Source organism: Nicotiana tabacum, chromosome 17 (assembly GCF_000715075.1).
Source record: "Nicotiana tabacum cultivar K326 chromosome 17, ASM71507v2, whole genome shotgun sequence".
In the NCBI taxonomy this organism is placed as follows: Eukaryota; Viridiplantae; Streptophyta; class Magnoliopsida; order Solanales; family Solanaceae; genus Nicotiana; species Nicotiana tabacum.
Genome location: NC_134096.1, coordinates 127,745,169 through 127,817,257, shown reverse-complemented (window position 1 = coordinate 127,817,257; position 72,089 = coordinate 127,745,169). Strand labels below are relative to the sequence as shown.

The 72,089-nt window shown below is 39.2% G+C and overlaps 2 protein-coding genes and 2 pseudogenes across 2 annotated transcripts; 1 reads left to right on the top strand and 3 right to left on the bottom strand.

Annotated features, from left to right (window-relative positions):
* Positions 1-13,406: 13,406 nt before the first annotated feature.
* Positions 13,407-14,115, bottom strand: LOC142172109 (putative F-box protein At1g47790; annotated as a pseudogene).
* Positions 14,116-29,463: 15,348 nt separating this feature from the next.
* Positions 29,464-32,485, bottom strand: LOC107763056 (two-pore potassium channel 2-like; annotated as a pseudogene).
* An 11,535-nt stretch (positions 32,486-44,020) lies between these two features.
* On the bottom strand, positions 44,021-47,231 carry LOC107763059 (F-box/kelch-repeat protein At3g23880-like). Its single transcript, XM_016581481.2, has 2 exons — positions 45,884-47,231; positions 44,021-44,379 (listed from the first exon to the last, which is right to left on the bottom strand). Exons 1-2 carry the CDS (start codon positions 47,113-47,115, stop codon positions 44,355-44,357), a joined length of 1,257 nt encoding a protein of 418 aa, XP_016436967.1. The 5' UTR covers positions 47,116-47,231; the 3' UTR covers positions 44,021-44,354.
* A 7,054-nt stretch (positions 47,232-54,285) lies between these two features.
* On the top strand, positions 54,286-54,949 carry LOC142172108 (uncharacterized). The gene is made up of 2 exons (XM_075235882.1): positions 54,286-54,518; positions 54,727-54,949. The coding sequence occupies exons 1-2, from the start codon at positions 54,286-54,288 to the stop codon at positions 54,947-54,949; spliced, it is 456 nt and encodes a 151-aa protein (XP_075091983.1).
* The last annotated feature ends 17,140 nt before the right edge of the window (positions 54,950-72,089 follow it).

Here is a 72,089-nt window from a genome sequence, read left to right as displayed (position 1 = left end):
AAGCTCTCTGTGAAATCGACCCCGTCTCGCATTGGGTATTTTTAATTGCATCGACCGCCCCACAATCCTAATTAGTAGTGTGAGTTTGGGCGACATCAATTTTTGGCCCCGTTGACGGGGAGCTAAAAATAGATTTAGCTATATATTTGGTTTTGTGTGTGACTTATCTTCTTTTCCTTCCGGGTTACTAACCTTTTTGTGAATCGATTGTAGGTATAAAAATGGCTCTCAACAATGATCCTCTCGGAAACATGCCTTTGGAGGGATGTGGACGTGGAAGATGACCCAGTTGAAGAGGTTACTCTTGAACCTCAAGCAAATAGACGAGTCCGAGCACCTCAAGACAACATCCCCGTTCCTTCCCCAAATCCACCAAGAGCGGCTCCACACTGGGTGTTGCCGAATGAAGGGTATGCAAGTGCTATAGTCCTGCCCCGCATTAGGGCGGGAAATTTTCAAATAAAAAATGTTATGCTTACATTGCTTGAGCAACAGGGATTCTTCACCGGGGCTCCGAATCAAAATGCGTACAAGTGATAACTAGGGGTTTTAGCCTATTATTTGCTCTCTTTTGCTTAGGTTTTGGGTCAAAAATGCGTAAAGGTATTCCCGAAAACTAAATTAATGTGCTTGCTTGCAGGGTTTGGTCAAAATGAGGCAATGAAGCCATAATCAACTCATGAAGGAGTCAAACTTGCACTAATCTAAGGCTGAGACTGGAGCGCTAAGAGTGGCAGAAAAGCGCGGCCGCGTAAGCACCACCACTGAGGCAGCCACTATTACGCGGTCCGCGAAAGTAGATTCAGAGAAGTTGCTTTGAGTACTAAAATAACCGCTGACCGCATTGTAAAAGCGCGGCCGCAAAATCTTTGGCGCGGCCGCGGGGAGATTTTCGCTAAGAGCGTGGTTCGAGGTTCAGAGACTCTATAGTTTGGGCTTAAATGAAGAACGTGACCCGCGTCCAAATTACGCGGCCGCGAATTGATCTTACGCGAATGCGAAAGAAATTCCGCTGAGAGCGCATCTTGAGGTGGAGAGACCCTGCAAGTCAGGCTTAACTGAAGAACGCGGTCCGCGTCCAAATTACGCGACCGCGATGGTAGCACATGCGGACGTGGTTGAAATTATGCGGTCCGCGAAACTAAGCCCGATCCAAGCCCAGTATTGAAGAAACGCGGACCACACTCATTATTACGCGGCCGCAAAAGCTCAAGCGCGGACGCGGTCAGAATTACGCGTCTGCGAATCCTCCGCAGGGGCATTGTTGTCAGAAAAATTTAGATGTGTATAAATAGATCTTTTTGACATTTTTAGGTTAAGTTTTGTTTAGTAGAGCACGTGAACATGTGGTTTTTCCCTTTTTGGGCAATTTTATAATAGATTTACCTTCCAACTTTAGATTTTCATCATGTGCTTTAATATTATGGCTTATATTTCATCATTATATTTGATTTCTGATGTTATTATTAGTAGTTAGACCCCATAGCTAGGGTTGTGACCCAACCCTAGTATGGGTATTTAATGAGTCTTGAATTTTAGGGCTTAATTGTTTATGGGTTAGTGATATTTAGCCTAATTCATGCTAAAATTGTAGAATTAGTGGTTGCAAACACTGATTCATGCCTTTAAGACTTAGGCTCTTCTTGAGAAAGAGAGACTAAGTCTAGAAAAATTAGGCTAACAAGGAATTGGGGTGAACTCAAGTGATTGATAGCCCCAATTAAAGGGTTAAACCTAGAGATAGTAATACCCGACTTGAGCCAATTTTATTTGGATTGTATGAACACTCATTTGGGCTTGAGAAAGCCAAATCGGGCAAAGTCACTCAAACTACCGAGAGGTATAGAGTGAGCACTTATGGGTGATAGTTATATCACGATTCCAATCATAACAAGCTTGTCCTAGATTCTTGATACCCATTAGATATTCACCTAGGCGGAAGTCACTACCATAGTGCCTTTTAACACTTGAAAACTTTCACCAAAAATATTTTACTTAGCTTACACTTGGCATACAATAGTATAAAATTAGAATAGAATCAATCACAACAATGTTTGGAAGTGCAATTAAAAACAACATGCACGTCTAGATTAGTTAGATACCCAACTCCAAACCAAATTAACTCCCTGTGGAAATCGATCCCAACCTCATCGGGTAAAACTGCATCGACCTCTCCTCACTACTATATCGTGGTGTAGGTTTGGCCCGATCACTTTTTGGCGCCGTTGCCGGGGAGTTAGATGGTATTGACTAACTATCTAACTATTTGTGTGTCTTGTTTTTTCTTTCTTTTTGTTTTTCTAACTTTTGTGTATCAATCGCTTTAGGTACCAAATAGCTCATAATGATGCTCTCGGACATATTCTTTCGGGGAAGGAGGTAGATTACAATGGTGAGGATGAGGTTAATCTAGAACCTCAAGTCCAAATAAGAAGCCGCCAGGCTAATGATAACATTCCAAACCCTCCCCCACTTCCTCCACGGGCATCACACCGGGTGCTACCCAACGAAGGTTACGCAAGTGCAATTGTCCCGCCCCGGATTCGGGCGAGCAATTTTAAAATTACAAATTTTATGCTGACCCTATTAGAGAAAAGGGGCTTCTTTACTAGAGCTCCTCATTAGAACGCATACAAGCATCTAAAGGGTTTTGTAGACACATGCTGGGGGAGCAAGCAGACGAATGTGTCGGAGGACGCTCTCAGATTGAGACTTTTCCCATTTTCATTTAGAGGGAAAGCTTTGGACTGGCTCGAGAGGCTACCCAACCACTCCATAAACACATGGGATGAGTTGACAGAAAACGTTTACAGCAAAGTTTTTCTCACCGGGTGATATGGCAACATTGAGGGATGATATCTTAGCCTTTAAACAAGAACCTAATGAACCCCTACATGAAATCTGGGAGCGATACCGGACAATGGTCAAGGAATGCCCAAATAATGATATGCCTGAAGCAATGATTCAGCAGATATTCTATAGGGGCATCAACACGACCAACCAGTGTGTGGTGAATCAGCTAGCTGGGAGAAATTTTATGAAGACGCCTTATGCTGATGCTTGTGACATACTTGATGAGATGTCTGACACATCATCAGCTTGGCAGAGTCGAGCAAATATTTCTCAGGGTGATCCTAATGTCATCCATCTTCATAAGGAACTTCATGATCATGGACAATCCATAGCCGAGTTGACAACTACTATGAATCAGTTAGCAAAGTCCCAGCTTCAGCAAGTTCAAGGGACAAAGCAAGTAAATTCCATGGAAGGGGTAAATGTCATGGTCAACAGGAGGAGACAGCGTGGTCAACAAGTGCAAAACAATCAAGATCAATATGAGCAAATTGGTAGTGGTGACAATCAAGACGATTCTTATGATGATCAAAGTGAGGAAGTGTTATATGCCAATACCTACCAAGGTCAACGGAGCAATGCTCCAAATCAACAATGGAGATCGTAAGGGAACAATCATAATTAGGGCAACCAATGCCAAGGGAATTGGAACAATGTCAACAACAACAACAACTCGAACAATTGGGGGAGCAATAATCAGAATTGGGGGAACAATAATAACAATTGGGGCGGAAATGGAAACCAAGGGGGTTGGAATAATAATAATCAAGGCAACCGGGGGCCGGGCGTTCAAAGGCCCCCGATGTATCAACAACCAAATAATCTGCCTCCATATTCGTCTCAAGGGAAAAGTTTTTCAAACAATGAGATGGGGCAGATAGAGAATATGTTCAAACAAATGATGGAAATGAATGATGACTCCGATGCCCAAATAGCCTCCCATACTACCTCTATTCGCAACTTGGAAGTACAAATGGGTCAAATTTCTCAAGCATTGAATACTCACCCTAAGGGGGCACTACCAAGTGATACGGTAGTAAACCCGAAGGGTGGGAACAATACAGGCCATGCTATGGTGGTGACCACAAGAAGCGGTAGAGGTGGAGATGCAAGTACCTCTAATCCAAAGAAGATTGTGAGTGAAGATGTTGTGTAGCAAGAAGATGATGAGATTCAAGCCAATGATGAGAATATTAATGATGAAGTGAGGATCGATAGCAATGACAACATGGAGGAGACTCAAAATGATGTGAACCCGTTTAGGGAACACGTGATAGACATACCGGAAATGGTAGTGCCTAAAGCCAAGGCCCCTTTGCCAAGGCCTCCTCCACCGTATCCTCAAAGGCTTGCAAAGCAAAATAATGAAAACCAATTCAAGAAGTTTATTGAGATGATGAAAAGTTTGTCAATCAATGTGCCCTTGGTGGAAGCTCTCAAACAAATGTCGGGATATGCCAAGTTCATGAAGGACTTGGTAAGTAAGAAGAGATATATGAATTGTGAGACCATCAAAATGAATCATCAAGTGAGTGCCATTGTGCACTCGATGGCTCTAAAGCTTGAATATCCCGGTGCCTTTACAATTCCATGCACCATTGGTAGCGCCGATTTTGCAAAAGCCTTGTGTGATCTGGGAGAAAGTATTAATTTGATGCCATATTCCGTGTTCAAGACACTAGGTATTGGGAAACCAAGAGCTACTTCCATGAGATTACAAATGGCGGATCGGACAATGAAAAGGCCGATTGGTATTATTGATGATGTTCTAGTCCGGGTCGACAAGTTTATTTTGCCTGCTGATTTTGTGATTTTCGACTGCGAATTCGACTATGAGGTGCCTATAATATTAGGGAGACCTTTTCTAGCAACAGGGAATGCATTGGTTGATGTGGAAGCATGAGAGCTCACCTTCCGAGTGGGCGATGAAAAAGTTGTATTCCACATGTGCAAATTAATGAGGCAACCAAATAGCAATGAAGTTTGCTCTTTTGTGGATCTTGTGACGGAGGTGATAGTTGATGACACGAGTGCCATGATCAATGTGGAAGACCCTTTGGAAGCTGTGTTGTTAAACCATGAGGATGATGAAAAGGAAGTCTTGGTTGAATGTGCAAATGCATTGAAAGGAATGTGATCCTACTCATATGGGCCCCGTAAACTTTTCTTGGACTTGGAAAATCGGAAGACTCCACCAACAAAGCCCTCAATCGAGGAGCCACCAACATTGGAGTTGAAACCTTTGCCTTCACACCTCAGGTATGAATTCTTAGGCCCTTCTTCCACATTACCTGCTATTCTTTCTGCTTGCCTAACTAACATGTAGTAGACTCCACCCTTGAGGTGCTTCAAAGAAGGAAAAAGGCAATTGGATGGACTTTGGCTGACATTCGGGGTATAATCCCCGCCTTTTGCATGCACAAAATTATACTAGGGGATGATGCCAAACCCTCTGTGGAACATCAAAGGAGGTTGAATGAGGCTATGTAAGAGGTCGTCAAGAAGGAAATTATCAAGTGGCTTGATGCAGGGGTTGTGTACCCTATCTCGGATAGTTCATGGACTTCACCGGTACAATGTGTGCCGAAGAAGGGGGGTATGACTGTGGTCACAAATGAGAAAAATGAGTTGATCCCCACTCGTACTGTCACCGGATGGAGGGTATGTATGGACTACAGAAAGCTGAACAAAGTGACTCGCAAAGACCACTTTCCATTGCCCTTTCTTGATCAAATATTGGACAGACTTGTCGGGCGTGCCTACTATTGCTTTTTGGATGGGTACTCAGGATACAACCAGATTCTCATTGAACCGGAGGACCAAGAGAAAACCACCTTCACATGTCCGTATGGCACATTTGCATTCTCACGGATGCCGTTTGGTTTGTTTAATGCACCAACTACCTTTTAACGGTGTATGATGGTAATATTTACGGATATGGTGGAGGACTTCCTAGAAGTGTTCATGGATGATTTTAATGTTGTGGGGGACTCATTTGAAGAATGCTTGGATAATCTTGACAAAGTGTTGGCCCGATGTGAAGAGACCAACCTAGTGCTTAATTGAGAAAAATACCACTTTATGGTTGATGAGGGCATTGTCCTCGGCCAGAAGATCTCAAAGAACGGTATTGAGGTGGACAAAGTGAAGATTGAAGTTATTTCAAAACTCCCTCCTCCTACTTCCATCAAGGGAGTTAGGAGCTTTCTTGGGCATGCGGGGTTCTACCGAAGGTTCATCAAGGATTTCTCAAAAGTGGTGAACCCCTTGTGCAAGCTGCTAGAAAAGGATGCAAAGTTTATGTTCAATAAAGATTGCATGAAAGCTTGTGAGCTTCTCAAGTATAAATTGACAACCACTCCCATCATCACCGCACCCAATTGGAGCTTACCATTTGAGCTCATGTGCGATGCTAGTGACGTTGCGGTAGGAGCAGTTTTTGTGCAAATGGTCAACAAGATATTTCATCCGGTCTATTATGCAAGCAAAACGATGAATGACGCCCAAGTCAATTATACGGTGACTAAGAAAGAGTTATTAGCCATTGCCTTCGCCATGGAAAAGTTCAGGCCATATTTCATGGGTGCCAAAGTGATTGTGCACACTGATCACGCGGCATTCCGTTACTTGATGACCAAGAAGGACTCGAAGGCTAGGTTGATGAGATGGGTTCTTCTGCTTCAAGAGTTTGACCTTGAAATCATTTATAGAAAAGGAAGTGATCAAGTGGCAGACCACTTGTCCCGCTTAAAAGAGGAAGGGAGGCCCCACAATGGCCTTGAAATTAATGATTCATTCCCGGATGAACAACTCCTCTCCGTGTCTTTGAATGGTATGCCTTGGTTCGCCGATGTGGCTAACTTTCTTGTGACCGACATTGTCCCGAGTGAGCTCTCTTCTAACCAAAGGAAGAAACTCAAACGAGACAACTTGGATTATTATTGGGACGAGCCCTATCTTGTCAAGATTTGCAATGCTTGTGTGATACAGAGATGTGTCCCGGAAGAGGAGCAAATGAATATTCTTGATGCTTGCCATTCCTCGCCCTACGGTGGTCATCATAGTAGGGCGAGAACTGCTTCAAAGGTTCTTAGCTGTGGATTTTATTGGCCTACCCTGTATAAAGATGCAAGTGATCTTGTTAAGAGGTATGATGAATGCCAAAGAGCTGGTGGAATTTCCAAGAAGGATGAAATGCCTCTCACTACTATACTTGAGATCAATATTTTTGACATGTAGGAGATAGACTTCATGGGGCCATTTGTGAATTCCTGTGGTAATACTTACATTCTGGTTACTGTTGATTATGTTTTCAAGTGGGTTGAAGCTGTAGCTTTGCCCAACAATGAGGCACAGAGTGTGGTGGCATTCCTAAAGAAAAATATCTTCACACGGTTTGACACTCCTCGGGAAATCATTAGTGATGTGGGTTCTCATTTCTACAATAAGGCCTTCGACACTTTACTTTCCAAGTATGGTGTCAATCATAAGGTGTCAATCCCTTATCATCCCTAGGCTAGTGGACAAGTTGAGTTCTCCAACATGGAGATAAAGAGCATATTATCAAAAACTATCAATGCAAACCAGACGGATTGGTCAAGAAAACTTGACGATGCTTTGTGGGCTTATAGAACTACGTACAAGACTCCAATTGGTATGTCTCCGTACCGGTTGGTATTTGGGAAAGCATGCCATCTTCTGGTTGAGTTAGAGCACAAGGCCATGTGGGCGCTCAAGAAGTTAAACCTTGAATGGGATGTAGCAGTCAATCTCCGGGTAGAGCAACTCAATGAACTTGATGAATTTCGGTTTCATGCCTATTCCGGCTCGTCCTTGTATAAGGACAAGATGAAGTACTTACATGACAAATATGCCCGGAACAAAGAATTCAAGGAGGGTGACTTGGTTCTTCTATTCAACTCCCGGTTACGACTGTTTACGGAAAAGCTCAAGTCAAAATGGAGTGGCCCTTTTGAGGTGGTGCACGTGACTCCGTTTGGTGCTTTGACTTGAAAAACAAAAATGGTGAAATCTTCAGAGTTAATGGGCACCAAGTGAAGCATTACCTCGACAATTTTGATGACAGCCATGTGGTGGCCTTGATCAATTTCCAATGATGTTGGTAACCTGCGTCATGCCGCGACGTTAAATCAGGCGCTTCTTGGGAGGCAACTCATGTATTTTTCTTTCTTTTTTGATTTTCTTCTTAGATCAGGCTTTATTTTGAACTAATTGGTTGTGAGCTTTGTGTAGGAATTATTTATGCAGTACATGAATGTTGCTGGAAATATTGGCCTAATTGTGGGGAATTACGCGGATCGCGCTCAAACTTTTGCGGTCAGCGAGAGCTTTTCGTGGGGGCGTATATTGTCAGCGGATGCGGACTTGAAAAGTCGAGAATATCAACTCTCTGAAGTTGTATTCACGTCCGTGTTCGTAATTTCGCGGTCCGCATTGATATTACGCGGCCGCAACCGTTATTCCGCTCTTAGCAGACCTGTTTCTGAAAAAGGTTCTTCGAAAGGTAAAAAGCGCAGACGCGGTGGAATTACGCGGACCGCGCTCAGGTGACCTCTAGGATTGGTATAAATAGGAAGTCCTTAGAACCTTTACACTTTTTCGAACCCACGCTCTCAGCGAAATAGGCCTCTGTTCATCTTCCGCTTCTTACAATTTCAATTTCATATCTCATTAGTCAAGAAGCAATTTCCTACTACAAATCCACATCTGGTATGCTCAAATCTTTACATTAATTTTATCTTTTGATTTTCTTTTCTTTTACTTTTAATTTTTCTTTTTAATTAGGGTTTAATACATGCCACAATCTCAAAATCATGATTAATTGATGCTTAAATTCATGTGGGTAATTATTTTACATGCCTAATGGGGGGATATGGTTATTAACTATGCATGTTAATTGTATTAATTTTTGCACTTAGTGAAAGCCCTAGGTTTCAAATATGCCAAAGCCAGTTTTGTTTGAACTTCGCGGACCGAGGTCCATTTTTACGCGGTCTGTGTTCTTTAATTTGTGAGAGCTGAGTATATTTGCATGTTCGCGGACGCGGTGATTTTTCCGCGGTCCGTATTTGAACTTACGCGGCCGCGTCCAAAAATTTGCGGTCCACGCTCATGAGTTTCAGAGAGTTTAGCAATTGCTTCCGCAGCCGCATCCCAAATTTCGCTGTCAGCGGAAACCAATGTTCAGAGAGTTGGTAGTCTGATCCCAACTCTTTCGCGGCCGTGCTCATTTTTACGCGGACCGCGCTGACCCTTCTGCGGCCGCGTCCCAAATTTTGCTGTCAGCAAAAACCAATGTTCAGAGAGTTGGTAGTCTAATCTCAACTCTTTCGCAGCCGCACTTATTTTTACGTGGACCGCGCTGACCCTTCCGCGGTCGCGCCCCTTTTACGCTGTCAGCGGAACTCTGCTTTGAGAAACACTGTGATCATTTCATCTGCTGTCCTCTGCTGATTCATTGAACCACAATACTAATGATCTTTCACTAATTGTGTGTGCAGATAATGGTGCGATCTTGTGGTGGTCCCGACAAATCAAAAGGGAGGGAAGAATCCTCGCGAGGCCGAGGCAAAGGGAAGCACACTGCACCCTTAGCACCTCAGAAGATTATTAGCAAAAAGGCCCCACCTGTGAGACCTCAGGCTGACTCCTCGGACACTAGTGAATACCTCCATTCCTGGGAGATTTTTGAGAGAATTTGCACAACAACCCAAGGTGCAATCTCAACCTTTCTGTCTCATCGATCAACCCACCTTCGCATCTGAACTGGATGATAGCTCAAAAGGAGATAGTGAGACTTCAGCACCTTCTCCCCCACCTGCTGCAACTCCGGCCTCAACAACTGCTCCTATTGATATTGATGATGAAGAAGAGGTTCCGGATTACGGGAGAGGAGGTGATACCCATGGGGGGGGGGAGGGGGGTTGATTAGATCAAGGAAGCCGGCAGTGTGGCAAGATAGGTTTGTGAGTGAGAAGGCCTACCACAAATTCTGGGAATGGTGGCCACAAAGGTCGCTCACCTTTGAACGTCATTTCATAGAAAGAGACCTTCTCCCTCACAGCCCGAATGTGAAGAGATAATTTGATGAAAGAGTGGGGTGGAAATACTTCACTAGCAAGTTGCCGGAAGCAAATGAGTACCTAGTCAAGGAATTTTACGCCAATGCTGCCCACATCAAAAAGGGTACCCATGTGACTATGGTACAAAATAAGAAGATCCGGTTCGATGGAAAAACTTTGAATACATATGCCGGGTTTGATGATGTAGATGCTTCTCTATACATACAGAAGTTGGCATTAGATGAAGCAGCCCATCCATGGGTAGCAGAGGTGATAGCCATACTAGGGACAACACCGCCCTGGCTTACACCGGGAGTCGCAATTGCCAGGAACACCCTTAGCTCTGAAGCCAAAAGGTGGCGCACCTTTGTCTGTATCCGCCTTGATCCGTGCCAGCATGATAGTGACATTCCACTCTCCCGGGCGATCCTCATAGGGTCCATCATGGCGGGGTACCCGATAAATGTGGGGAACCTCATGGCCCAGAATATATTCAAGGCAACGGGGAAGGAAGAATGGTCCTAACCTTACCCCAATTTCATCACTCTGTACCTAGAGGACTAGGGGGTTGAGGGGAAACACTTTGACACGAAGGTGAAGCCGAAAAGGCCCTTCTCTTGGTACAACCTTCAGGGAGCAGACAACCCGAAGTCCAATGACCAAGCCACTACCTCCGCTGGCCAGTATGAAGAGCCAAGGGTAGTGGCCACTGGGTCCGAGCCTTCCACAGCCGAAGGTTCATCTGCTGTTATGCCACCTCCTTCTTCAGGGCCATCTGTCTCTGCCCCACTATATGTGCCTTCCTCCTCAGCTCACCCTCAGACTGCACTGCGGGTTACTCAGACGCTATCCAGCATCAACAACTGGTTGCAGGCAGCTACATCAAAGATTTCTGTATTATCCAGTGCAGTCGTAGCACATGCAGCCCCAACACAACTTCAGGTACCTCCATCAGTGGAGGATTCATTGAAGAAGCTTCTAGACAACTAGAAGAAGCTCCTGGACAACTAGAAGAAAATCCTGGAGACATTAGATACTCATGGGAAAGTGATCAAGGAGCTGGGCAAGCAGGTCAAAAAGATGAAGCAGACTCAAGCTTCAAAAGAGTCCGTGGAGCTGCTGAAGATGGAGGTAGAGAAGTTAACTTCTACCCAAAATATTCCACTGGACCTGCTTATGGAGGAGACTGCCTTTGCAGCACAAAAAACACAAGCATCAGAGTAGGAGGCTGACAGAGAGCCGGTGAGAAGATTTGTGGTACCCCAGACCGAGGACTTAGAGATTCAGTTAGAGGATCCTGATGGAATTGATGAGCCTACACAGTTTGAGGACCCTACCAGAGTACCTGAGACCACATAGGGAGTTTTATTTAATCTCTATCCCTTCCCTGAGCTTATTTTTACTTTTAGCATTGAGGACAATGCTAATTTCTATTTGGGGGTGGTGGTCTTATTTTGATTTGATGACTTTGATGACTGGCATGTAATAATTATGATACTATTTTTCGTTATTTTTCACTTTTGGTATGTATATAACTTTACCATTCCATGTATATATTCATCCCCATTTTGTGTATATTCGTTTCACTCCCCTATTGTACATATTCATTTTACTTTTCATATTTTACTTTATAACTTCCTTAATAGTTTAGCTTCTTATTTCCTTTAGTAGCTTCTTTTTGTAGCTTCTTTTTGAGTTTGTAGCCTCTTTTTACATTTCTGCGTGATCAATAAGCCTTTGGTTTTCTTAATGCCTCGGTTCTTTCCAAAGGTGGATGTTGTGTGAACCGAGTGGCTCTTCCCAATGATGGATGGCGTGACAACCTTTTTAAAGGATTGCGTTTGTTTTTCTTTCTGTTTTGATATATAGTAGTAATGAATAAAAGTATCTCAAGCAGGTTTCACTTGGTACCAATACATTTACCTTCGACCTCATGGTTAGAGACAAGTTTGTTGAAGAGATTAGCTCTAGTTGTGACCTTTAGACTCCTGAGTTGACTAAAACTATCATCAAGTGGTTTATGTGAGCCATCTGTGATCTTCAATCTTAGCTAGGGTTGTTGTGACCCCTCAACTCTATTCTCTTTAACAATCCAGTAGCTTGAGAGGTGAGGTATTGCATTACAAGTCCAAATTCCGTGCCAACAAGTCTAGAACTTGCCCTGAATGTTTGTTTAGGCAAAATTCTAAGGGTAGCTCGACTTGAGAAGTGATTGTAGGCTCTCCTTGGTCTTCCAACTTGCTTCGAACGCGCCGAATCACACTTAAACTTCTCGGAATGACACCAAAGTTTGCGTGCAAGTCTTAAATCACTATACAGAACTATTCTCGGGCTCAGAATCCCAAATGTACCTCGATAACACCAAAACCAACTTTAAATCAAATTTAAAGAACTTGCAAAACCTTCAATGTACCAACTTTCAATATTAAGCGCCGAAACGCTTCGGGGTCATCCAAAACCCGATCCGAACATACGCCCAAGTCCAAAATCATCATACGAACCTATTTGGACCGTCAAATCTCAGTTTCGAGGTTGTTTTCTATAAATATCAACGCAAGTCAAACTTAACCCTTTTAAGCCAATAATAAGAAACTAAGTGTTCTGATTTCAACCCTAACCCTTCCAAATCTCGAACTAATCCATCCCCTCAAGTCATAAAACAGTAAAAGCACATACGTGGAGTCTTATTTAGAGGAATCAGGATCAGAAAGTAAAACAACTGGTCGGATCGTTACACCCACATCAAAGCGCACCAACACTCACTACTAGAAATTCGGTAAAAATCGACCACGGTCGACCAACCAAAGCTGGTCAGCCAAAAAACTGGCCAAAAAACAGACCAAAGTTGGTCGAGTTTTAAAAATATTTTATTTGTTAATTTTGTTTACGATACCGACCAACTTTGGTCGGTTATTTTTGGCGCAAAAATGCGGAAAACTATTTTTGAGTCCCGCAAAGTTTATTTTTCAAGAAACCGACCAACTTTCGTCGGTTTTTCATTTAAAATACATTAAAATTAATATTAAAAAAACCGACCGAAATCGGTCGGTTAATTTGGCCAGTCATTTTAAAAACCAACCGAATTCGGTCAGTAATTTTATTTTTTAATAAAATCGACCAACTTTGATCGGTTATTTTCGTGCGAAAATACAATTAAAGAGTATAAATAAAATAAAATACAGTCTTAAAACAAAATGCACCAATGATCTAGTGGTAGAATAATATCCTGCCACATTATAGACCCCAGTTCGATTCTCAGATGGTGCATTTTTTAATTACATAATCAAAATACCGACCAACTTTGGTCGGTTTTTTTTGGCAATTTATTTTTTTAATTACATGAATATAATTTTGGGTTGTTTTGATATTTTGTGAGTGATATGAGTGAAAATTTTGAAAAACAGCTTTTTGAAAATTTTCAAATTTTTCTATTCATCTTTAAGTAAAAATTTAAAATTTTATAGTCAAACATTAATTTCTAAAAAAAGTAAAACAATTTCTCAAAGCGAAAAATTTCTTATGTCTAGAGGAGCTCTTAGTCGACAACATTTCCACATCGTTCGGGACCGTAGATCCTGGCACAACACAAAAGATTTTCAAGATCAACATATCATTCTCTTGGGGATCAAACGCCAACCCGATGGATGCTCAACAGTGCACTCCCTCATCGGGTTTGTACCCCGAAAGCGGCACCATCCTATACTGCCTCATAGCTGCGCTGGGTTCCAAAGGGTAAAAACATACCTGAAGCTTTCTGAAAAAGGCACACAATGACATTGACAAGACCCGCAATGAACATATTGGGAAAGAAGCAAGGATAAGGGTTGTCCAACTCGACAAATGATTCATCACGCCGGTTGTACAGTGAGAGTGCATGGTCGGAGGTCTCGTAATGGCAGGTGTGTATAAGAATGGATGAACCGCTGCGCTGCAAAGCAGAGGAGTGGCGGAAATGAGCGGCGATGAAGTTGGGCATAGAAATGAGGTTTCGCCATTGCTTGCAAACGCACCTGAACCGTAAAAGGATCTTAACAGGGAGACGAGAAAGGATGTTAGAGATGATTTCTCTAGGGAAATACAAGTCGGACGTCGTTGGGTCTGCTGGAGCTCTGCTCTTTGTAGTTTTGGAGCTCCCTTTCCCTTTCTGCTTCCCATTTCCTTTGCCTTTAGACGACGCCATCTTAGCTGGGAAGTGGCCGGAGTTTGAAGACGATAAATGGTTTTGTGAAATCGACAGCTAACAGCTTAGTCTTGGCAAAGAAGAAGAGTGGAAAAGGGCTTAGGATTTAAGGGTTTTATACTTTAACAAGGTGAATAAGGGGTTTTCTGGATTAAAAAGGACATTCCAAATTAAAATTTAACCATGCAATAGTGATGACCGGCTCTAAAAGTGTATAGGGTAAGGCAAGTGCTCCCCAAATTTTGGAGGCTCTTTTTTTATATATTTTATAGGTTTATAGTTTTGTTTTATATATATATATATATATATATATATATATATATATATATATATATATATATATATATATATATATATATATAAAAAAAAAAGAAAACCTTTTAGATATATTAATAAAGTAAAGATTTTGACTTACTTAAAAATAGTAGAAAAATAGTTTTCAATTTGATTTTATTTGACAATTCTACCTTTTACTCTTATTCCCAAGTAAATCTCGTGTCACGACCCAATTTTCCATCTGTGTGACGTCGTGATGGCACCTAGTCTCTACAACTAGGTAAGCATAACATTTGCGAAATAATGAAATGAAAACATAAATTAACCACTAAATGTAGCAGTAACAACACAACTGGGTACCATGTCGCTTGGCATGTACAATAACCAACTATTCAAAAATACACAGCAATCTCAAAACCCGGAACATCGTGAATCACAAACTACAGAAGGAAAATCTAGTGTTTTTATATATCAAAGTCTAACCAAAGAAAAATACAAAAGATAATGGATATGGGGAAGAGTAGAAGGGGACTCCGAGGTATGCGGACGCGACAGATATATCTTGAAGTCTCCAAAGCTGTCCCGACTCACTGATAGTGCGACTAATAAGGAATACCTGGATCTGCATACGAAAAATATGTGCAGAGAGTAGCATGAGTACACCACAATCGGTACCCAGTAAGTGCCAAGCCTAACCTCGGTCGAGTAGTGACGAGGTCAGGTCAGGGCCCTACTGGTGTATATATATATATAATAATAAAACAAGACAAGAATAAAATATCGCAGTAAAATAAGGACTGAAATTTAATAAGAAAGAATTCATAGAAGGTAACAGCTCAGTACACAGAAATACAATAGAGGATCTCCGGAGATATCGTCTTGTAGTCCCAAACGTAAATGTGCAGGGGAGTCTACCGGAATATCGTTCCGTAGTCTCAAAGTAAATATGCAGAGCAGGGGGACCTACCGGAATACTGTTTCATAGTCCCAAAGTAAATATGCAGAGCATGGGGATCTACCGGAATACCGTTCTGTAGTGCCAAAGTAAATATGCAGAGTAAGGGGATCTACCGGAATACCGTTCCGTAGTTTCAAAGTAAATATGCAGCTCAAACAATAGAACTCGACAATTACAACACGAAATCTTACAAATTAGACTAAATACAAGTCAAGGAAAAATTGGAAATTAACTAGGCATGCTTCACAGAGTTCAATTAAGTAGCTAAAGCATGTAGACATGCGATAGTAGACTAAACATGATAGATACACATATTGGGATAGTTCAATTAAGAATGAAGACATGCTAATACTCATATAAACGATATAACTCAATTTAAAAGAAGAATAGATTACTACTCAGTAAAATAAATCGGGGTTTTTACAACAATTAGCCCATGTACGTACTCGTCACCTCACGTACACGACGCTCACATAATAAACAGTACCAAATCCTAAGGGGATTTCCCCCACACAAGGTTAGGCAAGCCACTAACCTCAACAATGCCTTTTCTATGAATATCCGACTCTGAATGGCCCAAATCTAGCAAAAAATAATTACATATCATAAATACAACTATAATAGACTAATCTAATTAATGAAATCAAGATTTTAATAAAAATTTCAAAATCCGTCCTAAAAAGTCGACCCGAGCCCACGTCTCGGAATCGGGTAAAAGTCACAAAATACGAACACACATTCATTCACGAGTCTAACCATATAAAGATTTCTCAAATCCGACCACAAATGCCCTTTCAAAACTCGAAATCTTTGTTGAAGAAGTTCTTCTAAATTTTTCCCAATTTCAACCCCAAAATCCGAAATTAAATGATGAAATCAACAGTAGCTTAATGAAATATAATCAAAATCAAATAAGGAATCGTTACCCCAAATCTCTCTCGACAAATCCCTCAAAGAACGAGCTCCCAAGTCCAAAAATGGAGAAATGAATCAAACCCTCCATTTTTTCTCATTTTCTAACAGTTAAACTGCACCTACGGTCCATTAACCGCTTCTGCAGCTAGAGCTCCGCACCTACGGAAATTTACTAACTCTTCAGTCTCCACACCTGCGTACAAATATCCGCATCTGCAGATGCGCTTATGCGCTAACTCGCTCGCTTCTGCGGAAACCTCACTTCTTCCCAAATCCGCTTCTGCGATCACTCCTCCGCAGATGCAGCTCCGCTTCTGCGGCTCTTGCGTCGCATCTGCGACCACTGATCCTCATGCCTAAAATTGCACCTGCAACCCCATCCTCAATTTTGTGGGGCCGCACCTGCGGACTTCCCACCGCAGGTGGGAAAACACAAGAACCAGCAAACATCAGATTATGCTCTCAAGTCCAAATTTTCATCCGTTAAACACCCGAAATTCACTCGAGGCCCCCGGGACCTCAACCAAACATACCAACCAATCCTAAAACACCATACGAACTTAGTCTAGCCCTCAAATCACATCAAACAACGCTAAAAATCATGAATCATCCTCCGATTCAAACTTAAATAACTTGAAACTTCAAATTTCTACAACCGATGTCGAAACCTATCAAATCACGTCCGATTGACCCCCACATTTTGCACACAAGTCATATTCAACCCTACGGTCCTACTCCAACTTCCAAAATTAGAATCCGATCCCGATATTAAAATTTCACTATCGGTCAAAATCTTTAAAAATTCGAATTTCGTCATTTCAAGCCTAAATAAGCAACGAACCTCCAAAACATAATCCGGACACGTCCTTAAGTCCAAAATCACCTAATGGAGCTAACGGAACCGACAGAACTCCATTCCGGAGTCGTCTTCACATAATTTTGACTACGGTCCAAATCTTAAGGCTTAAACCTCCATTTAGGGACTAAGTGTCCCAAAACACTCCAAAAAACTAAAATGAAACCTCCCGTTAAGTCACAATAGCAGAAATAGATATGGAAGAAATAGTTAAATAGGGGATCGGGGCTATAACTCTCAAAATGACCGGCTGGGTCGTTACATCCTTCCCCTCTAAAAACAATCATTCGTACTCGAACGAGCATAAAGACATACCTGAAGTAGTGAAAAGATGAGGGTAACGGCTGCGCATATCATGCTCGGTCTCCCAAGTCGCCTCATCGACCGTCTAACCCCTCCACTGAACCTTCACGGAAGCAATATTCTTTGACCTCAGCTTTCGAACCTGCCTGTCCAAAATAACCATTGGCTCCTCAACATAAGGTAGATCATTGTCCAACTGGACTAAGCTGAAATCCAACACATGAGCCGGATCACCGTGATACTTCGGGAGCATAGAAACATGAAATACTGGATGGACTCCTGCTAGGCTAGGAGGTAAGGCAAGCTCATAAGAAACTTCCCCAACTCGCCGCAACACCTCAAAGGGACCAATAAACCTTAGGCTCAGCCTGCCCCTCTTTCCGAACCTCATAACGCCCTTCACAGGCGAACCTAGAGCAAGACCCGCTCTCGAACCATGAATGCAACATCGCGAACCTTCCGGTCCACGTAACTCTTCTGTCTGGACTGGGACGTGCGACGTCTATCCTGAATCACCTTAACCTTCTCCAAGGCATCATAAACCAAGTCTGTACCCAACAATCTAGCTTCGCCCGACTCAAACCATCCCACTGGGGACCGACATCGCCTACCATACAGAGCCTCATACGGTGCCATCTGAATGCTAGACTGATAACTATTGTTGTAATCAAACTCCGCAAGTGGCAAGAACTGGTCCCAAGCACCCCCAAAATCTATCACACACGCACGGAGCATATCCTCCAGTATCTCGAGCTAGTTCCAACATCCACGTCCTTTGAGAGCTTGTTTTGAGTGTGGTAACACTCGTCATATGGTGAGGGATTGCCCTAGACTCAGGAGGGGTGCACCTCTACAGACTACTCAGGCTCCGCATATTCCATCGGGTCCTCAAGCTTCTCAGGTCGTGGTTACTGCACCAGTTTCCACTCCACTTGCACAGCCAGCTAGAGGTGGAGGTTGGACAGGTAGAGGTCACCCTAGAGGATGAGGTCAGGCCAAATATTATCCTCTTCCTGCTAGGATGGAAGCAGTTGCATCCAACTCAGTCATCACAAGTATTGTTCCGGTTTGTCATAGAGATGTATCAGTCTTATTTGATCCAGGCTCCACTTATTCCTATGTATCATCTTACTTTGCTCCATATTTGGGTATATCCCATGATTCCTTGAGTTCTCCTATCTATGTGTCCATGCCTATGGGAGATTCCATTGTTGTTGACCGTGTGTATCGATCGTGTTTAGTTGTTCTTGGTAGTTTTGAGACCAGAGTCGATCTATTATTGCTCAATATGATAGATTTTTATATTATTTTCGGCATTGCCTATCTGTCGTTTTATCATGCTATTCTTGACTATCACGCCAAGACTGTGATGCTGGCTATGCCAGGTTTACCACGATTAGAGTGGAGGGGTGCATTAGATTACGTTCCTAGCAGGGTTATCTCATCTCTAAAGGCTTAGCGTATGGTTGAAAAGGGGTGTAATGCTTATCTAGTTTTCGTGAGATATGTCAGTGTTGATACTCCTACTGTGGAGTCAGTTCCGGTAGTGAGGGACTATCTAGGCTTCAAACTTCTTCGGATCCACCTGGATCCTATCACTCGATACTATATGACCCAAGAATGCCACTGAGTCTATCCAAAACTCACACTTTCAAAATTTGGCATATAATTTCTTTTCTCTCAAGCTCTGAAGCGCAGTCCCCAGGTGCTGCTCGTGATCCTCCCGAATCCGGGAGTACACCCGAATGTCGTCAATAAACACAATGACGAATGAATCAAGATAAGGTCGAAACACATTGTGCATCAAGTGCATAAAAGCTGCTGGGGCATTGGTCAGCCCAAACGACATCACAAGGAACTCGTAGTGGCCATACCGAGTCCTGAAGTCAGTCTTCGGGATATCTGGCTCCCGAATCTTCAACTGATGATAGCCTGAACGTAAGTCAATGTTGGAAAACACTGTGGAACCTTATAACTGATCAAATAAGTCATCAATACGAGGCAATGGATACCTGTTCTTCACTGTGACTTTGTTCAACTGGCGGTAATCAATACACATCCGCATAGAACCATCCTTCTTCTTCACAAATAAGACAGGAGCACCCCAAGGTGACACACTAGGCCGAATGAAGCCCTTATCAAGCAACTCTTGTAGCTGCTCCTTCAACTCCTTCAATTCAGGAGGAGCCATACGATATGGAGGAATAGAGATAGGATGAGTGCCCGACAACAAATCAATGTCGAAATTAATATCTCTGTCGGGCGGCATGCCCGGAAGATCAGCTGGAAACACATCTGGAAAGTCCCTCACTATTGGAACTAATTCAACTTTAGGGGTATCAATACTGACATCTCTCACATAATCTAGATACGCATCATACCCCTTCTCAACCATTCGTTGAGCTTTAAGAAAAGAGATAACTCTGCTGGGAGTATACTCTAAGGTACCTCTCCACTCTAAACGCGGTAAACCTGGCATGACCAGCGTCACAGTCTTAGCGTGACAATCAATAATAGCATAATGGGGCGACAACCAGTCCATGCCCAGAATAATATCAAAGTCCACCATGTTGAGCAATAATAAATTGGCTCTGGTCTCAAAACCACTAAGAGCAATCAAACACGACTGATGTACACGGTCCACAACAAGAGAATCTCCCACAGGAGTAGACACATAAACAGGGGAACTCAAAGAATCCTGAGATACGCCCAAATACGGGGCAAAATAAGAGGACACATAAGAATATGTAGAGCCTGGGTCAAATAATACTGACGCATCTCTATGACAGACTGGAACAATACCTGTAATGACAGAATCAGAAGCGACTGCCTCTGTACGAGCAGGAAGGGCATAATATCTGGTATGGCCTCCCCCTCTAGGGCGACCTCTACCTCCCCGACCTCCACCTCGAGCTAGCTGAGCATGTGGGGTGGTAGCTGGTGCTGTAATCATAGCCTGAGAACCCGGTGGAGCACGATATGGCTGAGAAGTCTGTGGAGGTGCACCCCTAATATATCTGGGGCAATCCCTCACCATATGGCGAGTGTCTCAATACTCAAAACAAGCTCTGGGAGGGTGTGGCTGTTGTGACTGGCTCGGGCCAGGTCTGCTGGACTGGCCGCTAATAGCACCCCGAGCAGGAGGCACACTAGATACTGGCATTGCATAATAAGGCTCTTGGGGTCTAAAAGGAGCTGGAACACCGCTGGCGGATGAAAGAGCTAAATGAACGGGGCGACTTACATAATCCCTACCATGGCGAGTTGCTGGGGCACGAGCTCCAGAATAATAACTAGTCTCTCGAGACCTCTTGGCCTCTCTCTCCTCTCTATCCGGGGAAAGTATGCCCTCCAATCTCCTGGCAATACTCACAACCTGCTGATAAGAAATATCCATCTCCAACTCCCTGGACATACTAATCCGGATGCTGGGGTGGAGTCCCTCAATAAACTGTCGAACCCTCTCTCGAACTATGGCAACCAAGGCCGGTGCATGTCGGACCAAATCACTAAACCTGACTCTCTCAAAAATATGTCCGAGAAGTGAGTCCATGTAAGTGAAGCTGCCTCAGCCGGACTACTCAACTCATAAGCACACCACCACTGATACTCAACTCTGCTACGCCCATAGTACGGAGAATACGATGACACTCTTCCAGAAAACCCTGAGTATCATCTGTAGCCAATCCACTAAAGGTAGGTGGGTAAGACTTCTTGTACCTCTCAAGTCTGAGCTGCTCCACCTCAGAAGTTGTTGCCCTAACCTCGGGCTGAGCTGGAGCTACCGGCTGCATTGGTATAATCTCTGGAACCTGATCGACCTGAACCCGCTGCTCTGGAGTATGGGCGACGGGAGTCTGGGTCCCTTCCCTAGTCTGTGAAGTAGCCGGTATAACTGGAATCAACCCCGCCTGAACCAATATACCAAACATGCTCAGGAACTGTGCTAAAGTCTCCTGGAGGGCTGGTGCAGAAACAGGTGCCTCAGGTCTCTGCCCTCCAGCTGGAGCTATTGGGGGCTCCTCTATAGCAGCTCGTGCGGGTGCTCTGGCTGCATCACGTGGACGTCCTCGGCCTTTACCCCACCCCCGGCCTCGGCCCAGGCCTTTCGCGGCTCTAGTAGGGGGCGCGGGTGCCTGGTCATCAGATCCACCTGTACGTGTCATCACTATATGTGAGAGAATAAAATACAAAAGTTTAGAATTTTTGAAGTCAACCATTTTTTTCGCATGATAAGGAATCAAAGTAGTGAAATTTTTCTAACAGTTCTATAGCATCCCGAAGATAAGTACAGACGTCTCCGTACCGATCCGCGAGACTCTAAAAAACTTATTTGTGACTCACGATACCTATGAACCTAGAGTTCTGATACCAACTTGTCACGACCCAATTTTCCCTCCGTGTGACGTCGTGACGGCACCTAGTCTCTACAACTAGGTAAGTCTAACATTTGCGAAATAATAAAATAAAAACATAAATTAACCACTAACTGTAGTAGTAACAACATAACTGGGTACCATGACGCTTGGCATGTACAATAACAAACTATTCAAAAATTCACAACAATCCCAAAACCCGGAACATCGTGAATCATAAACTACAGAAGGAAAATCTAGTATCTTTATACATCAGAGTCTAACCAAATAAAAATACAGAAGATAATGGACATGGAGAAGAGTAAAAGAGGACTCCAAGGTCTGCGGACGCGGCATATATACCTTGAAGTCTCCAAAGCTGTCTTGGCTCACTAATAGTGCGACTGATAAGGAATACCTGGATTTGCACATGAAAAACATGTGCAGAGAGTAGCATGAGTGTACCAGAATTGGTACCCAATAAGTGTCAAGCCTAACCTCGGTCGAGTAGTGACGAGGTCAGGTTAGGGCCCTATTGGTATATATATAATAATAAAGCAAGACAAGAATAAAATATCGAAGTAAAATAAGGACTGAAATTTAACAAGAAAGAATTCATAGATGGTAACAACAGGGGGATCTACCTAGGGCTGCTTATCGGGCGGATTGGGCGGTTAATTACTCTTAACTGTTTGGCTTAACGGTTATCGGCTTTTAAATGTATTAATCTGCTAGCCACCCGATAAGATATCGGGCGGATTGGTAATGGTTTAGCTCTTATCGGGCGGTTATTCGGCAGTTTATCGGCCTAATTCAAACATACATGTCTGTTAACGCCTACATAAGAATGATGTAGTGTGTCATGTGTTGTAGAGTGAAAAAAGTTGTGGCACAACAGTGCTGTTCTTCTATTAAACATAGACAACATACATTAGTTTTAAAAAAATAAAAGCAGAGGTGAACCATAGACACCATCTTAAACAATCTTGTTGTAGGGTGGGAGAATAAGCTAAGCTAAGCCAAGCCTGGGATCTTCTAATGCATAGTATGTAAGGGTTCTGATTATTTAGGAATTAGACGTTAGAACTTAGAGATGGAGTACTGGAAGAAGTGGAAGGGTTTTTGATATTTAATATATATATATATATATATAATATATATATATATGGATAAAAATAAATTTTATATATATATTCTTAACGGGTTAACGGATTATCCGTTAAAAAAATTGAATAATCCGCCCCCAAACCGATAAGCCGTTAATAAAAATATTTCAATCTGTTCCCCGTCCGTTAAACCGCTAACCCGATACCAATAAGCCATTAAGCTTCGGTTTCGGTTTGGTTTTGAACACCCCTAGATCTACCAGAATACCGTTCCGTAGTCCCAAAGTAAATATGCAAAGCAGGGGGATCTACCGGAATACCGTTTTGTAGTCCCAAAGTAAATATGCAACTCAACCAATATAACTCGACAATTACAACACAAAATCTTACAAATTAGACTACGTACAAATCAAGGAAAAACAGGAAATCAACTAGGCATGCTTCCCAGAGTTCAATTAAGCATCTAAAACACGTAGACATATGATATTAGACTAAACATGATAGCTACACATATTGGGATAGTTCAATTAAGAAAGAAGACATGCTAATGCTTATTTAAACGGTATAACTCAATTTAAATGAAAAATAGATTACTACCCAGTAAAATAAGTCGGAGTTTTTACAACAATTAGCCAGTGTACGTACTCATCACCTCACATACACGACGCTCACATATCAAACAGTACCAAATCCTAAGAAAATTTCCTCCACACAAGGTTAGGCAAGCCACTTACCTCGAACCAAGTTCAATCAATCAGTAACAATGCCTTTTCCATGAATATCCGACTTCGAATGGCCTAAATCTAGCCAAAAATAATTACATATCATAAATATAACTATAATAGACTAATCTAATTAATGAAATCAAGATTTTAATAAAAAATCTGAAATCCGTCCTAAAAAGTTGACCCGGGCCCACATCTCGAAATCGGGTAAAAGTCACAAAATACGAACACCCATTCACTCAGGAGTCTAACCATATAAAAATTTCTCAAATCCGACCACAAATCCCCTTTCAAAACTCGAAATCTTTGTTGAAAAAGTTCTTCCAAATATTTTCAAATTTCAACCACAAAATCCGAAATTAAATGATGAAATCAATAGTAGATTAATGAAATATAACCAAAATTGAATAAGGAATCGTTACCCCAAAGCTCTCTCTGCAAATCCCTCAAAGAATCGCTAATTTCCGAGCTCCCAAGTCAAAAATAGAGAAATGAATCAAACCCTCGATTTTTTCTCTTTTTCTGCAAGTTAAACCGCACATGCAGTCCATTAACCGCTTCTGCGGTACCGCTTCTGCGGCTAGAGTTCCGCACCTGCGGAAATTCACAAATTCTTCAGACTCCACTCCTGCGCACAAATATCCGCATCTGCTGATGTGCTTCTGCGCTAACTCGTTCGCTTCTGCGGAAACCTCACTTCTTCCCAAATCCGCTTCTGCGATCACTCCTCCGCAGATGCGGCTCTTGCGTCGCATCTGCGACCACTGACCCACATGCCTAAAATTGCACCTGCGACCCCATCCTCAATTATGCAGGGCCGCACCTGTGGACTTTCCACCGCAGGTGCGAAAATACCAGAACCAACAAACATCAGATTATGCTCAAGTCCAAATTTTCATCCGTTAAACACCTGAAACTCACCCGATGCCCCCCGGGACCTCAACCAAACATACCAACCAATCTTAAAAATACCATACGAACTTAGTCGAGCCCTCAAATCACATCAAACAACGCTAAAAATCATGAATCATCCTCCGATTCAAACTTAAATAACTTGAAACTTCAAATTTCTACAACCGATGCCGAAACCTATCAAACCACGTCCGATTGACCTCAAATTTTGCACACAAGTCATATTCAACCCTACGGAATTACTCCAACTTTCGGAATTAGAATCCGACCCCGATATCAAAAATTCCACTACCGGTCAAAATCTCCAAAAATTTAACTTTCACCATTTCAAACCTAAATAAGCTACGGATCTCCAAAATACAATTCGGACATGCCCCTAAGTCCAAAATCACCTAATGGAGCTAACGGAACCGACATAACACCATTTCAAAGTCGTCTTCATACAGTTCTGACTACGGTCCAAATCTTAAGGCTTAAACCTCCATTTACGGACTAAGTATCCCAAAATACTCCAAAAACTAAAACGAAATCTCCCGGCAAGTCACAATAGCAGAAATATATATGGAAGAAGCAGTTAAATAGGGGATCGGGGCTATAACTCTCAAAACGACCGGCCGAGTCATTCCATCCCGATGTTTCAATTTCATTTCACTCTTCATATTCCACCATATATGAGAGGTACCTTCTTCCTTCCTCTTTATTCATACTCATCTTCTTTCTACTAGATTTCTTACGTTCTCCAACAAGCCAACAACTAGATATTTTGGAATCAAAATCTTCAAACTTCTTGATTCAGTCATTGGGTAATATCATTCTAACTTTCTAATATTATTTTCATTTGTTATTTATTATTTTATTAATTGTACTCCATACATATTGTTTAATATTTTTTAGAATATAAATAGTTCAACAAGAAAATATGCTCCCGCTATTCAAAAATCCAAAAGAAAAGAAAAGTTGAAAATTTAATAAAATTTCAAAAAGGAGCTCTTGACAAATTTTTGACAAACAATGAAAAAACTAAATCGCAAAATGTAGGAGAATGTTATGTTGATGAACGAGTCATCAAGAACAAATGTCTTTTATATTGCGAAGTGTAAATATTTCATCAACTCCAATAAAAATTACTGAATATTTTTTTAGAGTTTTTAAAAGTGGATGATACAAGTGGAAAAGGTCTTTTTGAAGTTATTCTAGATGAAATAAAAAGCATTGGACTTGATATTGATAATTTTAGAGAACAAGGGTATGATAACCGATCCAATATGAAGAGAAAACACCAAGGAGCGCAAAAAAGACGTCTCGATATAAATCCTAGATCTTTTTATACAACACATAGTTGTCATAATCTAAATTTGGTACTTTGCAACATGACTAATTCTTGTACGAAAGTTATATCATTTTTTGGAGTAGTAGAACGTATATATTCATTATTTTCTTCTTCCACTGAGCGATGGAAATTTTTAAAAAATAGTGTGCCCAGTCTAATTCTTAAATCATTATCACAAACACATTTAGAAAGTCGTATTGAAAGTATTAAAGCAATAAGATTTCAGGGTCCACAAATAAGATATGCTTTAATAAAATTAGTAGAAGTTAGTGAGGATCCAAAAACAATAAGTGAAATAAGTTGTTTAGCAACATATGAGCTTAAATTTTTTTAGTTTTATTGGGCATGACTATTTGGTATGATGTATTGTTTGCTGTTAATTTAGTTAGCAAAAGTTTACAATCAAAAGATATGCATATTGATGTTGCCATAGATCAACTAAGAGGTCTAATTTATTTTTTCTTTTTTTAAATATAGAGAAGAAGGTTTTACAAATGCTATGATTTCAGCTAAGAAAATTGCATTTGAGATGAATATAGAACCTGAATTCGTAATAAACGTGTAATACATAGAAAGAAATAATTTGATGAGAATGTTGACAATAAAATCACAAAGTCTCTTGAAGAATCTTTTAGAGTCGATTACTTCTTATACATAGAGCCAATTTTTCACTTCAAAGTAGATTTGAACAGTTTGAAGTATATGAAAATATCTTTCGTTTCCTATTTAGTGGTAAAATATTGAGATCTAGATAACGAGAATTTGAAAAAATATTGTCTTAACCTTGAATGTTCCTTAAAACATAACAATCACTCTGATATTGATGGTTTAGACTTATTTTCCGAATTAAAAGTGTTAAGAGAAATAGTACAAGTAGAAGATAATACTCTAATCGATATACTCAATCAAATAAAAAGATTTGATTCTTTTTCAAATGCTTATATTGCTTATAAAATAATGTTAAAAGTTCTTATAACAGTTGCTTCAGCAGAAAGAAGTTTTTCAAAATTAAAATTGATAAAATCTTACCTAAGATCAAAAATGTTTCAAGAAAGATTAAATGACTTGGCTATATTATCAATTGAAAAGGAATTATTAGAAAAAATCGATTATAAAAAAATTATTAAGAACTTTGCATCTCAAAAAGCGGGGGCATTTGCATCTATACCTAGTTTTTAGATCAACTTTTAACTTATACTCGCTTTACAAAAAAAATTACAAGTGTACCCACTTTTCGGGTAACTTCAGACATACAGGCCTGAAGTAGCAAAAATTTATGTGTGAAGTTTGAACTTCAGAATGTTTTGCCTGAAGTATAGCAAAACTTCAGATATTTTTGCCTGAAGTTTGGCCTGACTTGCAAAGGCAATCACGCAAACTTCAGTTCATAGTGCAATGGCAAACTTCAGCTCAATAAAACTACAACATATTTTGGCTGAAATTTTTGTTTTGTAATTGCCGAACTTCAACATTCTAGGAGCTGAAGTTTGTTTTGTAATTGCTGAACTTCAGCATTCTAGGAGCTAAAATTTATTTTATAATTGCTGAACTTCAGCATTGTAGGGTTGAAGTTTGTTTTGTATTTGCTGAACTTCAGCATTCTAGGAGCTGATGTTTTTGTTTATATTTGCTGAATTTCAGCATTCTTAGAGCTGAAGTTCTAAGTCTGCACACGGAAATGAGGAAGATAATCTTTCAAAAAAAGAATTCAACAAAAGAATATATTGTACATAAGCGAAATAGTACTAAACAACAGTGAATTTAATAGATCATGATTAGCAGCGATTGATGATGTTCATTTCAAAGATTAAAGAATGAAAAATATTTTCGACATGAAAACAAGTTACTACAGATAAATTAGAACCAAAAATCAATGTGCTTGTAAAGCTAAAATATCTAAGAGGTTAAATTATTGTGAATAAGATCAAACTGAACATAATGGGACAAGCAGATATATATGAATCATCAGGCTAGAACGCATAATAATATCTCAAGCTTCAGCATTAAGAAAACGAAGGAGGAGGAGAAAGATGCCTGAAGTTGTTTAGAAAGTGGGTACAAGTTAAAACTTTTTAAAAAAGTGGAATAAGTTAAATGGGGGCGACCAAATAGGGCGCCCCAATCAATTTTTACCAAAAAGCTAGAAGAATAGATTTTAAATAAAATATATATTATAACATTCTTATAAATACTTACACCCCATATTAAACTTTGGCCTTAGGCCCCACATGCGCTCGAGCCGCCCCGGTAATAGTCCTTGTCTTTTTTCTACTACATTTGTTATTACTAGTACAAAATTATTTACTGCTTCCATCTCGTCTTGAAATGTTTGTTGCTTTTCATTTGTTGATGACTAGTTTAACAGATACTGTAATAATTTTTGTGAAAATAATCTGTGGGGATCAGAAGTGAAAAATATATTTTAAATGGGTTACTATGTATTATATCTTAGATTTTAAAAAATAAAAAAAATATCCGGTAAAAATATTAATTCAAAATCAATTTATCTGATAGCCAAAGAAGAGATTACGATAAATAGCTTAATTAATGTGACACGTGCAATCTTTGAGCCCGTTTGGACATAAGAAAATTTTCACATTTTTCCGAAAAAGTTTCACATTTTTCCTAAAAATTTTCACTTTTTTTCAAATTCAACGTTTGGTCATAAAATTTTAAATTTTCACTTGAATATGCATTTTGGAATTTTTCGAAAATTTTAAAAACTCCAAAAACTATTTTTCAAAATTTTCACTCATATCACTCACAAAACTTCAAAACCAACCCAAATTATATTCATATCCAAACACAACTCTAATTTTCAAATATGATTTTCATTTGAAATTTTTTTCACTTTTTTTTTGGAATTTTACATTTCTTATGTCCAAACGCCCACTTTGTCTCGACTCAAGGACAAGTCGCACATTCTCTGTATTTGTATTTTGCGCGCCGACTTGGAGATCACGGCAGCTACCTGCCTGTTTGACATAATCTCCGATGGAAATTAAAAATTGGAAGGTTTTAAAATTATTTTTGAGACTATATTTTAATAAGACGTATAGTCGGATATCTTTTCTTCTCTAAAAAAAACTAATAATTTTAAGAACAAATATAAAACTACTTTTAAAAAAATAAGTACTTGAATAGTGTCATGCTTTGTTCCAGTATGGAACTATGGATGCATGTTTTCATCTGTATCTCTGCAGTGAAAGTTGAGTTCATGTTTCACAAGCAGAGAATTGAATGGTAATCCAAAATTTAATTACTATCAGGCTCGTCCTTCCCACACGCAGCCGTAAGAACAAACTTATTGACAAATAAGTTGAAAAGCATCAGAACGGAGAATTCACCTAAACAAAGAATTATGAACCAGAAAAAACTAAGAAAAAGAAATAGAAATTGAGTGAAGAAAACTCAAAGGGAACACACAAATAAAGACGTTATGAAGTGAGAAAAGTCAAAAAAGTATTGGATACAAACATGAATTCACCATAGATTAATAAAGCACTAGTTTGGTGAGGACAAATAAGGGATAGAAAGTAGTTGAACAATCTGATCAACTAGTATTATATAATCAGAATTAGAACCTTCCAGTATAAACATCACATGGATGTAAAACAGATTAAAGCAGAAACTACATACATGCTATACCTACCAACTAAAAAGATGTCAAAAAGTTTTTCATCCATCTCTGAGATTAGCAAAAAAAGGGGGGCAAAGAGGGCCTCTTTCGTGCAAACTAGATAGCCAAATTCACGAGTGGGTTGTCTCTGCGAAGCTAAAGCAAGCCTTGCATAATCAAAAAAGAAATGTTTGTAAGTTTCTCAGAATATCTTTTTATGAGTTACTAAATTTTATTGATGTAGTGGGAAAATCCAACATAGAAGATGTATGCAAAAGGTAGAAATCCTACAAGAAAGCATGTTTCTTTACTGATAGCATCAACACCAACTGGAATATTGGAAGTACTCCAAAAATAAGAACAAAAATGTTCATTAGAAATCCTACAAGAAAGCATGTAATTTCTTTACTGATAGCATCAACGCTAACTGGAATACTAGAAGTACTCAAAGAATATCCAGATAACAAAAATGTTCCACTGATCTGTACAACCAAATTTTTTACTTCATCAAACATCTCTCTCTCTCCATATTGTCCGCATAGTACTAAAGGATATACTTCCATGTTCTCCTTTTCTTCCTTCTGAATTTTCATTGTAGAAGCACCTGTATTACAATCCCTGGCATAACTTATTCACTTCACACATGCTCCATACTATACAGTATATAATATATGGTCTAGAGATGCCAAAATCATGGCAAGTCAATTCATCGATCAACATGCTAGACAAATTAGGCAAGGAGGATACAACCACTGCAGGCAACATAAATCCTAATACTTTCACCAGTAAAGAGGGAGGTAAAAAAAGAGGAGTTCAAGGCGAGTACGTTTTCCACATATTCATGATGTCTTCAGATGAATAATTGCAAATATCTTGCTATTAAATGGAAACAATTGCCTCATCTGCTACTCACTCCGTCAAGTAACCAAAATTGGTGAACGCTTCCAAAAGGTTAAACAAACATAGTTCAGGTATCAAGGATTAGAGATTTTCTAAGTTGCCCTTGCTAAAAATGTAAAAGGTATCACAGCTCTTGGAGATCGATATTTTATTTCTACTTCTCTGTGACAAAAACGACCTACTGTTGACTTCTAGATTCCATTTATTCTTCTTTTAGTATTTCACATTTGTCATTATAGATTCAAAGTCCAGATCAAAAGCCAAAAACGCGCCAAGACCAGGGAATACAGTTCTAGATATATGTTTATCTACTCTGGCCGCAGCCAAGTAAAGGAAGGCTCGAGCAACTGCAAGTGTAGACACAAGCAACCAAATCAACGCAAAGATATGACCATCTATTGATATGAATGCTCTATCACCACCTTATCAAAAACAAATGCTCTATCACCATACCTTACAGTTGTAAGTTGTAACTGACATAAGTGACAAGTAAAATGCATCTAACCATCGAAGCTTCTCAACAAAATGCATAACAGAAACCCCAGTTCCAATACAAAGAACCTCAACACCCAATGCCAGTACCACCTTCATTCTTATCCTCATTCTCCACTTCTTAACATCAACAATATAAGAACTAGGATCATGTGAATTCCCACTTTTAATGATCCTCAACAGATAATTTACTTGAAAATCAAGCAAATACTAACCATCCTAGTAAGCAAAATATTGATAAACCCCAAAACCCACAAGCACAAACAAGATAGAAAACAACTCGGTAAGTTTACTATCAGAAGTGATATCACCTTAACCAATAGTATACATGGTAACAATGCAATAAACTAAGCATCAACAAGTGCGTGTCTCAGTAACCTTAAAATGATCCCTAAACCACGACAAGAGTCAAGTAAAGAATATCTGGTCCTACAATTGAGCTTTTCCAACTGGGGTGGCTTAGAAACTGGTGAATGATCAAGATCATTTATAGCAGCCATTGCTGGTGCAGTTTCAGACCTATGAAGATTACTCTTTGTTCAAGAAGGGTAATTTGGGTTAGGCAACCAAGAATTCTGATTATCAGTTATAAGATTGGGTTTTTGGGCTGAGATCAATAGAACTCCTTGGACCAATCTTTTCGTAATAATTGTGGTATTCGTCCAAGCTTGTGTGCATCTCGACTAGTTCATGGAGCAGTTTTCTTACAACCCACAAGTAGATGTACTGGGGCCTTACCAATGCTATTGGACGAAGCTAAAATCAGCAGCAGTGCACAAGCATCTCAACCAATTGCACAAAATTAACCAAAGTAATCAATAAAGTTGTTATATAGTAAATTAAGACATTAGAATCAGAGTGCTTAGTTTACCAACTGCCTGTGAAACACATACATGTGCACATAAGACATGAAAACTTCTAAGCAACGACAACATCTAAAAGTGGGGAGTTGACAATCAACACAAAGCAAGAACATAGTAACTTAAACTATAGTATAATGATGTCTAAGTTACCGAACCTTATGAGGTTTTTGCGTGCCAATTTATCTCTAAGATCTTGCTTCTTCACTGGTAGCATCCCTCCTATCAGAACTAGGCTCTCCGAATAGTCAAAAATCACATAAGAACCCTTCTTAGCATTATCAATGCTGAATTTTTCCTTAACTAAACTAGTCACTGGATCAAACAACAGCACCCCGTTTTCATTCTCAGCAACTATGTCACCATTCCTCAAACAGCCCACAATTCTGTCAAACTCGTTGTTAAAGTCCTAGCTGCACTTCTTACTCCAACTATCTTCTTCATCCATTACCCAAACATCAATATAGGTGATAGGTTCTGTGCATCCCTGTTATGTTTTGATGATCTAACAAACTTAATGCTAAGAACCAGATAAGGAACCTGTTACACATCCTCAAGTACTTAAGATCAACAAGTCTCAAAGTCGGGGATATAGTTCAATTCTTCAGAGTCAGAGAAACAACAAAGGGAACAGATGAACATCAGTTCCCATGGTAACCGTACCAGTCAACTCCCCAACAGCTGTAAAGTTGCTGCCTGCACACGCAACAGCATGCAACAGTGTAACAGTCAACTTCATTGGGAATGCTCCTGTACCAAACATGCTTGCATCATTCAAGTAATGTCAGCAATGTTATATTAACATAAGCCAAAGACAAAACATCACTTGAACATTTTTGAAGAATCAATCCAGCTTTCTCTCAAGTCTGTGCATCAATCCACCAATTGATTCTCAAGTGCTTCAAGAACAAAGAACTACATAACAAGGACCAGTTCCCTGCATCGAGTCATCACATGTCCTTAGTTGTGTTGTACCTTTGTTAAAGTTTCTTACTTGTAATTCCTACTTAGCTTGGTTAGAAGCAATTGTGTAAGAAACTTTTGTTTAATCATAAACTCTGTGTTTGTGTCTTGGCTAGGTTTAGTCGAGTTGTAAGTCTTTGTAATAGAGTTATTACAAAGTGACTTGTAATAGAGTTGTTAAAAGTTAGTAAGGGATTAATGAGTTAATTCCTAGGTTAAAAGAGGTTGTAATCTAAAGTTTGCTCAGTAGTGAAGTTGAAATCCTACAAGGGTAGGTCGTGGTTTTTAATCTAGTGGGCTGAAAATATTTCACGTAAAATTCTACTGTGTCGTTTACTTACTGTTGTGTGTGCGCTCTTTGGGAATAAATAGAGAACCAAGTTCTCTATACAGTTTGGTATACTCTTAGTTTCTATCAATTTGTATCAGAGCGGGTTCTTTCTATCAGGCTAACACCTAGAAAGGATCCCCATGGTTGCTCCACCAAACTTTAAAGAAGGTCAATCTACCTATAGACCACTAAGGTTCAACGGCCAATACTATAGATGGTGGAAGACAAGAATGCATGATTTTATCATGGCTGAAGATTCAGAGCTCTGGGATATTATATGTGATAGACCCTTCATCCCTATGAAGACCATTGGTGACCCAGCAGTAACAATTACCAAAATAAGGAAAGAATTTAATGATGTTGATCGCAAGGTCATAGAGAAGAATTTTCGAGTAAAGAAAATTCTCGTCTGTGGTATTGGACCAGATGAATACAATAGGATCTCAGCATGTCAATCCGGAGATCTGGGAAGCTCTCCAAACAGCTCATGGAGGGACAACTCAAGTCAAAGATTGACATGCTTACCACATAGTACGAGCTCTTCAGGATGAAGGACAATGAGTCCATCCAGGACATGCACACTCGCTTTACCTCCATCATCAATGAGCTCCATTCTCTGGGAGAAATCATTTCAAGGAATAAACTTGTCCGGAAAATACTAAGTGTATTACCTAATTCCTAGGAAAGCAAAGTAAATGCTATCAAGGAGGCAAAGGATCTACAGAAGCTGACCATCGACGAGCTCGTTGGGAATCTGAAGAAGTACAAAATGAAGAAGAAGAAGGATAACGAGAGAAGAGAGCCCAAGAGGGAAAAGAACCTGGTCCTCAAGACAGACAACAATGAATCAAGTGGTGAGGATATTGATATGGCTTACTTGACAAAGAGATTTCAGAAAATTGTTCGCAGAAATTGAGGTATTCCAAAACAGGGCAGCTCCAACAAGAAGAGAAGATATGACTTATGTCATAAGTGTGGGAAGTCATGGCACTTCATCAAAGATTGTCATCTTCTCAAGTTCTAGATGTTCAAGGAAATCTGAAGTCTTACTCTCCAAAAAAGCTTATGTCCTTGGCAAATATTTTAATTGATGCTTACTATAATCTTATAAATGATAAAAATGCTCTAACTATGGAACTGGGAGAAGTAAAACATGAGAGAGATGATATAGTAGTTGTTGTAGTGGACTTAAAAGAAGCCATTGAGAGTTTAAAAAAGGAAAAAGATGCCCTAACTGAAATAATTGCAAACTTAGAACATGAAGAGAGATGACCTAATGGTTGTTGTGATTGATCTAAAAGAGACTATCGAATGTCTTAAAGAAGAGAAAGAAGCCTTAACTGAGAAAGTAACTAACGTAGAGCATGAGAGGGATGACCTATTAGTAGTAGTAGTAGACCTAAAGGAAACAATTGATGAGCAAAAAGCATAAGGCAGTCATGAGATTACTCGAAAGGGAAAGGAAGTTGCAAGTGAGGAACATCTTAGGATTGGAGACGAGTTAAAATCAATAAAATCCAGTCCATGTGCTGAGCTTGAAAAAACAAGCAACTTCAGGAAGATCTAGGTAGGGTTAAGAGTGATCTAGAAATTCCATAATGATACTGATATGTATAATCCATAATGATATAGAAATTCCACAAGTCTTGACACCCTCCCATATAAATCTCAGTTTCTAGCCAATTACACATCCTGAAGATTCCCAATTGTTATATATAAATCTTGAATCCATTAGAACCATTCTCGAGAGTCATCCACTCTACTCAAATCTCAATTAAACTGATTAAATATACAGAATGACATGTGCCCTATTTTCACACCAACACCCTAAGAAGTAATCCACACTTCTAAGCAACCGAGTGATTTCCCTACTCCATGTACCCTACATTCTTTACGGATAACAACTCAATCATTCAGTGTTTCCCATATGCCCAGAAACATAATACAACCTGTATCCATAAATTCCTTTACTCGAGTCATTCTCAAACTCAACCTCTGCCAGTCATAACTGATTCACCAGTATGCCTCAAACTGAAATCAATTCAACACATAACCGTACAATCAACTTATCCATAACAGACTCCCCCACTTGGCTCCAAGCCATAGATCAGAGTACACAATAAATCACAATACTCATACTCTATTACTGCCATAATTTCACAGTGAAATTCAACTAAATCCTTCCTAAGCTCATGTAACGCAAACCATATAATACCTCAATCATTTGTAAATCTCGCATTCATCCTCGTAACAGTCAAGCCAACTTCTACAAGCGATCCAAACTCAGATTGCACTACATATAATTCACTGGTAAAAGAGAACTCTCAATAAAATAACATAGGGATCGCACAACCTCAGGACATCCCGCAGGAGATACCCCACATGCTTAGCTTTAAACTAACATCCTTCTATACCCTTCTACAGTCATAACTATTACATGACCCCTTAATCCCCAATTCGATGTTCAAACCTCAAAAATCTATATTATAAAACTTTAGGCCAAAACCCCCAATTTCTCTTTAAAATTCATCAACCAATTGCCAAAAATAAAGATAGATTAGTGAAATATAATTAAAACTGAGTAGAGAACACTTACCCCAATCCTTGTGATGAAATTTGCTTCAAAAATTGCCTTAATCCGAGTCCCACATCTCAAAATATGAAGAAAGAACAAAACCCTCGATTTTTATAATTCTGCCCAGCACTTTCCGCATTTGCGGACAAATAGTCGCATCTGTGGTAAAAACTTTGCTTCTGCGAAAATAGCCTTGCCCAGAAATCCACGCACCTACGGATGTCAAATTTCCGCTTCTGCGAAGCCTTACGCACTTGCGATCCAAATCCGGCATTTGCGCGCACGCATGTGCGCTACAATAAATCCGTTTCTGCGGTCTTTCTCACCCAGCCTCTTCTCACTTCTGTGACTCCTCCTCTTGCTTTTGCGACCATCACACCTGCACAAACCAGCCGCAGGTGTGGTCATACCAGAACTAGCAGAACACAACAGTGAAAAATAAAGGAAAAATAGCCCGAAATCAATCCGAAACACGCCTGAGGCCCACGGGTCCCCGTCCAAACATACCAACAAGTCCCATAACATAATACGGACCTACTCGAGGCCTTAAAACATACATAACAACATCGAAATGACGAGTCACACCTCAATTCGAAATCAATGAACTTTGAAACTTCAACTTTCACAACCGGTGCCGAAACCTATCAAGTCACATCCGATTGACCTCAAATTTCGCACACAAGTCATATTTGACATTACGGACTTGATCCAACTTTCGGAATCAGAATTCGACTCCGATATCAAAAGTCCACTCCCGGTCAAACTTTCCAAAATTCTAATTTTTGTCATTTCAAGCCAAATTCTACTACGGACCTCCAAACCACAATCCGGGCGCGCTCCTAAGTCCAAAATCGCCCAATGGAGCTAACAGAATCATCAGAAATTCAATCTGAGGTCAAATACTTAAAAGTCAAACTTGGTCAAACCTTTCAAATTTAACGCTTCTAGCTAAGAATCTTTCTTCCAAATCATTTCTGAATAATCTGAAAACCAAAATTGACGATTCACATAAGTCATAATACATCATACGGAGATACTCATGCCCGAAAACCACCAAGCAAAGTGCAATTACTCAGAACGACCGGTCGGGTCGTTACATGTATCTCACAGCAAGTAGACCAGATATTGTTTTCAGTGTGGGACTCTGTACCAGGTTTCAGTCCAATCCAAAGAAATCCCATCTGAAGGCTTCCAAAAGAATTCTGAGGTATCTCAAAGGCACACAGGACCTGGTTATCTACTATCCCTTAGGAGATAACTTTGATTTAATTGGATACGCTGATGTTGATTATGCTGGATATTTGGTAGATAGGAAAAGCACTTCTGGTAAGGCACATTTTCTGGTCTCATGCGGTACAAGAAAGTAAAACTCAGTGACCCTTTCAACTGCTGAAGCTGAGTGTGTAGCAGCTGCCTCCTGTTGTGCTCAATTGCTATGGATCAAGCAGCAACTGGAAGATTTTGGTGTATTCTCTGACTGTGTGCCCTTACTATGTGATAACACCAGTGCTCTTAACATGGCAAAGAATCCAGTTCAACATAAGAGAACAAAGCACATTGATGTGCGACACCACTTCCTCAGAGATAACGTTGAAAAAGGGCTCATCTGCATGAAATTTTATAGCACAGAAGATCAAATTGTAGACATATTCACCAAAGCACTGAGCAGAGAGCATTTTGAAAAGAATCGCTTGGCACTAGGGTTGATGAAATCAAGCTAAGGACCTGGTCCCTCGATTGTACAGGTAAAATAGCTAAAAAGCATTTTCTGGCACAGTCTAACTCACCTTTATACCGTTACAGGTAGACATGCATGACGATTATAGAGCAAACAAGTAGCTAATGCATTGCACGTTGGTCAAAGGATGAGGCTTACATTTTCAAACTTAGCCAGGGAACCTAGTTCCTTTGACACAGGTTTGTAGTTCCTCTGTACTCTCATACATAATTTTTTAAATGGCTGAAACGGTGCCATGTCATTAAAATGTCAGTTTCTTCTTTTTTTTTACTTGTTGAACCCAAGCGTCTCACTCTTTATAAAGCAACCCAACTACCCAAAATTGATACCCAACCGGTCTCTCGCCCATCTTAAATAAATCCATTCACAGTCACTTTCAAAACTGTTCACATCAAGAATCCAAAATTTCCCTTTTCCTTCTTCAAACTCTCTTCTTTAACTAACTACACTCCACCATGTCTGACAATCAGGAAACACAAAATGTTCCCAACATCGTCCCCACTGTGTCCTCATCCGTTGAAGCACCAGTGATAGAGCCTACACTCCCTGCTCCGACTAGTCCAAACCCTAAAACAGAGTCACAACCACCCTCTGCTTTCTCTCCAACCCAGTTGAGTTCTGGATCTTATCGGAGTCGCAAAATATCGACTTCTAAGAAATTTGTGGTTGTGACCTCTACTTCTGCCTCGCCGGAAAAGATGGTTGATGAAGATATAGTGGATGGAGAAGAAAATCAAGAAATTTCTAGTCTACCAGTGGAAGAAAGTTTTGCTAAAGAACAAGGTGTGGGCCCCGGCTTTGATTCTATAGGTAATGATCCTCTTATACCTTCTAAAGTTACTTTGGAGTTACAAGAACATGAAGCTATAGAAAATATGATTTCAATCGCTGCTGAGGGAAGTATGATTGGAGGTTATGAGGGTGTGTCTAAGTTTCAGGGGGAAGATAATGGTACAGAGGTCGAGGGTAGGGAACTGGTGCTTGTCTAAACCTCGGCACCTGACAGTACTACTGGGGAACCAACTGAGGGACCTGATCCCTCCGCCCCAGAAGAACCCTCTGGCTCTAATAGGGATAAAACCCCTAGTTCTTTACAAGAACCCCAGGTCAGTACTGATCTCGCCCCCTCTACTCATTTCTATGATGAGCCATTATTAATTATGGTTTTTACGATGCGATATCTGTCTGAGGAGGAGAATGAGGATAGTGAAGAGAAGATTATGATAATGTGGCTCTGGTAAGCTTCATTAATGCTAGGAGTAGAAAGGCACCTCCCCAGGGGTCAACTTCTAAGAGACCTATCATGAGGCTGCAGAAGAAGGAAGCATTTGAGTCAGTTTTAAGGAAAAAACAAAGAGGGAAAGAAGAAAAAGAGATTGGTGAAGGATGGGAAGATTGTAAATGAGAGGGTAGTGCCTCCAACACCAGTCGTCGGTATTGATGATGAGGTGGATGAGGAACCTAGTTTCTTAGTTCTAAGTCCTCAAAGAAACTTACAATTCCAACCTTCAAGAAAGATTTATCTGTAAGTGGTATGGGTTTGAGGAATGATGAAGGTGGAAAATCTGGCGGAAAGGTGGTTGAGGAACTTGGAGAGAAGGAGATTGAAGTACAGGTTGAAAAAGTGTCTAAGAAAAAGGTGTCTGAAAAATCTATGGAGAAAAGAAATAGTGCTAGAAAATCTGTGAAAATGAAGGCTGATGCCAGTGAGGAACCTGGTTCCTCCAAGAAGACCAAGGTTGGTGATGCCCCGGATGCTGGCAGGGAAAAATTGATAATTCAAAAGGTACTGTGGGGCCGTACATTTGCCCCTGATATTCTGGATAAGTCACGAATGTGCCAATTGGTGGAGATCTGTGAATTCTAATAGTGGACACATATGTTCATAAGTGAAAATCCCAGAGTATATGAGGCAGAAGTGCGTAGTTTCTGTGCTGACTTCTTCATAGTTGAGGATGATAACATTTGTCTAAATGTGAACGGTGTTGATTTTATGATGGACACTACTGTACTGGGAGCCATTTTGGGTGTGCCTACTGATGGGATGTCCTTCGGGTCTGCTCTACAAATTTTAAAAACACCATTGTGAAGGATAAGGCGGTGCAACAAGGGGAACGGGTACACAAGAAGTCTCTTTTTCCAGTGTATCAACTGCTATTTGAAATGGTGAACAAAGTTCTACTCCCACATGCCGAAAGACGCTCCTTTACATCACGAGCAGACTTAGTTCTCATGGAAGCACTGGATGGATACACCACTATAAACCTGCCTGGTCTTATGATAGAGCACATGAAGAAAGTAGCAGAGTTCAAGGAAGGTAATCATGGGTTGCCTTACGGGTTTCTCCTCACTAAATTTTTGAATTCTTCAAGGTTCCTTTGGGAGATGCTAAAGTAGGAACTCGCAAGCAATCCTTCTCCAAAACCACCCTTGAAGAGTGTGAGTGCATTGATAGGAGTGGAGGTGTTGGTAGCACTTCGACTATTTCTCACCTGATCAATGCTCAAAATAGTGCCACTGAAGAAATAAGGAAGCTGAGGGCTCGGAATGACATTCTCGAAAGTCAGCTCAGTCAGGCCCACGAAGCAGCTGGATCTAAATGAGCAAGGTTCTGCAAATGCTTGCATGGACATCCTTCTTAGAACCCTTGCCTCTTCTTCAGCCTCCAGTACTTCCCCTTTCAATGCCCATTAATAACCGTCCTATTCCCAGTGTCAAGTTCCTAGTGTCCGTCCTCTGTTTTTCGTCTTAATGATGTTTATGACTGGTGCCTTTTGTTGTTTTTATTTTGTGGATGTTTTGGTAACAATGGAACTGCTCCCTGTTTAATTTTCAAAAATTAATGGACGTTTCATCCTTTTGTTGTGTATGTTCTGATCTTTTGCTCTGTTTTTAATCATGCTTGTGTGCACGCATGTGGCATGAGTTAACCAAGCTAGACTTCTTTTTGCTTATTGCTTGCTACTGATCTTTTTATGATGCCAAAAGGGGGAAAAATAATTAAGGCTAATTGAGGGGGAACAGATTCAGGGGGAATACATGTTATGCGTATGTCATTCTGGTTCTCATGGGGGATTTCAATTATAAGTTTGCCATCATCAAAAAGGGGAAAATTGATAGGTTCTATGCATCCGTGTTATGTTTTGATGATCTAACAAACTTAATGCTAAGAACCAGATAAGGAACATGTTATACATTCTCAAGTACTTAAGATCAACAAGTCTCAAAGTCGGGGATATAGTTCAATTCTTCAGAGTCAGAGAAACAACAGAGGGAACAGATGAACATCAGTTCCCATGGTAACCGTACCAGTCAACTCCCCAACAGCTGTAAAGTTGCTGCCTGCACATGCAACAGTGTAACAGTCAACTTCATTGGGAATGCTCCTGTACCAAACATGCTTGCATCATTCAAGTAATGTCAGCAATGTTATATTAACATAAGCCAAAGACAAACATCACTTGAACATTTTTGAAGAATCAATCCAGCTTTCTCTCAAGTCTGTGCATCAATCCAGCAATTGATTCTCAAGTGCTTCAAGAACAAAGAACTACATAACAAGGACCAGTTCCCTGCATCGAGTCATCACATGTCCTTGGTTGTGTTGTACCTTTGTTAAAGCTTCTTACTTGTAATTTCTACTTAGCTTGGTTAGAAGCAATTGTGTAAGAAATTTTTGTTTAATCATAAACTCTGTGTTTGTGTCTTGGCTAGGTTTAGTCGAGTTGTAAGTCTTTGTAATAGAGCTATTACAAAGTGGCTTGTAATATAGTTGCTACAAGTTAGTAAGGGATTAAGGAGTTAATTCCTAGGTTACAAGAGGTTGTAATCTAAAGTTTGCTCAGTAGTGAAGTTGAAATCCTATAAGGGTAGGTCGTGGTTTTTAATCCCGTGAACTGAAAATTTTTCATATAAAATTCTACTGTGTCGTTTACTTACTAATGTGTGTGCGCTCTCTGAGAACATATAGAGAACCAGGTTCTATACAATTTGGTGTACTTTTAGTTTCTATCAATAGGATTTGCCTTTTTCCTCCGAGGTTAACATACCAATTGAATCCTCCACAACCGCAACATCTAGCTTAGTCCTTTCTCCAGTTTCTAGTAGGGGTGGGCAGATTTCGGTCCGAACCGAAAAAATCGATCGAACCGAAAATATTTTTATTTCAGTTTCGGTTATTCGATTTTTTCGGTCGGTTTCGATTTAAAATTTTAATTTTTCGGTTCGGTTTTCGGTTATTAATTTATTTGGTTCGGTTAACCGAAAAACCGAATTATTAGCAAACCAACTATTTTTGGTCGGTTTTAGTCTAATTTACCGAAATTTTGAAATAAAACCAACAAATTAGTCAGTCCAATTATTACATAGAGATAGCCCAATATGATAATGTTAAAATCGAAAACCGAACCGAAATAAACCGAACCGAAATTAGGAAACCGAACTGAACCAAACTTATTTCAGTTCAGTTTCGATTACTACTTTTACAAAATCGAAAATCAAATAACCGTACCGAATTTTTTAAAACCGAACCGAACCGACCGAACTCCCACCCCTACTTTCTAGATATGGTATAATCTGGAAAACTTTTCTACCCACATCAAAGCGCACAAAAACTGTACGCAACCCAAATTCATCATCTATAAAATCCAATCAATAAGGCACCCCTTTAACGATCGCAAGGGAAGTATAGCTAACAATATCAAAAAGATGGTTCGGCCCAGTAAATGCGACCCTCTCACAAAAGATTTTCAAGATCAAGAAATCATTTTCTAGGGGATCAAAAGCCAATCCAATAGATACACAGCAGTGCACTCTCTTATCGGGTTGGTTCCCCGAAAGAGGCACCATCCTAGACTGACTCATTGCTGGGTTCCACAGAGTAATGACATCACCCCAAGGTGGCTGACAAAGGCACACAATTCCATTGACAGGACCCGCAACGAACATATTGGGAAAGAAGCAAGGATAAGGGTTGTCCACTCGACAACTGATTCATCACGCCGATTGTACAGTGCGAGTGCATGGTCAGAGGTCTCGTAATGGCGGGTGTGTATAAGAATGGATGAACTGCTGCGCTGCAAAGCAGAGGAGTGGCGGAAATGTACGGCGATGAAGTTGGACTTAGAAATGAGGTTTCGCCATTGCTTGCAAACGCACCTGAACCGTAAAAGGATCTTAACAGGGAGACGGGAAAGGATGTTAGAGATGATTTCTCTTGGGAAATACAAGTCGGACTTCGTTGGGTCAGCTGGAGCTCTGCTCTTTGTAGTTTTGGAGCTCCCTTTCCCTTTCCCTTTACCGTTAGCTGGTGGCATCTTATGTCGGAAGTGGCTGGAGGTTGAAGACTATAAAATGAAATCTACAGAGGACAGCCTAATATTGGCAAGGTTTTGAGGGTTTAACAAAGGTGGTGAAAGTATTTCTGGATTAAAAAGGACAGTCCAATTAAATGTCCTTTTTAATCATGTAATAGTCCTGTCTTTTTTCTACTCCTACATTTGTTATTACTACTACATAATTATTCACTCGTTGTTGCTTTTTCATATCAATGTTGAGGATGTTTAATAGATTTAAAATTAAAATTTGGACCAGATAATTATATTGTGAAAATAATTTGTGGATGCTAGAGGTGATACTATGTATTTATACAATAGCCAAAGAAGAGATTAGGATAAGGAAGCAGTTACATTAATGTAACACCTGCAATATTTGCCTTAAATTTGCGGACAAGTAGTACATTCTCTCCCACCTATTTGTGTTTTGTGCCCATATCTGGCACGGCAGTCACCTGTCTGTTTGGCATCATCTTGGATGAATTTTTTTTATTTTTATTTTTATTTTTTTTTAGGAAAGGTTATTAAATCGTTTTTTGGACTTTATTTCATAAGATGTATAGTTGGATAAGTACTTGATTAGTTCTTTCCTTTCTAAAACTTTTCTCACGAGTATTTGGCCATTAAACTTTTTTAAACATGTACATTTATATGAAAATTTAGTTTATATTGAAATATTATTTATACGGATAATTTCACTAACTGTTACTCAATTTTAACTTTATTGCATCAACGTACTTAACTCTATCTAAATATCACGATCATCAATAACGTTGGTGCAGTAAAATGAAGGTTGAGCGATCATTCTTTTTTAAATAATAATCCTATAAAAATGGTTGGTCCGAGTGTTGTGATATTGAGTCTTAACTGGATACGCTTCAAGAGGCTAAGATCTTTGAGTACCAATTACACCCCATAGCGACATTGTGATGAACAATTTTGCTTAATTAATGTAAATGAATATCTTTTGCTTAATTGTTCTTGGGCATATTCATTACATATTCAATTTTGTGCTTCATTGGTTTTAATTGGGTGAGTACCAATTAGAATTGCCCATATAACCTTAAATTGAACTTGGAAAAAAGGAATTTAAGAATGTGCTTATCAGACCTTTCCCCTTCCCTTTTTCCATTCTTCTTAGTGAGAAGAGAAGCTTCTCTACCAGGGTTAGAACTACTGGTAGAATTAACTTTTTGAAATGCTATGATAAGCGCAAGCTAACATTTCGGGACAAGATTAAAACAAGCAAATATCTTTGATCATAGTCAGACCAGTTTCCATATATGCAAATAACTACGAACCACAAAGAACTACCTAAGGAGGACATAAATTAAGACAACAAAAAACTCAAAAGGGAACACAAAGAGAGATGTTATGCAGGGAAAGAAAAACTCAAAAAAGTATTACACCAGAAACATGAATACACCATAGATAGATAAAGTAACATTTGATAAGTGCAGTGAGAGACAGAAATTGGTTAACAATCTGATCAACTAGTTAGATTATCAGAATTAGACCCTTCTAATACAAACATCACAGGGTTGTAAAGCAGACCGGAAACTGCATACATGCCATCTCCCAACTAAAAAGACGTCAAAAGGTTTTTCATGCCACCTTTGAGGTTCGCAAAAAAAGGGCGAACATGGTGTCTTCCGCACAAGCTGGATAGCCAAGTTCACATGCTGAGGGTTGTCACAGCATGAAGTCAATGCAAGCCCTACATCATCAAAGAAATTGTTCATAAGTTTCTCAGAATATCTTTTTACGAGTTAAATTTTATTGTAGTGAGAAAATCCAACATACAAGATGTATGCAAAAGGTAGAAAATCCGACAAGAAAGCATGTTTCTTTAGTAATCGCATAAATACTAACTGAAAAATTAGAAGTAGACTAAGAATATCCGAAGAATTAAAATGTTCACTAGAAATCCTACAAGAAAGCAAGTGTCTTTACCAATAGCATCAACTGTAATTGGAATATAACAAGAACTCCAAGAATATCCGAAGGACAAAAAAGTTCATTAGAAGTCCTACAAGAAAGCATGTTTCTTTACGAATATCATCCAATCATCAACACTAACTAGAAATTAGAAGTACTCCAAGGATATCTTAAGAAAAAAATATGTTCAACTAATCTGAACAAAAAAAAAAAAAAATTCTACTCCATCAAACACTTTGTATCTCTCTTCTGAATTTTCATACTAGAAGGACCTTTCTTGCAGTCCAACTCACACATGCTCCACACTAAACGGTATGTAATATATGTCAACAGATGCCAAAATCATGACAACTCAATTCATTGATAAAAAATTGTTAGACAAATTAACCGAGGAGGAAACGAGCACTTGTGCAAAGGCAACAAAAATTCTAATACTTTCATCAGAAAAGAGGGAGGTAAAAAGGGAGAATTCAAGGAGAGTAGCTCTTCCAACTATTCATGATGTCTTCAAATGGATATCTGCAAGTATCTTGCTATTAAATAAAGGGAAAAACAATTCTCCTCCTTCTACTCAACCTGTAAAGTAACAAAACTGCTGAACACTTCCAAAAGCAAGAACATAAGCAAACACAGTTCAGGTATCAAAGATTAGAGATTTTCTATGTTTCCCTTCCAAAAAATGTAAAAGACAGTTGCTGGAGATCGATATGCTATCACTACTTTTCTGTGACAAAAGACCTACTGTTGAATTCAAGGTTGCATTTATTCTTCTTTAGCACTTCAGTTTGTCATTGTAGATCCAGCTCAAAAGCAAAAGGCGCCAAGACCAGGGAATGCACTTCTCGATATATGTTTATCCTTTTATTAGACATCAAGACTCTTCCGCAAGATAAATAGAGCAATTTGGACCAATGTTTTCTTAACTTGTGCATTCATCAAAACTTGTGCGCATCTCGACTATTATAACCCACAAGTACATGTGGTGGGACCTTAGGACCTATGCTATGGAAAGAAGCTATAAATAGCAGCAGCGCACAAGCATCTCAACCAATTGCACACAATTAACTAAAGTAAACAATAGAGTTTGTTCACATAGTATATCAACACCTCAAAGTAAATGTGCTTAGTTCACCAAGTGCCTGTATACCACATACATGCATGTGCACATAAGATAAGAAAACCTCTGAAGAAATGACAACATCTAAAAGTGGGAGTTGACAATCAGTACAAAGCAAGAATATAGTAACATTAACTATAGTATAATGATTACTTGATCTCCAAACCTTGTGAGTTTTTTGCATGCCAATTTATCTCGAGCATTTTGCTTCTTAACAGGTAGCATCCCTCCGATCAGCATTAGGCTCTCTGAATAGTCGAAAATCATATATGCACCATTCTTAGAACTATCAATGCTCAAGTTTGCCTTAACTGAACAAGTCACGGGATCAAACAAGAACACCACTTCTTCTTTGTTCTTAGCTACAATGTCTCCATTCCTCAAACAGCCCATAGTTCTCTCTAACCCGAGCAACGGTCCAACTTTGTATTTTTTAGTCCAACCATCTTCATCATCCATTACCCAAACATCAAAATGGGATTCGTCTCTTTCATCAAAGGTTAACTTACCAAGAAAATCGTCCAAGACCACAAGTTGTTGATGCTTCTTATTCCTTTCTCCGGTTCCTAGCATAGGTAACTTCTCAAATACTTTTTTACCCACATCAAAGCGCACCAACACCGGCCGCCACCCAAATTCATCAGTGACAGTAGCAAACCAATAAGGCACCCCTTTAACGTTCACGTTGCTAGTATGCCCAGGAATATGAAAAACCACCTCACTTTTCAGTTTCTGCCATCCAAAACTCTTGGTTGACCACATTTCCACATGGTTCGGGACTGTAGATGTTGGCATGGCAGTAAAGATTCTCAACACCAAAAAATCATTTTCTTGGGGATCAAAAGCCAATCCAATGGATGCCCAACAGTGCACTCCCATAACAGGTTCACTTTCAGAAAGCCTCACCATCCTAGACTGCCTCATAGCTGGGTTCCAAAGGGTAATCAAGTCACCCCAAGGTGGCTGAAAAAGGCACACAATGCCATTGCAAGGACCCACAATGTACATATGGGGAAAGAAGCAAGGAAAAGGGCTGTCCAGTTCCACAATTGATGAAGATGATTCAGGCTCAGGCGGGGGAGTATATAGTGAGAGTACATGATGAGAGGACTCGTAATGGCGGGTTCCTATAAGAATGGATGAACCGCTGCGCTGCAGAGCAGAGGAGTGACTGAAATGGGCGGCGATAAAGTTGGGTTTCGAAATGAGGTTTCGCCATTGCTTGCAAACGCACCTGAATCGTAAAAGGATCTTAACAGGGAGACGGGAAAGGATGTTAGAGATGATTTCTCTTGGGAAATAGAAGTCGGAAGTTGATTCTGGAGCTCTGCTCTTTGTAATTTTGGAGCTCCCTTTCCCTTTCTTCTTCACATTTCCTTTGCCTTTAGTTGGCGCCATCTCTTTGCTGAGAAGTCGCCGGAGGTTGAAGACGATGAAGTTTAGTGAAATCGACAAAGAAGAGCTGAAATCGGTGGGTTTTGAGGGTTTAAGGTTAAAAAAGCATTTTCGGATCATATAAGGACATTCCAGTTAATACACACTCATTGCATCTCGTCTTAAATTATTTGTTGCTTTTTCATTATGTTTAGGATTAGTTTAATACATTTTAAAGTTTAATTTAAATGGATAATGGAGTAATTGTTCAAACACCGCAAATTTCTCTACAAGCTACAAGTTTAAGCACTCAAGCTACAAGTTCAAGTTCAAGTTCAAGAACGAAGCCAAATCAAATACTAAGGCGTTCAAGATCAAATTACTTGTTCGTGATCAAATCCAAAGTCAAGCACAAGAAGGAGATTCACGGCCAAGCTTTACAAGCCCTTGAATCAAAATCAAAATCAAGCTCATCAAGATAGTTTATATTCTTGAAGAATCAGAGGAACCATAGAGATTGTAGTACTTTCATTTGTTGAAATCAAATACTACATTTGTTACGCAATTTTCCAGTCTTGATTATTTATTTTTTTCGACGTGAAAATTTGTTGTTACAAATTTCTGGCACGCCCAGTGGGACAATCTCTACCTCTCATCTCTTCAAATTACCAAATTTCAAGAACACAGAAATGGCTCCTAAGAAGATCAACTTCAAACTCACTACTGCTAAAGCTACGGATTCCAAATTTTCATCTGATGTGGAAAACTTGTTGGATGCTACTATGGAAAGCGTAGGACCTATCATTAGGAACAAAGCAAACTTGCTGGGACAACAAGCATTTCAAATGTCGTCTGCATCAGTTCCTATCTTTGATTTCTGATCCTCAAAGGGGGAAAGATCCTTTTCAACTGAATTGGAAAAAGGAGCGAACATTGACGAAATTGTTGAGAATACATTGGCTTTACCTAGCCCTTCTAGATCTAAGAATCTCATCACACAGGATGATGATGATGTCTTGGTCATTGGATCTGCTCCAAGCTCTCCACGTGAGTTGTTCCACTCAAAGTATGGTGTAAGAGAAAATCCATGCTTTGCTCCACCATCTACGACGGTTATCCAAGCAATGGTGACTAACATTTCAACTGTTGAAGAACAACTCACAAATTTAACAAAGGCAATTGAAGGGTTAATGAAGCATATGCAAGATCAAGATACTCAAATTGTCAAGATGACAGATAGAGTTGAAAGCATGATGGAGGGAGATTCAAGTCATGCACCTGGAAAGCTCCCTATGATGCAAGATAAAGGAGACTCATCTGCAAGGCAGACAACGACTCCTGAAGAACTTTAGATTTTATCTGACGGGGTTATTCCCATTGACCAATTGAAAGACTTCATCATGGGAACCATCAAAGATAAGTATAATGTTGTTGCCAAGTCTTCTCTTGCATATGCAAAACCATACACTGCGAGAATTGATAGTTTGAAGATGCCTGCAGGTTATCAACCCCCAAAATTTCAACAATTCGATGATAAAGGAAATCCAAAGCAACACATTGCACACTTCATCGAAACTTGTAATAATGATGGAACATATGGAGATTATCTTGTCAAGCAGTTTGTCCGTTCCTTAAAAGGAAATGCTTTTGATTGGTACACTGATCTCGTATCATCGATAGCTGGAAGAAACTTAAACATGAATTTCTCAATCACTTCTATAGCACAAGGCGCACAGTAAGTATGGTTGAACTCACAAACACGCGTCAATGGAAGGATGAACTGGTTGTTGATTTCATCAATCGATGGAGGAATGCATGTCTCAACTGCAAAGACAGACTTAGTGAAGCTTCTAGAATAGGAATGTGTATCAAAGGAATGCATTGGGTACTTCGCTACATCCTACAAGGTATCAAGCCTTAAGTCTTTTGAAGAATTGGCTACACGTGCTCATGATATGGAGTTAAGTATGTCTTCAAGTGGAATCAAGGGCCACATGTTTATGAACCTCGCAAGGTGAAGGATAAACAAGAAATAAAGAAAAGATGCAAGTTTGTGTCGAAGTCTGAGAGCAAAGAATCAATGAATGTTAATACCTCGCCATTAAATATCACTACAAAAATGAGTAAGAAGCAAAGTGTGAAGACAACGTCCTTACAGGATAAAGTTGGCCGAAAGTTAACTCTGAAGAAAATGTAAGCGAAAGAATATCCATTCTTGGACTCTGATGCCCCAGCAATTTTTGAAGAACTCCTTGAGTTGAAACTCATTGAGTTACCCGAAATGAAGCGGCCAGACGAAGCTGGAAGGATTAATGATCCAAAATTGCAAGTACCATCGGTTGATTGGCCACCATATTGAAAAGAGCTTTATCTTCAAGGAGAAAGTTATGGACTTGGTCGCTGAAGGAAAAATCTTACTTGAGGATGAGAAAGATAGTTTGAATCAAGTCTCTTTCGTTTTTGGTTCACTTGATCCCATTGTCCTTTGCAATTTTGTCGAAGTACTTGAATGTGATGGCATCCAAACTGCATCATCACCAAATATGATTAAATTTGGTGACTGTGAACCTATCAATGTGAGCAAACCATTGCTTATCCCTATAATGTATAAACTAATAGTGAAGGAAAGATCTCAAGAGGAAAATGAATCACATGATGGTCAAACTAATGATGAAGGTTGGATTCTTGTGACTTGGCGGAGACGCTGCAAGACAAGTTCACAAAGGGAGTCAAGTAAGCAATTGACTTGGGGAAAATGGTAAAAAGACACAAGAAGAAAATGATAAAGAAGAATTGGAAGAAAACAAAAATGGAGGAGAATCACTATCAAAGGCTACATCGTCCAGTGACATTGGATGAATTCCTGCCAAGCTGGTTACACTCGCAAGCTTCCTGTGAATATATCAAGGTCTCATGTTGTAAGGTAGATGAAGAAGAGACAAAGAAGGAAGATCCATCATTGCTTCCGCCTCCCCTGTTTGAAAAACTCACTGAGAATTCTGAAGAAGTGGTCATTTGTGATGCAAAAATCACATTTACTAATGATGATCTTTTTCTTGGTGAAACACACCATAATAGTCCCCTATTTATGGTTGGCTTTGTGAGAGAACAGATAATAAGTAGAATTTTGATCGATGATGGATCTGGCGTCAATATTCTCCCAATTTTTACTGTCAAATAGCTTGGCATACCGATGGATGAACTATGTGAAAGTCATTTGATGATTCAAGGGTTCAATCAAGGGGGAAAAGAGCTATATGGGCCATCAAATTAGAAATCAATATGGGAGATATGCATTCGAGTGCATGAATGCACGTGATCGATGCAAAGACCTCATATAATATCTTGTTAGGAAGACCATGGATACACGAGAACAAAGTGGTTTCATCCACCTACCATCAACGCTTGAAGTACTGTGAAGATGGGGTCGAAAAGAAGATAGTTGCTGATAATAAGCCCTTTACCGAGGCTGAATCATACTTTTCTAGTGCAAAATTCTACTTAAAGAATTACGTCTCAAAGGAGGTTAAGGTCGATGATATGATGTTGACCAAAAGTGTTGCAAAGAAGGTTGATGTCACAACTAGCAAGGCAAAGATTACTGTTGAAAAAGATCAGGTGCTTTATGATAGGAACAAGATGAATGAGGCATCTTCAAGTAAGAGAGTGACTCATGTTCTTCACTATGTCCCAAAGGCAAGGAAGATTGAAGACCTATCTTCTGAACTACAAGGTAATGTTTTAGGAGACTTGACCCTTCCTATCAAGCGAATTGATGCAATTAAGTCATCTACAAAGTTGCTTAAAGGGTTTGTCAAATCATCAAATGACAATTCGCTTCTAAATCTAGCATTTCCTGCAAAGCGCACAGATGAGGGCTTTGACCCAAATGCCTACAAGTTGTTAGCAAAAACTAGATATGATCCCCAATGAACCATCCAAGTTGGGAAAGCTCATGCATGAAGCTTCAAACCCTACTCAAAAGATGATGATGGAGAAAGGGTACTCACTAAAGAAATCACGTGAAGGTTTGGGTTACAAACAACCCTCGCCAATCCGTATCTCCATTAAAAGGGCAAGTTGTAACTATATTACTGCTAAAAACATTTCTACGACGCTTAATGAGAAGCCTTCCATGTTTGATCGACTTACGAAACCAAGGACCTCAGTCGTTGATAGGTTGGGACCACAAAAGAAGGAAAACAAGCGTCGTGGAAGTAATAGAAGGATTGGAGCACCTATCTTCACTAAAAGGAGATTTTGACCACAGACTGCCCAAGTCTGATTCCTTCTAGAATGAGATGAGAGACCAAACTTGTAGTTTCGTATGGAGAGGTCCTCAAAGCAAAGGCTCATACTATAGTCCATACTAAAGAACATGAGGAAGATGAAGAAAGTGTAGGGTCATCATATTATATCACCATTCATGACGAACAAAATGCTTCATCTTATATGGAAGTCGAGGAAAAGTGCCTTGATATTTGTGTATGTCATCACATATATTTCAATGATTGTGATCCTCAAGAGGATGAAGACGCTAAAGATGCACCACCTGAGCTTGAAGAAGGGGTGAAGACAACGGTTGATGCACTAAAAGAAGTCAATCTCGGAGTTGTTGAAGCCCCACATATTTAAGTTCCTCTCTAACTGATGATGGAGAGAGCAAATATATTGAGCTACTTAAGGAGTTCAAAGACGTATTTGCTTGGAGCTACAAAGAAATGCTAGGTTTAGACCCCAAGGTGGTTGTTCATCATCTTGCTGTCAAACGAGGTGCTCGTCCCGTAAAGCAAGCACAACGTCGCTTTAGACCTGAACTAGTTCCCTTGGTTGAAACCGAAGTTAACAAGCTTATTAAGGATGGTTTCATTCGTGAATTTAAATATCCTACATGGATTTCAAGCATCGTCCCTGTAAGAAAGAACAATGGCCAAATCCGAGTTTGTGTTGACTTTAGGGACCTAAATAATGCTTGTCTTAAATATGAATTTCCTCCTCCCATCCCGGAGCTCATAATTGATGTCATGACTAGATATGAGGTGATGTCTTTCATGGATGGTTCGTCTAGATATAATAAAATTCGCATGGCACCGAAGGATGAAGAACTTAGTGCCTTTCGAACCCCTAAAGGTATATACTGCTACAAGGTAATGTATTTTGGTTTGAAAAATGCTGGTGCTATATATCAACGTGTCATGCAAAATATTTTTGATGACATGCTTCACAAAATCGTAGAGTCTTATGTTGACGACTTGGTGGTAAAGTCAAGGAAGAGAGATGATCACTTACAAGATTTGAGGGTGGTATTCGAACGACTTCGAAGATACCAACTCAGAATGAATCCGTTGAAGTGCACCTTTGGAGTTTCTTCTGGGAAATTCCACGGTTTTATTGTTCGACACCGAGGTATCGAAATTGATCAAACTAAGGTGGATGCTATCCTAAAAATTCCCGAGCCTAAGGATATTAATGAATTAAAAAACTTACAAGGTAAGTTGGCATATCTTAGAAGATATATTTCGAATATAGCTGGAAGATGCCAACCATTCAGTCGCCTCGTGAAGAAGGGAGTTCCTTTTGAATGAGACCAAGCTTGTAGGAATGCTTTTGAAAGCATTAAATCCTATTTGATGAAGCCTCTAGTACTGGAAACACCCATACCTGGAAAGCCACTAATATTATACATTTCAACACGGGAAAGGTCAGTATGAGCGCTTCTGGATCAAGGAAACAATGAAGGCAAAGAAAATGCACTTTATTACTTGAGTAGGATGCTGACGCCAAATGAGCTCAAGTATTCACCTATTAAGAAGTTATGTTTGGAACTTGTCTTCTCTATTCAGAAGATGAAGCACTATTTCCAAGCTCACGTTGTGCGACTCGTCTCGAGAGCGAATCCTATCAAGTTTGTCATATCTAAACCTGTCCTAAGTGATCGATTAGCGAGGTGGTACCTCCAATTTCAATAATTTAAAATTGTGTATGTTCCTCAAAAGGCGGTAAAAGGACAAACATTAGCAGTCTTCCTAACTGACCATCCGATTCCAGATGATTGGGAGTTTTCTGATGAATTACCTAATGAAGATGCAATGGTCATAGAAATTCAACCTCCTTGGAAGATATATTTTGATAGCGCCGCACATCGTGAAGGAGATGGCGCTGGAATAGTGTTTATTATTTCTTAAGGAGAAGTTTTGCCATATTCTTTCGCTCTGACACAACGGTGCTCCAATAATGTTGTTGAATATCAAGCGCTCATACTTGGGCTTGAAATGGTTGTGGATATGAAACAATTGTAACTACAAGTTTTTGGAGACTCCAAGTTAGTGATTAATTAGCTTTTGGGTAGTTATGAGGTCAAGAAGCCAGAATTGGTCCCATGTCACAAGTATGCTAAGAGACTGGTAAGTTGGCTTGGAGAGGTAACTATTCAACATGTGCCGAGAAAGGAAAACAAGAGAGCCGATGCATTAGCAACCTTAGCTTCTACATTATCATTACCTGATCAAATGCAAGTCGTTGTTTGCCAAAGATGGGTAGTTCCTCCACCAAATGACTACAAGGAAAAAGAAAGCAAAGTTGAGAATCTTGCTTCCGCTTGAGGTTGAAATTGAAGATTGGTGACAATCATTAATTGATTATCTTTGTTACGGGATATTGCCAGAAAATCCCCGAAGGAAGACTGAAATCCGAAGGAGAGCCCCTCGTTTTATTTATTACAAAGATACACTTTACAGAAGATCATTTGACGGAGTGATATTACGTTGTTTGGGGGCCGATGAATCCCTCCAAGCCTTGTAAGAAGCACATTCTGGAGTATGTGGATCACATCAATCTGGACGAAAACTTCATTTTCACATAAAAAACAATGGGGTATTACTGGCCAACTATGGTGAAAGATTGTTTAGATTACGCTCGAAGGTGTAAATCTTGTCAATTCCATGCTAACTTCATACATCAACCACCTGAAGTATTGCACCCAATTGTTGCCTCTTGGCCATTTGATGCTTGGGGCTTAGATGTTGTTGGCCCATTGCTAAAGTCTTCTGGTGGACATTTATACATTTTGGCGGTAACTGATTACTTCTCAAAGTGGGCTGAAGTTGTTTCTCTTAAGGAAGTAAAGAAGGAAAATGTGGCTAACTTCATCTGAGTCAATATTATCTAGCGCTTGGCATTCCTCGATACATATTGATGGACAATGGTAAACCATTTGATAACAAGTTGATGAATAAAATATGTGATCTTTTTGGCTTCAAGCAACGCAATTCGTCCATGTATTATGCTGATGCCAATGGACTTGTTGAAGCATTTAACAAGACGCTCTGTAACTTGTTGAAAAAGGTTGTCTCTAAGTCTAAAAGAGATCGGCATGAGAGAATGGAAGAAGCTCTTTGGGCATATAGGACCACATATCACACACCAACGTAAACGACTCCTTATTCACTTGTTTATGGAGTTGAAGCAGTCCTTTCACTTGAGCGTCAAATCTCATCGTTGCGGCTTGCCATTCAAGAAGGACTCATTGATGAAGAAAATGTTATACCTTGAATAATTGGAAGCTTTTGATGAAAAGAGGCTAGAAGCTCAACAAATCCTTGAATGTTATCAAGCTCCCATGTCTCGATCTTTTAGCAAAAGGGTGCGCCTTAGATCTTTCCAAGTGGGTGACCAAGTTCTTGGGGTCAAAAGACCTATTATTACCTCTCGTCGATCTGGGGGCAAATTCTATGCTAAGTGGGATGGACCATATGTTGTACAAGAGGTATACTCAAGTGGCGCTTACAAGATAGTTGACTCAGAAGGTTTGCAGATTGGCCTCATCAATGGGAAATTCATAAAGAGATACTATCCTTGAAGAAAATAAATATGATCCTTAACGCATGAGCATAAACTGAGTGGTACTCCTGGCCCGCAAGAGTATAAACTGTGCACGGTCCAAAAAAAAAGTCTGCTAGGTATCCTTGAAGAAAACAAATATGCTCCTTAACGCTTAACGCATGAGCATAAACTGCATGTTATTCCTCACTCGCAAGAGTATAAACTGTGCACGGTCCCAAAAAAAAGGTCCGCTAGGTTGAAAACCTCAAAAACGGCGGCCTAGGCAAAAGTTAGGACATGCAAAAAAAAAAGAGTCCGCTAGGTTGAAAACCTCGAAAGAGGCAGCCTAGGCAAAAGTTAAGACATTAACAAAAAACAAACTCACCCATTTCTAACTACGTAATGACTTAATCCTCTTCACCGAGGTACGTAGGCAGTTTAGCGTTTCATTCTAAGTTCAGTCATATGAGTTCAAAAATACATATTACCCAAGGCATTATTCAAATAAGGTATGATGGAATATAATTCACTTGATTGATACTTAAAAATTAGGAGTACATTCTTTCGCTGAACTCTCTTTCTTATTTTGATGGCTCAATGGAGGCAAGTCCTCCATATCAAATTGAGGTCTTTGATGGAATGATTGTAGTTTCTTTAATAAGAGGCTAAATATTCAAGTTGAATGCTCCAATTCTAAGTCAAGTTGATTTTGTCAAATCTATTACATCATCAATTTGAAGTATTCAAGTTCGCTAGGTCTTAAAGTTGCAGTATTCAAGTCCGCCAAGTCTTCAAATCCATAAAGTATTAAAAAAAACTCACTTGTTATAAACTGCTTAATGACTTGATCCTCTTCACCGGAATTTGTATCTTCGAGATAATTATAGTCTTTAGCAGGCTGCAAAGTTTTCAAGACCGTCATGTCTTTGACCTGAATTCTTCAAGTTTGCTAAGTCGTCAAGTTGAATTCTTCATATTTTCTATATCATTGATTTGAAGTCTCTAGCATGCTAAATCTTCAAGTTGAAGTTGAGTTAAATTCTTCTAGTCCGCTAAGTCTTCAACTATCCAAGTCTGCCACGTCTTCAAGTTGAATTCTTCAAAGTGGCTACATCTTCAAGTTTAACTCTTATACTTTAATCTTCAAGTTGAATTCTTAAAATCTACCTGAATCTTTGAGTTGAAGTGTTCAAGTCCACCAAGTCTTCTGAATTTTTCAAATCTGCTAAGTGATGATGAGACCTTCGAATTCGGCAAATCTTCAAGTTAAAGTCTTCAATTTTGGGAAGTCCTCAAACTGAGTCATCAAGTTAAAGTCTTCAAATTCACCAAGTCAAGTTGAGGCCTTCGAATTCGCCAAAAGTTGAAGTCTTCAATTTTGCCAAATTTTCAAGTTGAATCATCAAGTTAAAGTCTTCAACTCCACTAAGTCTTCAAGTCGAAGTCTTCAAATTTGTCAAGTCATCAAGTATAAACCTTCAAGTATGCCATGTCTTCAAGTTGAAATCTGCAAGTTAAATTCTTCCGAGCACCAAGTCTTCAATTGAAAGCCAATAAGAAGCCCCCAAAATAGTCTTGAAGTCTTCAAATTGATATAGCCTTCAATTCTTTAGTTAGAAGTTTCAGTATATCTCCAAGTGTATGATAAACGCCTTTGATATAGTTTGCACCATCTTTAAATATTTATATCTTGAATTACTTGAAGGAAGGTTTTAATATATCTTCAAATCTTCAACTAAAAGTATTTAAAGTGTTAGCTCGCATAACTTGATTTATGTTGCAGAAAAAAGATTCTTCGACTCTGAGGTTATCTTTACTAAAGTGGTATCTTTGGATGAGATCTTCTTCTACCTGCAAAAAACAAATGAAGGGAGAAATATATCTATATAAAGAAAATCATAAAATTACCTGTGAAGATTGAAATTGAAGAGATATTCTTGGTGGTCAGCTTTTTTCATGCTTCATACAATCTCTGATTCATGCATCTCGAAATAAGGACGAGTTTTCGTTCCTTTGCTCCAAAAGGTCAAATCTTTTAGCGGTAAAGTAAAATCTGCATGTTAGATTCTATAATGATCTTAGCTGGTCTTCGTCTGAGATAAAATATAGTCTTCAGCTTAGACGGTGTAATAGTTTTAGCCTCGGACAAAGTAAAGTCTTCAGCTTAGATAGTTGTCTTCGCCTTTGCAAAAAATAATCTTCAACTTAGTCGGTGTAACAGACTTTGCCTCGTATAAAGTAAATTTTTATCTCAGACGGTGTAATGATCTTCACCTCAGACAAAGTAAAATATTTGGCTCAGACGGTGTAATGGTCTTCGCCTCAGATGAAGAAAAGTCAAATCTGTAAATAAAGTAAGATCTTTAGCTCAGACGGTGTAATGGTCTTCACCTCAGACAAAGTAAATTTTTGGCTCAGACGGTGTAATGATCTTCACATCAGATAAAGTAAAATCTTTGGCTTAGACGGTGTAATGGTCTATGCCTTAGATACAATGAAGTTAAATCTTCAAACAAGATAAAATCTTTAGCTTAGACGGTGTAATGGCCTTTGCTTCAGACAAAATATTTTTTTTGGTTCAGACGGTGTGATATCTTTACCTCAGATAAAGTAAAGTCCTTGGCTTAGACGGTGTAATAGTCTTCGCCTCAAATAAAGTAAAGTCAAATATGTAAATAAATTAATATCTTTGGCTCAAACGGTGTAATGGTCTTCACCTCAGACAAAGTAAATTTTGGCTCAGATCACCTCAGACAAAGTAAAATTTTTGACTCAGACGGTGTAATGATCTTCAACTCAAAAAAAGTAAAATCTTTGGCTAAGACGGTGTAATGGTGTTCGCCTCAGATGAAGTAAAGTCAAATCTATAAATAAAGTAAGATGTTTGGCTCATATGGTGTAATTATCTTCACCTCAGACAAAATAAAATCTTTGGCTCTGAAAATGTAATGGTCTTCGCCTCAGATAAAATAAAGTCAAATTTTCAAAAAACATAATGATCTTTGGCTTATAGATAGTGTAATGGTGTTTGTCTCAGATAAGTAAAATTTCAGCTTAGACAATGTAATCGTCTTCGCCTAAAAAAAAAAAGATCTTTGATTTAGATGGTGTAATGTTCTTCCTCAGATAAAGTAAAGTCTTTGATTTAGATGGTGTAATGGTCTTCGCTTTAAATAAAATAAATTTTTGGTTCAGACGGTGTAATGATTTTCGCCTCAGATTAAATAAAATCTTTTGCTTAGATGATGTAATCGTCTAAGCCTAAAAAAAAATTTCTACTTGAGATGGTGTAAAGTTTTCGCCTTGTCTAAAGTAATGCCTTTGTCTTGTTTGAAGTAATATTTTTGCCGACATGAATAAATTTTCGGGCAGGTAAATTTTAATTTCTTCAGACTTTGCTCACTCTTCTAGCAAAGAATAGGAGAAACAAACGGGAGAAACAAAAAATTCAAAGGCTGTAAAAGAAGATGAGGTATCTGTTAAAAGTTCAAATTACTCAAATTTCCTTAATTTTCTTGCTATTAAAAAAGAGGAAGAAGGTGTATTCTATTCTTGCTATCTGCAAAGAAAAAAAAACATGAATGGAAGCACATGAACTTGCCAAAGGGTATTAAAAAAAAGAAATTCTTTTTACTCCAATTTTCAAAACTATTCACGTCTGAAATCAAGAAATTTCCAAGACATGTCGAGTTGGTCGATAAAAGAATAGGAAAAAGTATCAAAGCCAAATGAATATCCAACGGACAAAGCAGTACAAGTCCAACAAAAGCATCTCGTTCATATGAGAAAAGTTTTACAGTGTATGCAAAAAACAAAAAAATGACAAAAGGTGTCCAAGCTATCATAGACCTTTGCCATTTAATACGAGTATATATAAAAGTGAAGTGCCGCGTGCTAAATACCAAAATAAAGGAAATCTCGAGGGGCATCACTGTATAAACTAAAGTCAGGGATTGCTAGATATAATATCAAGTTGCTACAGAAAAATTGAAGAACATCTCTGTCTACATTAGCGCTGATTTAGTATGGAATGTCAAGCTCGAGATCTAATCTCATTCTTTAATCTCTTTGGTGCTCTCTATTGACAGATGCAAATCAGTACATGTATGAAAAGAAAATCACTTCACCAAACAAAGATAGAGAGAGGAAAGAAAAGAAAGAATTACATGAAAGAAGTGTTATTTCCGGTCAATATTGCTGTATTTGTAAATATTAATTCTGCAAAATATAAGTTAACGTAATGAAACAATAATAATAAATTCGAGCCCACTGAATTCACAGTGTTTCCTTAAGGAATTTAATCCTCTCCTAGTACCCAAGGTAATGGATTATTTCCTCCCAGGATAGAACGAATAACACACTGGTGTAGCGGTACTTCAAACCCCAGTGTTTCGGCGAACACAAAGTTCGGTAGCAAATCACACTTACAGTTGCTTTGTTTGAAGTTAAAAAACAATGCAGAACGAAGGAGTATATACTCAGAAAAACGTATGGAAGTTCTGAGAGGAAGGAGTGCAATGTATAGCCAATTTGTTGAGCGAATTGTATGTTTAGTTGAGTATTTCTTCAACATTTGCTGCTCATATATATATAGCAGTCAAGAAGGAGTGCAAGACCAAACGTCCACCCTTCATGGTGGATCAAGCATTACATATTTGTGGAGCAAGCACTTCATATTTGTGGAGCAAGCACTTCATGGTGGGAAGACCATTATCCGGCTGCCAAATTATCAATACACGGATTGGAAAATATCCGTTTATAAATACGGATAATCTTACGTTAATATTTACTATTAACAAATAAATTTGGTCCAAAAAATTAATCAATCAATCGATCATTTGACCAAATCCAAATCCAAATCCAAATCCAAATCCAAATCCAAATCCGAAGCCGAAGCCGTAGCCGTAGCCGTAGCCGAAGCCGAGCCGAGCGAGCGACGACGACGACGGCGCGAGGCTTGCTTTCTTCTTAACTCTTTAAGAGTTACAAGAAGAGCAATTATATATATACCCACCAAAAATGTCTTCCACTTCCAATATGGGACAATGTCTCATTGTTAAAAGGGGGAAACTTAAAATTTTACTCAAAATTTCATTTTTCCTCCCTTTCCCATTCACCCTCATTTTAAGAATATTACATCTTAAAAAATAAAACCTCAACAATCCCCCACATGAATGGGGAATGGCTATATCACGGAAGTATGCATGAAAAACTGTATGATTTACAAGCAAGGATTAATTGCATCTGGATAAGTAGGTTTCCCTTTGAACTTTCCGTAGTAAACTTATGTCGGATATACTCGGTCAATCGGTAAATTTGATATCTTTGAACCGTCGATCTTTGGTGTATACCTAGACAACCATAAGTCACACAATCAACCCTTAACCGTCTTTGGTTCTCATTGTTGTGTTCGTTTCAGCCATGAACACCGCCTGGTTTCATAAGTGCGTAGAGAACTGGCCTTACAAAGTTCTCCTTGAAGAGGCTCACACTTCACACTTAAATAGGTGATTCCTAAACGTGTCATCCTGTAGATACACTATTTGATATACCCCGTATCAAATTTAGAAATCATTAAAAAGCCTTAATGCTTTATCCTTGGTACTGAACATTGTCTCATCACGAGAATGGACTAAAATTTTATTTGACAATGTTGAACCGTCATTAATGACTTTGTTTGATCTCTTTGAACCTAGATCTTGGGATCTCCAGTCTTCTAGGTAGAGTTACCGCCACAATGACTTGTTCTCGGCCATAGCCCCATTCCCCTTGATGATTTCTCAACTACCTCTCTAGTTAGGCCTTTTGTAAGTGGATCCGACACATTATCACTTGACTTTACATAGTCAATTGTGATAATTCCTCTAGAGAGTAATTGCCTAACGGTTTTATGTCTTCGTCGTATATGACGAGATTTACCGTTATACATGACGCTCCCAGCCCTTTCAATTGCCGCTTGACTATCACAATGTATGCATATTGGTGCCAACGGTTTGGGCCAAAATGGAATATCTTCCAAGAAATTCCGGAGCCATTCAGCTTCTTCACCGGCTTTATCTAAGGCTATGAATTCAGCCTCCATTGTAGAGCGGGCAATACATGTTTGTTTGGACGACTTCCAAGATACCGCTCTTCCACCAATAGTGAATACATATCCACTCGTGGACTTAGAATCAGTTGAACCGGTGATCCAATTTGCATCACAGTATCCCTCAATCACCGCAGGGAAATTACTGTAGTGCAATTCAAAGTTCTGGGTATGTTCTAAATATCCCAAAACTCGTTTCATTGCCATCCAATGAGATTGGCCTGGATTGCTCGTATATCGACTCAGTTTACTTATAGCACAAGCTATGTCTGGTCGTGTACAATTCATGATATACATTAAGCATCCCAATACACGAGCATAATCCAATTGTGATATGCTTTGGCCTTTGTTCTTTGCTAATGCAAAATTCACGTCAATTGGAGTCTTTGCAACTTTAAAGCCCAAGTGCTTGAATTTTTCAAGTACTGTCTTAATATAATGAGATTGTGACAATGCCAGACCTTGAGGAGTCTTATTGATCTTAATTCCCAGAATTAAATCAGCAACTCCCAAGTCTTTCATATCAAACTTGCTATTGAGCATACGCTTAGTAGCATTTATGTTGGCAATGTCATTACTCATTATCAATATATCATCCACATATAGGCAAACAATGACTATGTGATTTGGAACATTTTTAATGTACACGCATTTATCACATTCATTTATCTTAAAACTATTTGACAACATTGTTTGGTCAAATTTCTGCATGCCATTGTTTGGGTGCTTGTTTTAGTCCGTAAAGAGACTTAACAAGTCTACATACCTTCTTTTCTTTACCTGGAACCACAAACCCTTCAGGTTGTTCCATGTAAATTTCTTCCTCCAACTCTCCATTTAAGAAGGCCGTCTTAACATCCATTTGATGAATTTCAAGACCATACACTGCAGCTAATGCTACTAACATCCGTATGGACGTAATTCTTGTAACTGGAGAGTATGTATCAAAGTAGTCTAGACCTTCTCGTTGTCTATACCCTTTGACTACGAGCCTTGCCTTGAATTTATCAATAGTGCCATCATCTTTGATTTTTCTCTTAAAAATCCATTTAGAACCCAAAGGTTTATTTCCAGGAGGAAGATCAACCAATTCCCATGTATGGTTGTTCAATATGGATTGTATTTCACTATTGACTGCCTCTTTCCAAAACAATGATTCCGAAGAAGTCATAGCTTCTTTAAATGTTTGAGGCTCATTCTCCAATAAGAAAGTCACAAAATCTGGTCCAAATGAAGTAGACGTTCTTTGACGTTTACTACGTCTTAGATTCTCCTGATTACATGTACTTTCTTTTGTTTCTTCCCGAGGTCGTTTAGATCCTTCACCAAACGACTCACATTCCTTTTTTATACGGATATATATTTTCAAAAAACTCAGCATTATCTGATTCTATAACCGTATTATTATGAATGTCGGGATTTTCTGATTTATGAACCAGAAATCGATATGCTTTGTCGCATATCCTATGAAAACACAATCAACGGTTTTCGGTCCTATCTTTACCCTTTTGGGTTTAGGAACTTGCACTTTTGCCAAACACCCCCACACTTTAAAATAATTCAAGTTGGGCTTCCTTCCTTTCCATTGTTCATAAGGAATGGATTGTGTTTTGCTATGGGGCACTCGATTTAATATTCGATTAGCCGTAAGAATGGCTTCCCCCCATAAGTTCTGTGGCAAACCAGAACTTATCAACAACGCATTCATCATCTCCTTTAATGTGCGATTCTTTCTTTCCGCAATCCCATTAGATTGGGGCGTGTAAGGGGCTGTTGTTTGATGAATAATTCCATATTTTAAACATATTTCTTCAAAAGGAGATTCATATTCACCACCCCTATCACTTATTATCATTTTTACTTTCTTGTTAAGTTGCGTTTCAACTTCATTTTTGTATTGCCTGAATGCGTCTATTGCTTCATCTTTACTATTCAGTAAGTAAACATAGCAATATCGAGTACCATCATCAATAAAAGTTATGAAATACTTCTTTCCACCGCGAGATGGTATTGACTTCATGTCACAAATATCTGTGTGAATTAAGTCTAAAGGATTTGAATTCCTTTCAACTGACTTATAAGGATGTTTAACATACTTACATTCCACACATATTTGACATTTTGATTTTTCGCATTCAAACTTGGGCAGTACTTCCAAGTTAATCATTTTCCGCAAGGTTTTATAATTGACATGACCCAAACGTACATGCCATAAATCATTTGACTCAAGTAAGTAAGAAGAAGCTGAAATATTATTATTATTTTCAACAACCATTACATTTAGATTGAAAAGGCCCTCGGTGAGGTAACCTTTTCCCACAAATATTCCATTCTTACTAATTACAACCTTGTTGGATACAAAAACGCACTTAAAACCGTGCTTAACAAGAAGTCCAGTAGAGACTAAATTCTTTCTCATTTCGGGAACATGAAGGACATTGTTCAAAGTCATGACCTTGCCAGAAGTCATTTTTAGAAATACCTTCCCATATCCTTCAACTTTTGCTGTTGAAGCATTTCCCATATAAACTGTCTCTCCGGGTTCAGCAAGAGCATAGGTAGCAAAAGCCTCTCTAACTGCACAAACATGGCGAGTGGCTCCTGAATCAAACCACCACAGTTTAGGATTTCCCACCAAGTTACATTCAGAGAGCATGGCACACAAGTTATCAACATCATCATGGTTTACTACCATGTTTGCTTGACCCCTTTTCTTGTCTTTCTTCGGAGCACGACACTCCGTAGATTTGTGTCCGATTTTCCCACAGTTGTAGCAGTTTCCACTGAACCGCTTCTTGCTTGGGTTGTATTTCGGACCAGAAGCCTTCTTCCTCTTTTTGTTAGCTTCAACAATATTTGCTCCCATTATTGTTGAATTTCCACGGCCTCTCCTTTCAGCAGCTTTATTGTCCTCTTCGATTCTCAACCGAACAATGAGATCTTCAAGGGACATTTCCTTTCGTTTGTGTTTCAAATAATTTTTGAAGTCCTTCCACAACGGAGGCAACTTCTCAATCATTGCTGCTACTTGGAATGCTTCGTTGATTACAAGACCTTCAGCAAGTAGATCATGAATAATCACTTGCAATTCCTGGACTTGAGTAATAACAGACTTGCTATCTATCATTTTGTAGTCCAGAAATTTTGCGGCAACGAATTTCTTCATCCCGGCATCTTCAGTCTTATATTTCTTTTCAAGCGCATTCCACAATTCTTTGGATGTCTCCATGCTACTGTATACATTATACAGATTATCATCCAGTCTGCTAAGAATATAATTCTTGCATAAAAAATCAGAATGCTTCCACGCTTCAATCACGAGAAAGCGTTCATTATCTGGAGTTTTATCCGGCAGATCAGGAACATCTTCCTTGATGAACTTCTGTAGAAATAACGTAGTTAAGTAGAAGAACATCTTCTGCTGCCAGCGTTTGAAATCAATCCCGGAAAATTTTCCGGGTTTTTCTGCCGGTGCCAACGCCGGTGTTCGGCTTGTCGTTGCGTTGGCAGTCGCCATCGGAACAGCTTGGTTTTCGTTTTCAGTCATCATCTTTTCTGTAAAAGAATGACACAAACAAACGTTTAATACACGTTTTCAAACTGGAGTAAAAATCACGTAGATTTTAATATCCAACAAAACGCCACGAAGGCTTAACTCTCCAAAACGGGAGTACACAAACCACAAAGGTTTTAGTTTGCAGAATAATAAGAATAACACAAGTACAGAAATAAATATTAAATTCCTTAAGATTGTTATTCCCGGTCAATATTGCTGTATTTGTAAATATTAATTCTGCAAAATATAAGTTAACGTAATAAAACAATAATAATAAATTCGAGCCCACTGAATTCACAGTGTTTCCTTAAGGAATTTAATCCCCTCCTAGTACCCAAGGTAATGGATTATTTCCTCCCAGGATAGAACGAATAACACACTGGTGTAGCGGTACTTCAAACCCCAGTGTTTCGGCGAACACAAAGTTCGGTAGCAAATCACACTTACAGTTGCTTTGTTTGAAGTTAAAAAACAATGCAGAACGAAGGAGTATATACTCAGAAAAACGTATGGAAGTTCTGAGAGGAAGGAGTGCAATGTATAGCCAATTTGTTGAGCGAATTGTATGTTTAGTTGAGTATTTCTTCAACATTTGCTGCTCATATATATATAGCAGCCAAGAAGGAGTGCAAGACCAAACGTCCACCCTTCATGGTGGATCAAGCATTACATATTTGTGGAGCAAGCACTTCATATTTGTGGAGCAAGCACTTCATGGTGGGAAGACCATTATCCGGCTGCCAAATTATCAATACACGGATTGGAAAATATCTGTTTACAAATACGGATAATCTTACGTTAATATTTACTATTAACAAATAAATTTGGTCCAAAAAATTAATCAATCAATCGATCATTTGACCAAATCCAAATCCAAATCCAAATCCGAAGCCGAAGCCGAAGCCGTAGCCGTAGCCGTAGCCGAAGCCGAGCCGAGCGAGCGATGACGACGACGGCGCGAGGCTTGCTTTCTTCTTAACTCTTTAAGAGCTACAAGAAGAGCAATTATATATATACCCATCAAAAATGTCTTCCACTTCCAATATGGGACAATGTCTCATTGTTAAGAGGGGGAAACTTAAAATTTTACTCAAAATTTCATTTTCCCTCCATTTCCCATTCACCCTCATTTTAAGAATATTACATCTTAAAAAATAAAACCTCAACAATCCCCCACATGAATGGGGAATGGCTATATCACGGAAGTATGCATGAAAAACTGTGTGATTTACAAGCAAGGATTAATTGCATCTGGATAAGTAGGTTTCCCTTTGAACTTTCCGTAGTAAACTTATGTCGGATATACTCGGTCAATCGGTAGATTTGATATCTTTGAACCGTCGATCTTTGGTGTATACCTAGACAACCATAAGTCACACAATCAACCCTTAACCGTCTTTGGTTCTCATTGTTGTGTTCGTTTCAGCCATGAACACCGCCTGGTTTCATAAGTGCGTAGAGAACTGGCCTTACAAAGTTCTCCTTGAAGCGGCTCACACTTCACACTTAAATAGGTGATTCCTAAACGTGTCATCCTGTAGATACACTATTTGATATACCCCGTATCAAATTTAGAAATCATTAAAAAGCCTTAATGCTTTATCCTTGGTACTGAACATTGTCTCATCACGAGAATGGACTAAAATTTTATTTGACAATGTTGAACCGTCATTAATGACTTTGTTTGATCTCTTTGAACCTAGATCTTGGGATCTCCAGTCTTCTAGGTAGAGTTACCGCCACAATGACTTGTTCTCGGCCATAGCCCCATTCCCCTTGATGATTTCTCAACTACCTCTCTAGTTAGGCCTTTTGTAAGTGGATCCGACACATTATCACTTGACTTTACATAGTCAATTGTGATAATTCCTCTAGAGAGTAATTGCCTAACGGTTTTATGTCTTCGTCGTATATGACGAGATTTACCGTTATACATGACGCTCCCAGCCCTTTCAATTGCCGCTTGACTATCACAATGTATGCATATTGGTGCCAACGGTTTGGGCCAAAATGGAATGTCTTCCAAGAAATTCCGGAGCCATTCAGCTTCTTCACCGGCTTTATCTAAGGCTATGAATTCAGCCTCCATTGTAGAGCGGGCAATACATGTTTGTTTGGACGACTTCCAAGATACCGCTCCTCCACCAATAGTGAATACATATCCACTCGTGGACTTAGAATCAGTTGAACCGGTGATCCAATTTGCATCACAGTATCCCTCAATCACCGCAGGGAAATTACTGTAGTGCAATTCAAAGTTCTGGGTATGTTCTAAATATCCCAAAACTCGTTTCATTGCCATCCAATGAGATTGGCCTGGATTGCTCGTATATCGACTCAGTTTACTTATAGCACAAGCTATGTCTGGTCGTGTACAATTCATGATATACATTAAGCATCCCAATACACGAGCATAATCCAATTGTGATATGCTTTGGCCTTTGTTCTTTGCTAATGCAAAATTCACGTCAATTGGAGTCTTTGCAACTTTAAAGCCCAAGTGCTTGAATTTTTCAAGTACTGTCTTAATATAATGAGATTGTGACAATGCCAGACCTTGAGGAGTCTTATTGATCTTAATTCCCAGAATTAAATCAGCAACTCCCAAGTCTTTCATATCAAACTTGCTATTGAGCATACGCTTAGTAGCATTTATGTTGGCAATGTCATTACTCATTATCAATATATCATCCACATATAGGCAAACAATGACTATGTGATTTGGAACATTTTTAATGTACACGCATTTATCACATTCATTTATCTTAAAACTATTTGACAACATTGTTTGGTCAAATTTCGCATGCCATTGTTTGGGTGCTTGTTTTAGTCCGTAAAGAGACTTAACAAGTCTACATACCTTCTTTTCTTTACCTGGAACCACAAACCCTTCAGGTTGTTCCATGTAAATTTCTTCCTCCAACTCTCCATTTAAGAAGGCCGTCTTAACATCCATTTGATGAATTTCAAGACCATACACTGCAGCTAATGCTACTAACATCCGTATGGACGTAATTCTTGTAACTGGAGAGTATGTATCAAAGTAGTCTAGACCTTCTCGTTGTCTATACCCTTTGACTATGAGCCTTGCCTTGAATTTATCAATAGTGCCATCATCTTTGATTTTTCTCTTAAAAATCCATTTAGAACCCAAAGGTTTATTTCCAGGAGGAAGATCAACCAATTCCCATGTATGGTTGTTCAATATGGATTGTATTTCACTATTGACTGCCTCTTTCCAAAACAATGATTCCGAAGAAGTCATAGCTTCTTTAAATGTTTGAGGCTCATTCTCCAATAAGAAAGTCACAAAATCTGGTCCAAATGAAGTAGACGTTCTTTGACGTTTACTACGTCTTAGATTCTCCTGATTACATGTACTTTCTTTTGTTTCTTCCCGAGGTCGTTTAGATCCTTCACCAAACGACTCACATTCCTTTTTTATACGGATATATATTTTCAAAAAACTCAGCATTATCTGATTCTATAACCGTATTATTATGAATGTCGGGATTTTCTGATTTATGAACCAGAAATCGATATGCTTTGTCGCATATCCTATGAAAACACAATCAACGGTTTTCGGTCCTATCTTTACCCTTTTGGGTTTAGGAACTTGCACTTTTGCCAAACACCCCCACACTTTAAAATAATTCAAGTTGGGCTTCCTTCCTTTCCATTGTTCATAAGGAATGGATTGTGTTTTGCTATGGGGCACTCGATTTAATATTCGATTAGCCGTAAGAATGGCTTCCCCCCATAAGTTCTGTGGCAAACCAGAACTTATCAACAACGCATTCATCATCTCCTTTAATGTGCGATTCTTTCTTTCCGCAATCCCATTAGATTGGGGCGTGTAAGGGGCTGTTGTTTGATGAATAATTCCATATTTTAAACATATTTCTTCAAAAGGAGATTCATATTCACCACCCCTATCACTTATTATCATTTTTACTTTCTTGTTAAGTTGCGTTTCAACTTCATTTTTGTATTGCCTGAATGCGTCTATTGCTTCATCTTTACTATTCAGTAAGTAAACATAGCAATATCGAGTACCATCATCAATAAAAGTTATGAAATACTTCTTTCCACCGCGAGATGGTATTGACTTCATGTCACAAATATCTGTGTGAATTAAGTCTAAAGGATTTGAATTCCTTTCAACTGACTTATAAGGATGTTTAACATACTTACATTCCACACATATTTGACATTTTGATTTTTCGCATTCAAACTTGGGCAGTACTTCCAAGTTAATCATTTTCCGCAAGGTTTTATAATTGACATGACCCAAACGTACATGCCATAAATCATTTGACTCAAGTAAGTAAGAAGAAGCTGAAATATTATTATTATTTTCAACAACCATTACATTTAGATTGAAAAGGCCCTCGGTGAGGTAACCTTTTCCCACAAATATTCCATTCTTACTAATTACAACCTTGTTGGATACAAAAACGCACTTAAAACCGTGCTTAACAAGAAGTCCAGTAGAGACTAAATTCTTTCTCATTTCGGGAACATGAAGGACATTGTTCAAAGTCATGACCTTGCCAGAAGTCATTTTTAGAAATACCTTCCCATATCCTTCAACTTTTGCTGTTGAAGCATTTCCCATATAAACTGTCTCTCCGGGTTCAGCAAGAGCATAGGTAGCAAAAGCCTCTCTAACTGCACAAACATGGCGAGTGGCTCCTGAATCAAACCACCACAGTTTAGGATTTCCCACCAAGTTACATTCAGAGAGCATGGCACACAAGTTATCAACATCATCATGGTTTACTACCATGTTTGCTTGACCCCTTTTCTTGTCTTTCTTCGGAGCACGACACTCCGTAGATTTGTGTCCGATTTTCCCACAGTTGTAGCAGTTTCCACTGAACCGCTTCTTGCTTGGGTTGTATTTCGGACCAGAAGCCTTCTTCCTCTTTTTGTTAGCTTCAACAATATTTGCTCCCATTATTGTTGAATTTCCACGGCCTCTCCTTTCAGCAGCTTTATTGTCCTCTTCGATTCTCAACCGAACAATGAGATCTTCAAGGACATTTCCTTTCGTTTGTGTTTCAAATAATTTTTGAAGTCCTTCCACAACGGAGGCAACTTCTCAATCATTGCTGCTACTTGGAATGCTTCGTTGATTACAAGACCTTCAGCAAGTAGATCATGAATAATCACTTGCAATTCCTGGACTTGAGTAATAACAGACTTGCTATCTATCATTTTGTAGTCCAGAAATTTTGCGGCAACGAATTTCTTCATCCCGGCATCTTCAGTCTTATATTTCTTTTCAAGCGCATTCCACAATTCTTTGGATGTCTCCATGCTACTGTATACATTATACAGATTATCATCCAGTCTGCTAAGAATATAATTCTTGCATAAAAAATCAGAATGCTTCCACGCTTCAATCACGAGAAAGCGTTCATTATCTGGAGTTTTATCCGGCAGATCAGGAACATCTTCCTTGATGAACTTCTGTAGAAATAACGTAGTTAAGTAGAAGAACATCTTCTGCTGCCAGCGTTTGAAATCAATCCCGGAAAATTTTCCGGGTTTTTCTGCCGGTGCCAACGCCGGTGTTCGGCTTGTCGTTGCGTTGGCAGTCGCCATCGGAACAGCTTGGTTTTCGTTTTCAGTCATCATCTTTTCTGTAAAAGAATGACACAAACAAACGTTTAATACACGTTTTCAAACTGGAGTAAAAATCACGTAGATTTTAATATCCAACAAAACGCCACGAAGGCTTAACTCTCCAAAACGGGAGTACACAAACCACAAAGGTTTTAGTTTGCAGAATAATAAGAATAACACAAGTACAGAAATAAATATTAAATTCCTTAAGATTGTTATTCCCGGTCAATATTGCTGTATTTGTAAATATTAATTCTGCAAAATATAAGTTAACGTAATGAAACAATAATAATAAATTCGAGCCCACTGAATTCACAGTGTTTCCTTAAGGAATTTAATCCCCTCCTAGTACCCAAATCCACTCGTGGACTTAGAATCAGTTGAACCGGTGATCCAATTTGCATCACAGTATCCCTCAATCACCGCATGGAAATTACTGTAGTGCAATTCAAAGTTCTGGGTATGTTCTAAATATCCCAAAACTCATTTCATTGCCATCCAATGAGATTGGCCTGGATTGCTCGTATATCGACTCAGTTTACTTATAGCACAAGCTATGTCTGGTCGTGTACAATTCATGATATACATTAAGCATCCCAATACACGAGCATAATCCAATTGTGATATGCTTTGGCCTTTGTTCTTTGCTAATGCAAGATTCACGTCAATTGGAGTCTTTGCAACTTTAAAGCCCAAGTGCTTGAATTTTTCAAGTACTGTCTTAATATAATGAGATTGTGACAATGCCAGACCTTGAGGAGTCTTATTGATCTTAATTCCCAGAATTAAATCAACAACTCCCAAGTCTTTCATATCAAACTTGCTATTGAGCATACGCTTAGTAGCATTTATGTTGGCAATGTCATTACTCATTATCAACATATCATCCACATATAGGCAAACAATGACTATGTGATTAGGAATTTAATCCCCTCCTAGTACCCAAGGTAATGGATTATTTCCTCCCAGGATAGAACGAATAACACACTGGTGTAGAGCGGTACTTCAAACCCCAGTGTTTCGGCGAACACAAAGTTCGGTAGCAAATCACACTTACAGTTGCTTTGTTTGAAGTTAAAAAACAATGCAGAACGAAGGAGTATATACTCAGAAAAACGTATGGAAGTTCTGAGAGGAAGGAGTGCAATGTATAGCCAATTTGTTGAGCGAATTGTATGTTTAGTTGAGTATTTCTTCAACATTTGCTGCTCATATATATATAGCAGCCAAGAAGGAGTGCAAGACCAAACGTCCACCCTTCATGGTGGATCAAGCATTACATATTTGTGGAGCAAGCACTTCATATTTGTGGAGCAAGCACTTCATGGTGGGAAGACCATTATCCGGCTGCCAAATTATCAATACACGGATTGGAAAATATCCGTTTACAAATACGGATAATCTTACGTTAATATTTACTATTAACAAATAAATTTGGTCCAAAAAATTAATCAATCAATCGATCATTTGACCAAATCCAAATCCAAATCCAAATCCGAAGCCGAAGCCGAAGCCGAAGCCGAAGCCGTAGCCGTAGCCGTAGCCGAAGCCGAGCCGAGCGAGCGACGACGACGACGGCGCGAGGCTTGCTTTCTTCTTAACTCTTTAAGAGCTACAAGAAGAGCAATTATATATATACCCACCAAAAATGTCTTCCACTTCCAATATGGGACAATGTCTCATTGTTAAGAGGGGAAACTTAAAATTTTACTCAAAATTTCATTTTCCCTCCATTTCCCATTCACCCTCATTTTAAGAATATTACATCTTAAAAAATAAAACCTCAACAATCCCCCACATGAATGGGGAATGGCTATATCACGGAAGTATGCATGAAAAACTGTGTGATTTACAAGCAAGGATTAATTGCATCTGGATAAGTAGGTTTCCCTTTGAACTTTC

Excerpts from the sequence above, each read along its gene's own strand:
- LOC107763059 (XM_016581481.2), bottom strand. The coding sequence starts at position 47,115 with ATGGCGCCAACTAAAGGCAAAGGAAATGTGAAGAAGAAAGGGAAAGGG. Across the intron at positions 44,380-45,883 it reads GCATGCAAAAAACTCACAAG|GGCTTGCATTGACTTCATGC; the intron begins GTTTGGAGATCA and ends TTGATGATGTAG.
- LOC142172108 (XM_075235882.1), top strand. The coding sequence starts at position 54,286 with ATGGACAATGGTAAACCATTTGATAACAAGTTGATGAATAAAATATGT. Across the intron at positions 54,519-54,726 it reads ACCACATATCACACACCAAC|CAAAAGGGTGCGCCTTAGAT; the intron begins GTAAACGACTCC and ends TCGATCTTTTAG.